Here is a 50,630-nt window from a genome sequence, read left to right on the forward strand (position 1 = left end):
GGGGAGAGAGAGAGAGGGGAAGGGGGAGAGGGGAAGGGGGAGAGAGAGAGGGGGGGAGAGAGAGAAGAGGAAAAGGAAGAGAGAGAGAGAGACAGAGGAAGAGAGAGACAGAGAGAGAGAGAGAGAGAGACAGAGAGAGAGAGAGAGAGAGAGAGAGAGAGAGAGAGAGAGAGAGAGAGAGAGAGAGAGAGAGGAAGAGGAAGAGGAAGAGAGGAAGAGGAAGAGAGAAAACAGTGGAAAGAGAAAGAGCGTAAGTGGTTAAAAGGGACACTGAGGGCATGTCCACTCAGGAGAGAGAGATTGACAGAGTGAGAGAAAGAGTGAGAGGAAGAGAGGAAGGAGAGGAAGAGAGAGAGGGGGGTTCCATGTCTGTTGTTTGAGACCACGCTGGCTAGAAATAGAGCCCAAAGCACCTGTTTCATGGGGAGATGCGAAAATGTGGGTTTCCGGAGTGAAAACGGAGGCAGGTAATGGTGTTGGATAATGTCATGAGGGTTCAGTGTCCCTGCTCAAGTGACCCCGGTCGGGTAAAAGGACTAAGAGGATATTCCAGACACGGCCATTATCTAATATGCCCTAAAACCACATCCACATGCCTGTGAAATGTTTCGTCAGAATACTTGGAAGTGATACACCTCAACCGGACACTACTGAAGCTAATTATTAAACCTTTAAAGACATTTAATGTTTGACAGAGTAAACACCAAAGAAGGCCAGGTAACTTTTCCTCAAGACTGTCACCAGTAAATAGAAGAAAGGAAATGAGACTCTGCTATAAAGAGCCTAAAAGGAACATGTCATCTGTGTCCTTGGCATTTGTCTGAACATGACATAAGCAGGAACTCAATGGTAAGATACTCTCTCATCAATACCTGCCTCAACAGTCAAACTCGTCTCCCTGGCAAGCAGTCCGGTACTGAAGAGTGTGCTGCCTGATTTACGGACACAATTACCAATGAATAATGTGTTCCTTGTCTCTCATTTGCATTGACGCCACATCTTGCTTCTCCAGGGAGTTCCAGAGTTCCTGCTCGGCTCCACGCCTGAAGAAAGCTAATATACAATATCACTTTATTAAACCGCAAATTCAATCCTGCCAATCTGTTTACCTGTGGGTCCTGCTGAGAATGGCTGGATTTTCTCTTAGATACAAAGTCATTAACCTTGGGAAGGCTGGCAAGTTGCAGCGCACTGCTGAAAAAGATTTCAGCCGAAGATTTTTTTTCTCCCTGCTTTCCTCCCTGAATATGTTAGAGGGACAAACAGTCCACACTAGAAACATGCACGTTTGTATTCAGCCAGTGCGGCTCAAGTTATTTCCATTCTTTGAAACTTTGATTAGAAAAGGATTCATGCAGGCTTGCAGAAAGGTGCAGGGGGCGTCTCCGACGATAATGTTGTCGAGCTAGATTCTGTGTACGTTTGACAAACATGTGCCACAACCCGTAAACCACAGTCGGCCAAGTGCACAGAACCCCAGCTTTGGGGACCAAACCACAGAGATGTAAAAACACTAGGAATGCTTTCACATCTCGCAAAGACCGCTATAGAAATGTAAAAATCACACAGATGTAAAAACAATATAAATGTCACCCCAGTAACAACAAAGGTCCCACATAAAGATTTTAATACCCAATTAAGCAGCTCTATTAGTGTCAAGGATATCTGTATTGGGATGCCCCCCAGCCCAATGTGGCAGTCAGCTCATTAAAAAGGCCCTGGCACTCTGCCGAGGTGTGTAATGCCTTGCAGGGCGTCAGGGGGGCGTCGGGGGGCCCCTGGCATGATGACAGGGTAGTGGGCACAGAACATGGGTCCCCAACTAAAGGGCTCCCGATAAAAAGCATCTTTTGTGATGCAGGCTGTGCCCTGCTGTGCCCTGCCTCCCCAGGGGCTGTGCCCTGCTGTGCCCTGCCTCCCCAGGGGCTGTGCCCTGCTGTGCCCTGCCTCCCCAGGGGCTGTGCCCTGCTGTGCCCTGCTGTGCCCTGCCTCCCCAGGGGCTGTGCCCTGCCTCCCCAGGGGCTGTGCCCTGCTGTGCCCTGACTCCCCAGGGGCTGTGCCCTGCTGTGCCCTGACTCCCCAGGGGCTGTGCCCTGCTGTGCCCTGACTCCCCAGGGGCTGTGCCCTGACTCCCCAGGGGCTGTGCCCTGCTGTGCCCTGCCTCCCCAAGTGCTGTGCCCTGACTCCCCAGGGGCTGTGCCCTTACTCCCCAGGGGCTGTGCCCTGCCTCCCCAGGGGCTGTGCCCTGCTGTGCCCTGACTCCCCAGGGGCTGTGCCCTGCTGTGCCCTGACTCCCCAGGGGCGGTGCCCTGCCTCCGCAGCGGCTGTGCCCTGCCTCCCCAGGGAGGTGGTAGCTGTGGATGAGGCAGGGGCAGAGACACAGGGAGGTTCTGGTGAACGAGGCAGCAGAGACACAGGGAGGTTCTGGTGAACGAGGCAGCAGAGACACAGGGAGGTTCTGGTGAACGAGGCAGCAAAGACACAGGGAGGTTCTGGTGAACGAGGCAGCAGAGACACAGGGAGGTTCTGGTGAACGAGGCAGCAGAGACACAGGGAGGTTCTGGTGAACGAGGCAGCAGAGACACAGGGAGGTTCTGGTGGGTCCATGAGGAGGGGGGGAAGCGACTGAGAGCCAGAACACTCTGCAGCTTGTTTGGTTTAGACTTGTCACTGAGTAACACTGAGCAGCCAATAGACTGATACTTTGACTGGCTACCCACCTCCCCATTGGCTCATCATAAACCAACCAAGACCTTTCCTTGTTCTTGGAGAATCTGGGAGAATGGAAAGTTTATTCAACGGCTGAGTTACACCCTTCAGGGTGAATTGAGCAGTCTGAATCTGAATCTGAATGGGAGTCAGGTGGCTGAGCGGTGAGGGAATCGGGCTAGTAATCCGAAGGTTGCCAGTTCGATTCCCGGTCATGCCAACTGACGTTGTGTCCTTGGGCAAGGCACTTCACCCTACTTGCCTCGGGGGAATGTCCCTGTACTTACTGTAAGTCGCTCTGGATAAGAGCGTCTGCTAAATGACTAAATGTAAATGTGAATCAAGAACAGGGCAGCAAATTTCGCCGGGTAGTTTGTAATATGTGAACTTGGATCTCCACCCAGTGGCTGTTTATGCTTCAATGCTGCCAAACATCTGAGGTCATGTGGAAAACGGTCAAACAACTGTGGGTCCTCCCATGTGATAGATGGACATGGTGCAGCAATGTAACACCACCAGGTCCACACCCTTCCCACCCTGATTCATAACGACACTTATCCACACCACTGGGGAACGTGACATAGCTGATCTGAGCTCCACAAAAACATGTCTTCCACCAGTCAGCCAGGGGGGGGTGAGCCCAGCTTAGTATTGTATTATACTGCAAAGGATTATCTAACCATTGCTAATTCTAATCTCAAATATTAAAGCCCAAAACCAAAAACACAGGAATTCGGTCCTGAAAGAGCATCTTTGTTATTTTCTGGGCTGTGGTGAACATTTAACCCGCCACCAGGGGGCGCCCAACATGCTCAGTGTCTTTCTCTCCCCCTCTATCTCCCCCTCTCCCCTCTCTCTCCCGCTCTCTCCCTCTCTCTTTTTCCCTCCCTCCCTCCCTCCCTCCCTCCTTCCTTCCTTCCTTCCTTCCTTCCTCCCTCCCTTCCTCTCTCTCTACTTATTTCTCTCCCTCCTAGATTGCATTGGGAGCCATTTTCAGAGCCATGTCTATGGGATGCAGCAGACAGACTTCACATGTGTACAGTGTATATAGATGGCATGTTATTAATGACAGCATGCTGGTATGCACTTTATCGTTCACAACATACACATTGAATCCACTGATTCTATAATGAATTCACAAATCAATGCAAATGTACACAGGGTCAAAGTGTTCAAATATATCAAGATTAGAGCAGGCTTCTGAAGATTTTTATGAAAGCTAAAAGTTATTAGCCGGCACTGTTAAACATGTGCGTAGTGGACTGACTGGAACGTTTGTTCTCTCATGCATCCACATGAAAATCTATTAATTAAAACAGTAAATGATGGGTAAATTTCCTTACCTAATGTCTTGTGACTAATACAGTATCTAGTGCGGTATCTGAACACTCTGAATCTGCACCAAATCTTTAATTATCAGTCTGAATTCCGCTGCCACAACAATTCATAATTTCCAACTCAAAGGTTTTTTGTAATTGAAAATTAACTAGCGGGTAAAAGCAGAGACTTGGCCATTTGTCATGGCTGCTTGCCCGGTGAAATATCTACCGGCAAAATGACAGGAAGAAGCGATGTATTTTCAACGTACAAATATTTGTTACTGTGATTGGTCTTTCTTTGGAGTGAAGATAAAAGGAAGTCAATATCCCCCCCCCCCAAAAACCCTAATTGTTAATCTTTTCATATTCCCTATTTTCACAGGATGAGTCATCTCACCTCCTCTGCTCTCGTAGGGACAGACAGATAACTGCGGCCAGATAGATTTTCTGTTTCGATGACGTCCTCTCTGAAACTAGTTTAACAGTAATGGATGATTTACTTTTGGCTCTTGAACACAGAACAGTCTCATTACCTTGATACTATTTACAGGATATCTGAATGGGCTGGCAGTTAGCTCTGATTGCTTCCATAAATATTTACTGTCACGAAAATCACAGTCCTAAAACTTTTCTATTTTGAGTGCGGATTGAAAATTACCCAGGTTGGTACCAAGTTGTCAGATTCAGAAGAAAGGAAGATACATTTCATTTCAAAACCTTCATGAAAAGGAGGTTATGAAACGTGTATTTATGTTTGAGATGAAACAAAAATACTCAGACGCACACTGGAAGTCACACCATCCATTGATGCTGCCGCCCTCAAACAATATTTGGTCATGAAGTGATTTTTTATTGTTTGGAATGTAACGTGTGTCACTGCCTTACCATCAAATGACTTTTCTCTCCAGAGAAACCGAGGTAAGTTCAAGAAAAAAACTATCTTAAAGTTGTGTAATCACAGAAAGTTGCATGAAACTCACAGGCGCAAGTTATCCCAGTCTAATTTGTCCTGTGTGTCTCATGTACATTTTCATCACAAATAACCTACATAAAAACAGTCTTGTTGATGTTCCTCTAAGCTCACAACAGCCTAATGTATCAGCCCTGTGGTCTGTGCCCAGCTGCTGTGATGACTTCCTTCCTGACCAGCCCTGTCTTTGGGACCCGGCCTGCTCTGCCAAACACAGCAAGATGGAAGTGGATGGATGACAGATTAAGAGGAAGCGGGATGTGCTGTTGATGGAGCAAAAGTGAGAGTTGGGGAATGTACAATCCCCAAAACTGTCCCCTTCAGCAGAGTCGAGGCCTTGGCTGACTCCCAGGCGAGGATGAAGCTTTTCAGGGTTTAGAAAAGTTCAACTGCCGCTCACAAACTGAGTTCAACTGCCGCTCACAAACTGTGAGTTCTCTCACCAAGCAATGAGCGAGACAAACAAAAGGTGAAAAGAGACAATTTGTTTTATTTTATACAAAATATGTTATGACATATACAAATGCAGTTAACCAATGGTTGTTGTCAATCATTTAAAAAAACTGATTACGTAAAAATAAAATACCATACAAATACATAAATATGACATGATCTATAAAATATTTAAGCAGGTTTACATTAGTAGACATGTATTAGACTTGTATATTACACAATCAATACAAACAAAGCTACCACAGACTATAATGTACGTATGTGTCACCACACACGTCTTCAGAGAACAAACCAACAGAAATGTTGCATTTGGAATTAGATTCACATTGAGTTTTTCATCCACCATTTTGTCCAAAACTGTTTCAACCACCATTTTCAACTGTACATAACAGCTAACTGTAATAGTAGTGTAGGCCACAGGTCAAAACAGTACAAATTATTTAGCAGAGTGGAAGCTGCGCAATCAGTGCTAGACTTGTCAGTGTTAGGCAAATACTTGCCCAAGTTGTAATTGCTCACACAAATCAGACGCTAAACACCCGCACGTTATTCATATTCTTCTTCCTGAGAGATCGTCTACCAAACGGCCTGGTTTTCCGTGGTTGTCCTCCTGGAACCAAGAACACAAGCATGATCACACACTCACCTGACACACATCTGGACAACAGTCCGTAACACACACAACACACCACAAAGAGATTTTGAGCAGCCGCCATTTGTCGTGTCACATCACCGTTTGACGCCTGCAATTTGTTGTGCAGGCGTCGATTATGAGATTATGCAGAGATTATGTACCATCAATTGTTGTGCAAGCATGCAGGATGTTAGGATGGCAGAAGAGGGGTGTGTTTACTGTCATTTAAAGGTGACAAAAAAGAATATTCGCTAGACTGCCTTCAAAAAACATTCCAACATTCCAACTGAATTAAGATCATTACAGGAGATCAATCTCTCTAAAAGGAGATTGCAGCTGTGGTGGTGCTCGGGCCTACAACAGGCGGTTGGCAGCGTGTAACAGTAACCATGCATGGACTGGGTCTGCAGCAGTGTGTACAGAGGACAGGATCCAGCGGCAAGATACTCACGGAGAACACAGACGTCCAAACAGCTTTGCCTGGAGACAAAGTTGTTGCTGCTCCCCCCACAGCCAGAGTAAAGGAACTGCTCGCAGGTCTTGGTGAGTGAGCTGTAGTGGTAGCGAGGGATGGAGGCGGAACAAGGCCCAACATCCAGCGGACCCAGACACAGCACTGAGGTGGCTGAGGAACACAACAATCAGCTGTTACAGAGAGAGGGGTTCTTTGGCTCTTCGAAGGAGTCGTTATCACAATTATTATGTTTTTTGAAGTTACAGAGGTGTGACATGTTGAAACGAGAGGAGCGCAGAACAATGACAGAGAAATTAAATTGTTTTCTGAGAAATTGACAATGTTCTTGTATTTAGGGAAGTTGGTTGGAGGTTGGTAGCCTGAGAGACAAATGGACGTTGACTCTCACCAGCATTGTTCCCCCATTTCCTGAAACACTCTCCTCAGTCATTACATGTTCTAGTGAGGTTCTAATATGGTATTTTTCCCCACAAATGGACCAATTTAGTCAGGATGATAAGCCATATCCGATCTTATTTCGGTTGCATCCTCTTCTAGTTCTTTAAATCCTTCGCTCTCACTTGAAGTTATATAAAATGAGCTTCCATGCATCTCATCTCATTTAAACAAAAAAATAAGAGAAATAATCTTATTTTCTGTCACACAACAGCACATTGAGGATACTGCTGATGCAACTGTAGTTAAACTTCTAAAATGGAGAATGGCTGCATTAAAAAATACACCCTTTGTAAGATTTTTATGAAGAATAATTAAAGTGTTACGTGAAAAATGTTTGATTTCATCCACCTTGAAACGGTAACGTTTGTTTGTTTGTTTTTTACAGTAAAGCCAAACTCCTTTCTGCTTCAATGGCAGACGTTTCACATAACACTTTACATCAGTGCTCGCACACCGTTCTTACACAACCGTAAACTCTTCCGTGCAAGTACATTGTTTCTCCATTGTGTAACTGTAATTCCCACCCACACCTCCCCTGCCGACATACTTTTCCGCGGCCTGCAGTACTCCATGCAGGACTGCGCATCATCGAAGCGGTTGTTGTTTCCTTGACATCCCCCATAATTGAAGGGTTGGCATTGCATGGTGGTCATGTTGAAGTGGTAGCGTTGGAGGAGCGCTCTGCAAGGGCCCTCCTCCTTCTGAAACCTGCAGATCTGGGGAATCTCTGAGAGCGAGAGGGGGAGATAGTGATACAATCACATCAGTTAGGGTTTGGATGTACAAACTTTACGTTTGTTTTGGTTTAGAGATGGTGTGTGTTGTTGGCGGTTGCTTTACTTTCTCTTAAAACGTTTCAAAGATTTACCCGCAAATCGGAAATAAACCCTAACTTTTAGTAGGCTAAACCTACACAAGTGTGATGTATTTGCTTAAAATGCTTACTTGGTATCTTCCAGCAGGTTTTCTGACACTCCTGAAAAGTAATGAAGTTGTTGGCGTTTCCAGCGCACCCTCCATAGCTGAAGTCCTCGCACTTCTGAGTGATAGTGTTGTAGTAGAAACGTTGGACATCACCTTTGCACGGTCCCTCGTCCAACTGTAGAAGACAAACCTCTGGTGGGGAACAAACAGCATGTTGGTTGCTTATACGATATTACATTTAAAAAGTTAGCGTACGCTAGAAACATTAAGGCAGTATATAAATAAGAGAATAGCTTTAACGTCGACGCCCATTGCCCCTGATAACGGCAATTGGCTTTCAGCGAGTAGAACGACACACTTCATCGCAAACACGTCTATTGTGATTTAATTAGGTTAGGAATATGATAAGGTTTACCTTTTGGTTGAACGGCGAAAACGTGACAAAGTGTCGAGAGGAGCGAGATAACCACTAAGACAGACTCCATTTTGGTTAGTTGGAACTTTTACGCACGACGACTCTCAGAGCGCTGTCTTATACTCGTGTAAAGTTTTCCCATGGGAATTTATGGGAGGGCTATAATGACTCATGTAGGCTATTGAAAAAAACTGGCTACATTACTGTAATATGGATATGGTGATGAACTTCAGAACGTCATCACGTACACAGACATTTATTTACGCAATGTTTATCTGGCGTAAAGCCAAAGGTGTGATGAATTGCGAATGAAAGTAATTTGGCCCCTACTAGAAGGCTATATGCCACCTGGGAACCAATTTTGTGGAATGACGGTTTGAGAATGGCGGGCGGGTGAAGATTCACGGTGATTAAGAGACGGATCATCACGGTTTTGTCTTGCTTTACAGCTCATTGTCAACTTGTGGTCTTTTCCATTCATTTCGGATTGAAAACAGATGTAGACTGACATACAAAGCCCATTTGTCGTTTTTCACGCTACCAAATATTGCTTTATCTCCAAGGAAATACCATGTTGTGTAAGAAGAAGGGCTTGTCCCCTTCCTATGGTGTCACCCTCAAGTCCTCTAAACACACATCCCATCTAACATTTACATTTAGCAGACCTCTTATCCAGAGCGACTTACAGTAAGTACCGGGACATTCTCCCCGAGGCAAGTAGGGTGAAGTTGCCCAAAGACACAACGTAATTTGGAACAGCCGGGAATCGAACCGGCAACCTTCGGATTACTAGCCCAATTCCCTAACCGCTCAGACACCTGACTCCCCGCATCTAAGCTCTAATGTCTTTATTTCTGTAAGACTGTAACGATCCTGAACTTTCAGCGAATTTATTTCACAACAATCTTGGCTGTACTGTTATTCACCAGTGCTTCCGCTTCGCACGCAGTAACCTTAAACCAACCTATGCCAATTATTGAATGCTCAACTGAAAAGCCTGCCCAGTGCCCACTCGTTTCTCAGTGAGGCTAAGTGGTACAAGCGGTATGCAACTGCAATTATAAATCAATGTTCAGTAGTAAAGAAAAAAAATCGAGGCTCTGTAAACAATGTGACCATTGCAAAACATAATGTTAAGCATCAATAACAGTCAGTTAATGCTGTTAAATGCTAATTATCATCAGAATACTCATCAGAACGTGAAGATGTTCTACACGTTTTGACTATTTCACTTTCTGAGGGTTTAGGTGTTCCGTGATGCACGTGCCGTGTGCGTTCCTTTGATTGCAAACTAACAACACTTATATAATCTGGCAAATAATTGCTGCGGTTGTTACATCTGAGACAATGGTGTATCCTTCACTGTGACAGGTGTGGAGTAAACACGGATTAACCTTCTCATCACAGTGTCCCTCCCCTTGACCCATATCTGATACAGGGCAGGGAAGATGAATATCTTTTATGAAGTAACCTTCATCTTAGTCTTTCTAGTAAAATAAAACAGCCAAACATTTGACCAGAATCATATGCTGTCACCAGTTAAATTACCTTTTTCTATCAACAGTACTTCAGATACAGAAGAAACTGTCTGGATGAAATAAAAGGTCTTGAAATAATCTGATTAAGAGATTAAAACTGTTTTATACAGATTACTTTATAACCCGGATTGAGGGAGAGGACAGGGATTATTTCGAAGTTTTGCAGGGAAGAACACATCTCCCTGTGAGCAGCGGTGAGTCATTTTCTTTTCACAAGTAGATTCATATTTATTAAGTATATATTTATCCATATATCTTGATAAATATTGAATACTGAGTGATTTTCTTTCCTGGAAGATTAGTATAGATTTATTAAGTATATATCTTTATCAATTCATAGTATAACATGTATCAGTCATGACAATGGTAGAGGGATACAGTATTTTCTTAACAGTAAACAGGCTTTACAGTACTCCTGTAAAGCCTCAAGATATTTCAGTATCTGCAATTCAGTTTATCAGCTAAATCTGAGATGGTGTAGTCACATTCATATTTGTGAGTCAGACCATCCTTAATGAAAGTGGATATTTCTGTCTGTCTGAACTCATTCTGATAGCATGCAATACTGCCCTTTCTCTTCCATAGACCATGCCTGTCATCAACATGGATGATTTGACGGACTTGGACAAGGCAAAAATGGAAGTAGACCAGCTCAAAAAAGAAACTAAAACTGAAAGGGCATTGGTAAGTTCCAAACTGCTGAAGTGTCGGAACTGAGAACTAGTTTTATCCATTTAGTGAGAGCATGTGCTTGACATTCTATGACAGGCACACCTGTCGCTATATCACCAACTTGACACCACACTTTTAGTGTGTGATTGTTGTTCATGATAACTGTGATGTAGTTAGCAAATATTAGTGACTTGATGTGTTGGGGGTCAGGTGGCTGAGCGGTTAAGGAGTCAGGCTGTTAATCAGAAGGTTGCCGGTTCGATTCCTGGCCGTGCGAAATGACGTTGTGTCCTTGGGCAAGGCACTTCACCCTACTTGCCTCGGGGAGAATATCCCTGTACTTACTGTAAATCGCTGTGGATAAGAGCATCTGCTAAATGTAATGTAATGTAAATGTTGCTGGTTGTTGCCATGGCAGGTTTCCAAGTGCTGTGAGGAAGTGAAGGACTACATTCAGGCTGGAGTGGAGGAGGACACCCTGGTCAAAGGCATCGCAGAGGACAAGAACCCCTTCAAGGAACTGAAGGGTGGATGTGTTGTCTGCTAGAAGCTTCTCACCTCCCAAAACCCTCTCTAACGCCCAGGGAAATTCTCCAGCCAATTTTACTGAAACATCGGAGCACCAATTGCTTACCAAGAAAAAAATTAAAACAATTAATATATTACCTTGTAAATACGTTTCTTACCCCCCCCCCCTCCTCCCCCAACTGTAAACATTTTTTCTTCGGTCTGCTCTAGGCTACTTTAAGTATTATAACTTTGTATTTCCTTTCTACCCCCAAAGTGATGCAATAAAAAAAGTGGTTTTGAGGAATTCTTGTCAAGAGATTTGCTATATGGTCTTTTAAAGTGCTAATCTGTCCCTTTTTGGTCCATCTCTAGACTGAAGGTCAAGCCATGTTTTAGGCTATTAATGGGTAAAACCCGATGTTATTAAATGAGCTTGTTTACAACCACTGTAATTTACCCTGACTGTTTTTATTTGTAATATTACAGCTGATATCACTGTTGTCAATGAGTGTAAGCATAGCCTAAGCAAAACATTATTTTGAAATACTTCCTTATAAATGTAGGGCCTATTGTTTTACCGTTCAGCTCCACTGACTTGATCACCGACTGTTGTTGTGTAGCGACCCAATGCGCATGTGCAAGTCACCAGCGAGGAATCGTCGTGCAGAAAGTAAACATGGCTCTTCGTGAAGGAGCGCTGAGAATGAATTTCTTAGCTAACCGCAATTTCTACAAATTTACGTCGGTTGGCTTAGTACGGACGTTATCTGAAAAAGTATCAACCAAGCCCAAACCCAGCAGTGCTCCTGAGACAACGGGAGATCATTTGCTATATACTCAGGAGCACTTTGCGCTGAAGGACTCCCTCAGAAAGGTATGAACACAACTAGCTAGCTAGCCTAGCTTTCTTGCTAACTTCAGCAACAGTATAGCTTGCTTGGCTAGCTTGCTAATAAAAACTCCGGTTAAAACAAACGGCCATGAAATGTTCCATGCATTAGAGGTACTCACAATGCAAAAACAATCGAACACACTCCATTTTGACTTTCTATAACCTTAGGCACCTGACGTAGTAACAGTAACATTAAGTAGGTGAGAGGTCAGTGTTGAATAACAATATCTGCACACAAGGGCAATAAACTAAAATTATATAAAGCAATAATGGCATTAGCCCAAGGTTGATCTGACGTTCGGTGGTGAGGGAATTCTACATGGGATCGTAACTTGGAAGTTTCTTTAGTGTTAGTATAGTTTTTCTTTAGTTTTAAATATTGTTGACAAGCTTGGTATCAAACCATGTTTATACGAAAATGTGTATTCCATGTGTAGTCCCTACACAGTGGTCATATACTGGCCTACTTAAAGTCCATTTAGGATGTGAAAACAAAAAGATTTTGGTAAATGAAAGGATTAGAGAGGAAAGGTTGACCAACATTGAAATCACGGGGGAAATATAAAAGGGGATTCAGTTTCATCCCCACGTGTAGTTCTCAGCTCTGCTATGTCAAATCATTGTTCTGGTTGTCAACATCAACACCAAGCAACAAGCTTTAAGGATTCAAGGTCCTGTTAGACCTGTACATTTAATTTTTACTTTGGATTCATTTGCCGCATGCTTTTATCTAAAGCGACATACAAACGGTGGATATCGAAAGTACCGCAGAAGATCAAGGATTATAAGTACGTTGTTCTAACAGTGTTTCGGTGTTCAAAGTCAAGGAACAGACTGTATTTACTAGCTACATCTCAAAGCAACCACATCTCTGATACCAGGCACAGTGAAGCAATGATACTACAGTACAACAGTAACATCTCAATTGCGTAAGTATATAGCAACAGTAACATGTTCATTCCACTAGCTATCTGATTAATGTAGCCTATGGCGAAAATAAATAATAATACTACAGTGCCATAATAACATATCAATTACTACAGTTAGGCCTAAAGTTCCTGTAAAGATCTTCCTTTCGTCCGCCTTCCTTTGGTCGTATGATGCTTGCGTGCTGGGTAACACGGAAGAATTATCAGGTTATTATCTGATGGATACTGTAGGGCAGGCCTGTATAATATTTATGCCCAGATAGAGGTTGTTCATCTTCACAACTTTCCGTTTTGTAGAACACTGAAGATTTTTCTTGGCTGGGAAGGGTATTTGGCTAACTTAGTACTGTGTGTTTTGGGAAGAGAACAGAGATGGAATTCGTAGCCGATAAGCTGTCCCACAAAAACATTTTCCTTCAAAGCCCACCAGTGTACAGACCAAGGTTTATACAGGGAAATACCGTTCCAGCCTAGCCAGGTGGCTACAACTGTTACATGAAGATGCATTTTGCATTAGTTAGATAGCATTAAGTGTTGCTGAAATTAAAACAAAACCCATTATAATAAATGACTCATAGAAGCTGATAGTGGTTTGAGCACAGAATGTATCTTTGTTTGAATAAATAACCCATTTGATGTAAAAATAAAAAAATAAATAAATTAATGGTAGGTTTTAATTATCTCTACTTGCCATGGGAGAGGTATTGTGCTCAGTGGGAAAGCTTGAAAGCAGAATTATTGTCAAGTTTGTCAAGGGTGTTTTGACTGTTGGCCATTAAAGGTGCTGGTGCATTAGAACGATATTAACAGCTATAATGGCGCAGAGAGCAGAGTTAACTCTGGAACATGTAGCAGTTTTTTGAAGGCAGCACTTAATTGTTTTAGTCTAAAAGGTCCCAGCCCTGTTTATTTTATTTTTTAAGGTCCTTTTGCATAACATCCATTTTGAGTTTTATTGCCATTTTCAAGGCCCCCGGGTGGAACCAGTGATGCACTGATTTCCAATCAAAGTTACCAGTGCATCAGTATTAGGCCTACACTAATCATTTCCATTCTACAACAGGATAAAGATGGTAGGATAGCGATGGAACCTGATCCGGCTGAATAACCACAGTGAAGCACGAGCAGATCAGACCTTTTCCATAAAGCTTCCCAGGTTCCTTGTAGGTTCTGTGGTTTCGGCCGGTGACCCGGGGTCAGTGCTGATGCGGGGGTCAGTGCTGATGCGGGGGTCAGTGCTGATGCGGGGGTCAGTGCTGATGCGGGGATCTGTCTTGACTCCCCAGGGAGTCTTCTCCCCGAGGGGGAGTCCTTCCAGGCAGTCCTCCTCTCAGTGACTCATGCTGCTAGCGCTGAGGTCCTGAGAGGGGGTCTGACTGCTAGCGCTGAGGTCCTGAGAGGGGGTCTGACTGCTAGCGCTGAGGTCCTGAGAGGGGGTCTGACTGCTAGTGCTGAGGTCCTGAGAGGGGGTCTGACTGCTAGCGCTGAGGTCCTGAGAGGGGGTCTGACTGCTAGCGCTGAAGTCCTGAGAAGGGGTCTGACTGCTAGCGCTGAAGTCCTGAGAAGGGGTCTGACTGCTAGCGCTGAAGTCTTGAGAGGGGGTCTGACTGCTAGTGCTGAGGTCCTGAGAGGGGGTCTGACTGCTAGTGCTGAGGTCCTGAGAGGGGGTCTGACTGCTAGCGCTGAGGTCCTGAGAGGGGGTCTGACTGCTAGCGCTGAGGTCCTGAGAGGGGGTCTGACTGCTAACGCTGAGGTCCTGAGAGGGGGTCTGACTGCTAGCGCTGAGGTCCTGAGAGGGGGTCTGACTGCTAGCGCTGAGGTCCTGAGAGGGGGTCTGACTGCTAGCGCTGAAGTCTTGAGAGGGGGTCTGACTGCTAGTGCTGAGGTCCTGAGAGGGGGTCTGACTGCTAGTGCTGAGGTCCTGAGAAGGGGTCTGACTGCTAGCGCTGAGGTCCTGAGAGGGGGTCTGACTGCTAGCGCTGAGGTCCTGAGAGGGGGTCTGACTGCTAGCGCTGAAGTCTTGAGAGGGGGTCTGACTGCTAGTGCTGAGGTCCTGAGAGGGGGTCTGACTGCTAGTGCTGAGGTCCTGAGAAGGGGTCTGACTGCTAGCGCTGAGGTCCTGAGAGGGGGTCTGACTGCTAGCGCTGTGGTCCTGAGAGGGGGTCTGACTGCTAGCGCTGAAGTCTTGAGAGGGGGTCTGACTGCTAGTGCTGAGGTCCTGGGAGGGGGTCTGACTGCTAGTGCTGAGGTCCTGAGAAGGGGTCTGACTGCTAGCGCTGAGGTCCTGAGAGGGGGTCTGACTGCTAGCGCTGTGGTCCTGAGAGGGGGTCTGACTGCTAGTGCTGAGGTCCTGAGAAGGGGTCTGACTGCTAGCGCTGAGGTCCTGAGAGGGGGTCTGACTGCTAGCGCTGTGGTCCTGAGAGGGGGTCTGACTGCTAGCGCTGAAGTCTTGAGAGGGGGTCTGACTGCTAGTGCTGAGGTCCTGAGAGGGGGTCTGACTGCTAGTGCTGAGGTCCTGAGAAGGGGTCTGACTGCTAGCGCTGAGGTCCTGAGAGGGGGTCTGACTGCTAGCGCTGTGGTCCTGAGAGGGGGTCTGACTGCTAGCGCTGAGGTCCTGAAAGGGGGTCTGACTGCCCATCTGTGGCTGGAAATGTCTTGCTTATCCAGTTCTGTCATGGTTCCATGTGTATGCTGGTTGTCCCCACCAGAAAACAGAACATTTGACCATCCCAGTATGTGGGCTGTATCATGTTTGATAACATCCCCCTCTTGTCATGGCGTACTGACCTATATTACACACACACACCACACACACATGCGGCCAGAAGTCTGCCGACACGAGATTACAGAGAGACACAGTTTGCACAAAACAGAACACAGCAGGATTGCCGGGCATGTCCAAAGATACCGTGGCTTCTTCCTTCATTCACACTTCCACACGCTGTGAATGGAGACAGCCTAATGGCCAGCAATTTCCCTGAATACTGTCAGGGGAGAGATAAGCTTTTTATATTTGTCATTCATTAGTGGGACGGCAATATTGCAGGCACACCGCCTGTACAAGTACACAGACCTGCTGACAGACTAATAAGGAGGCAGGCAGATATTGACAGAGCAGAAACGCTTTAAAAAACTCACACCTGCTTAAACACACACACAGAGATGTGTATTTTTCTAAAGTGTGTTTGTCTCTCCCAGATCATTGACCAGGAGATTAACCCATATGTGGACCAGTGGGAAGCTGAGGGGATGTTCCCTGCTCACAAGGTCTTCAAGGTCCTGGGCAACGCTGGATTCCTGGGAGTCAACAAGCCTGTCGGTATGCATCTGTAACAGAGTTGAACTTGTTCAACTCACTCCTCTGTATAAATACCGCTAGCTTTTCCGTGGCGTAGCTGGTTGAACGGATGTGTATAAAAGTGGCAGTCAAGTTCGTAAGTGAGAGGTCTCGGGTTTCGAATCCCAGTAGGTAGAAGATCGGGAGGAAGCGACACTGACGTGCGACGCGACGACACTTACATCTGCCCTCAGCTGCCATTTACCTTATTAAAACAAACCTGAACTTTGCCGATGCTCGCCTCTTCACCGTTATGTGAGGGGAGAGGACAGCTCGTTTTATACAATCGAGACACTGAATCTGTTCCGTGTCAATGTGGAGAATAGTGGATTTAAAAATTTTCAACCGGAAGTCTTTTGTAGCTCTGCGTTGTGTAGTGGGAAAGGTAGCAGAGTGACATTAATGGGCTCGACGCCGCAGGTGTCAAACTCACGCCTTCGTTCCTTATCAGAGTTGGAACAAAGGCTAGCTTTTGTATCTGAGAGAGCAGGGTTTCATTTAATGACAACCACAGCACCAGACAAAATTATCTTATGAATCTTAAAGAATCATTAGTTTCGCAAGCGAAGTTTTCCGAATGTTTAGTTTGTGGACTTGGTAAATGTACGTTTTGAGGCGCGCTAACATCTCTGCCTTAAATGGGCCATGCCGTTGGCTCGGTTTAACGGTACCGCAACACGAAGTAAACACATGGTTAGTTTCTAGAAGGCCACCCGCTGTGTACAAGGAATGAAACCCTGACAACAGACAATTTCACCACATATTTTTGTGCGTAACTCAGCAAGAAAGAAAGCCAAGATACACCGTAAACACGACACAAACCCAATTCCAGCGTTTGGGAATGAAGCAGGGCACTGCAGTGAAGGCTCAGGGTCGTTCCTTTTGGGGAGATATGCTTTTTAAATCTGTAGATAAGAACCGGGAGGGAGTGCATTACAAAGTGCTGAGTGTTGAGGCCTGGAGCATTAGTATACAGGATTAGAATAGAACGATGCTGTCTCATAGCAGATTAGCAGAGGGCCAAATGGGTAACCTTGTATGATATAAACTGCGCCGCTACGCCGCTTGTGTTTAATGCGAACACTCGTGGTGGTAAGACGTGAAGGACACATCATTTAAACTAGTCGTGTTCTGTAAGGTAGAAAATTCTGACTTGCTGGGTCTTTTGTTTCCCCTTTCAAGTGCTGAATCAAGTTATTTATCAAGGTTATTACCCTTGAATGGACGTGCGTGTTTAAAAAGGTAACGCTTTATTAATCGCCAAGCGGGGAAATGTGGGCGTTACAGCAGCAGAAATAGACAAAGTAATGAAATTAAAGTAATGGAAAGAAGAAAAATAAAATAATAATACATATACACACACACAATGGACATATAGTTAACATAATATAAACAATATCAACATGCTTTTACAAACAACAACAATGTAGACATGTAAGCACTTTAGAACGTGATGCATGTCATGTCCACACCCAGCAGGCCTCGTACAGAACAGCCTCAGAGATGCTTTACAATGCAGGAACACTGACGAACACAGTCGACTGTGAGAGGAGTCCGTCTGGAACAGATGAAGAGTGATCTGGATGACACCTATCAGGAGCAGCATCAAGAGGAGAGGAGCTGTGACCTGGACAGGAAATGACCTCACAGGAGACGAGGGAACATCTGAATTAGGGAGTAATTCAGCCCGGCAGTAACCTCAAATTGCAACTGTGATGACGCAGAGATCCTGCCTAGAAACACAGCTCTCAGGATGACTGGCTCTCACTGAAACACTCCTGAACAACCCTGAAAACTTTCCTCTGTCATCCTGGAATGTCTTTCTGGGCAGTTGTAGCTGTGAGTATCTCTCTCCAGCCCTGCAGGAATGGTGTAGCTTTGTAGTGGGGGTCGTCTTATGAAAGCCCAGTTCCTTGGAAGATACTGTGTGGACCGGCTCCAACCAGCACAGCAGACGCCAGCTCCCCTCCCAGATCAGCCCAGATAGGAGACCTGACGCGGGGGGAAGACCAGGGGTCTGTTCTGTTCTCTTGGCCTCTCTCAGCCCAGGCAGTTCATCATCGTAACGAGCAGTCTTGTCAGAACCCACCTCCGTCCAGAACTTGTTATTGTAGGCCGGGGTGGATGCAGCCCGGCGGTCAGAGCATTTTGACTGCAGTTTGAGGTCACAGGTTTAAATCCCACCCCCCTTGGACTGTACGTCACTTTGGATAATAATGATAAAATAGAAAACATTTGCTAAAATGATGTTCATGATTGTATTTCCAGACCAGGACTGCTGGCCCTTCACTCTCCAGTCCGTCGGAGGAAAAAGCAGGATTGTTTTTTAACAGCCGCACGGGAAGTGTTGGCAGGGGTATGGCTGTCGGGGCATCCAATGAGAGAGACCACCAAGCATACTCCAATGTTGACCTTGTCTTCCATCTTGTGGGTGGGGCTTGGCGTTCCTCCACTTTACTTCCTGTTCCTTCATGAGAGGTCAAAGGTCACTGCCAAGTCCCCCCTCCCCCCCACGGAGATTATCAACCCATGTGTGTGTGAGTTGGGATCTCGCTTGAAAGCGTTGTCATGGCGACCACATCGTGACGAGCGTGCCAGGGCATCGCAGTCAAGTGAGGAGCGCATGGTCCCGTCGCGAGTTGTCATGGAGACACAGATGAGAACGATTGGCTGGCTCAGACCTCCGCGCGGAGACGCAGCCAATCAAGCGGTCGCTTAGGAGCCGTTCTTCTGAGTTTCAGAGCACGGATCAGTCAGGTGATGTGTTGAAGGAGGCAACGTGAACCCCCCCCCTCCCTCTCCTCCCCCCCTCCCTCTCCTCCCCCCCTCCCTCTCCCCCACCCCTCCCTCTCCTCCCCCCCTCCCTCTCCTCCCCCCCTCCCTCTCCCCCACCCCTCCCTCTCCTCCCCCCCTCCCTCTCCTCCACCCTCCAGACCAGTGGTCCAGCAGGTCCCTCCCTCTCCTCCACCCTCCAGACCAGTGGTCCAGCAGGTCCCTCCCTCTCCTCTACCCTCCAGACCAGTGGTCCAGCAGGTCCCTCCCTCTCCTCCACCCTCCCTCTCCTCCACCCTCCAGACCAGTGGTCCAGCAGGTCTCTCCCTCTCCTCCACCCTCCAGACCAGTGGTCCAGCAGGTCCCTCCCTCTCCTCTACCCTCCAGACCAGTGGTCCAGCAGGTCAGACCTTTGCAGGGGGTTAGTTTGGAGATGCCGGCATCTGGTCCAGCAGGTCCCTCCCTCTCCTCCACCCTCCCTCTCCTCCACCCTCCAGACCAGTGGTCCAGCAGGTCCCTCCCTCTCCTCCACCCTCCAGACCAGTGGTCCAGCAGGTCCCTCCCTCTCCTCCACCCTCCCTCTCCTCCACCCTCCAGACCAGTGGTCCAGCAGGTCCCTCCCTCTCCTCTACCCTCCAGACCAGTGGTCCAGCAGGTCCCTCCCTCTCCTCCACCCTCCAGACCAGTGGTCCAGCAGGTCCCTCCCTCTCCTCCACCCTCCAGACCAGTGGTCCAGCAGGTCCCTCCCTCTCCTCCACCCTCCCTCTCCTCCACCCTCCAGACCAGTGGTCCAGCAGGTCCCTCCCTCTCCTCCACCCTCCAGACCAGTGGTCCAGCAGGTCCCTCCCTCTCCTCCACCCTCCCTCTCCTCCACCCTCCAGACCAGTGGTCCAGCAGGTCCCTCCCTCTCCTCTACCCTCCAGACCAGTGGTCCAGCAGGTCCCTCCCTCTCCTCCACCCTCCAGACCAGTGGTCCAGCAGGTCCCTCCCTCTCCTCCACCCTCCAGACCAGTGGTCCAGCAGGTCCCTCCCTCTCCTCCACCCTCCCTCTCCTCCACCCTCCAGACCAGTGGTCCAGCAGGTCCCTCCCTCTCCTCCACCCTCCAGACCAGTGGTCCAGCAGGTCCCTCCCTCTCCTCCACCCTCCCTCTCCTCCACCCTCCAGACCAGTGGTCCAGCAGGTCCCTCCCTCTCCTCCACCCTCCAGACCAGTGGTCCAGCAGGTCCCTCCCTCTCCTCTACCCTCCAGACCAGTGGTCCAGCAGGTCCCTCCCTCTCCTCCACCCTCCAGACCAGTGGTCCAGCAGGTCCCTCCCTCTCCTCCACCCTCCAGACCAGTGGTCCAGCAGGTCCCTCCCTCTCCTCCACCCTCCCTCTCCTCCACCCTCCAGACCAGTGGTCCAGCAGGTCCCTCCCTCTCCTCCACCCTCCAGACCAGTGGTCCAGCAGGTCCCTCCCTCTCCTCCACCCTCCCTCTCCTCCACCCTCCAGACCAGTGGTCCAGCAGGTCCCTCCCTCTCCTCCACCCTCCAGACCAGTGGTCCAGCAGGTCCCTCCCTCTCCTCTACCCTCCAGACCAGTGGTCCAGCAGGTCCCTCCCTCTCCTCCACCCTCCAGACCAGTGGTCCAGCAGGTCCCTCCCTCTCCTCCACCCTCCCTCTCCTCCACCCTCCAGACCAGTGGTCCAGCAGGTCCCTCCCTCTCCTCCACCCTCCAGACCAGTGGTCCAGCAGGTCCCTCCCTCTCCTCCACCCTCCCTCTCCTCCACCCTCCAGACCAGTGGTCCAGCAGGTCTCTCCCTCTCCTCCACCCTCCAGACCAGTGGTCCAGCAGGTCCCTCCCTCTCCTCTACCCTCCAGACCAGTGGTCCAGCAGGTCAGACCTTTGCAGGGGGTTAGTTTGGAGATGCCGGCATCTGAACATCCCACTGAGGCAGCTGGGCTCTGAGCCCAGGGCAGGCCAGGAGGAACGACAGAACATGTGGTCCGTCGGTGACAGCCAGGGTTGACGTTCCCCCCTGCTGTGCCTGGCTCCCCCCCTGCTGTGCCTAGCTTCCCGGCTCTTCCAGATGTTGTACCCCCCCTTCTCCGTCCGCAGCGTGTGAACATTTCCAGCTGCAGATGTTTCTCTCTGGGGGGTGAAAAGGCTCCAGCTCTCTCTTGTTTCTTTTACTGACCGCCCCCCTCCCTCTCCTCCCCCCCTCCCTCTCCTCCCCCCCTCCCTCTCCTCCCTCTCGTCCCACCCCCTCTCCCTCCACCCCTTCCCTCTCCTCCCCCCCTCCCTCTCCTCCCTCTCCTCCCTCTCCCTCCCCCCCTTCCCTCTCCTCCCCCCCTTCCCTCCCTCTCCTCCCCCCCCCCTCCCTCTCCTCCCTCTCCCCCCCCCTCTCCCTCCACCCCTTCCCTCCCTCTCCTCCCCCCCTCCCTCTCCTCCCCCCCTCCCTCTCCTCCCTTCCTCTCTCTCGCCCCCCCGCCTCCCTCCCCCCCCCCCCCCCCCCTTGGCAGGTGACTCTGACCCCTGCTGGTGAGTGATGTTTCTGTCTGTTGCCTCCTACTTAATCTGACGTGGAATATTACAGTCTGTTTGTCTTTCTGCCAAGTCACGGGTCGTTAGGGAGTCTGTCAACAGTGTCAGTGTGTAAACTATATATTTACAGTATTCTGATTTCATTACAGTCTGGTTGGATGTATTAAGTAATTAGTTAGAAGTAGCTGTACATTTGTCAGCGCAGTGTGCAAGTTATCTTTTCCTAGCTGTGCCGTGCCCAGAGAGGCTAGAGTATGGCTGAGGCCTCACCGCAGCAGGCTGGAGTCTAACCTGGCCCGGGGCCATTGCTGAATGTTTCTCTCTCTCTCTCTCTCTATCTCTCACTCTCTTTCCCCACACTTCTCTTAAAAACTGACCAATAAAGCATGAAAAATTCCCAGAAAGATACTGTAAGGAGAAAAGAACATCTGCAAAAACAATCAAATTAGGGTTAGGGTTGTCCTGGAAACCCCCGGATCCATCACCGGCCCAGACCAGTGAGAGACATGCAAGGAGGGTTCATGTTTGTCATTCAGAAGACAGCCTGGTTTGGCCCCCCTGGTTATCTCTCCCTCAGCAGAGGAAGGGAAGGAGAGCGGGTGTGTCTTCCTGAGAGATCCCCCCCCCACATGGAGAGATCATCCATGTGGGGTTCTTACTTGTCTTTCCTCTGGTTGTGGTGACTCATGGTTGAAGCTCGTTAAAGACCTGAGGCTTCACCTCAGCCAAAGAAATTCCTTTTCCACATGCTGTACATGTGCTGTGTGTGCCATACTGTAATGCAGCGCGTGGCAACCAGGTGCACCTTCCATCTGGTATTTAATCTGCCTGTTATCCCGCTGGCTGTTATCCGGGCTGGGGAGCAGGGTCCGATCAGACCCAGCAGGATTTCCCCAATAATTAGGCCAAGATTCTGTGTGTGTGTACTGCTTCTGACCGTGTGTGTGTGTGCGTGTGTCCTGCTCCAGAGTATGGGGGGCTGGGGCTAGACTTCAGCTACAGTGTTGCAGTGTCAGAGGAGCTGGGCAACATCAACTGTGGAGGGATCCCCATGGCCATCGGAGTCCAGACTGACATGGCCACCCCCGCCCTGGCCAGGTAACCATGGAGATTACCCTCCCCCATCCCCGCCCTGGCCAGGTAACCATGGAGATTACCCTCCCCCATCCCTGCCCTGGCCAGGTAACCATGGAGATTACCCTCCCCCATCCCCGCCCTGGCCAGGTAACCATGGAGATTACCCTCCCCCATCCCTGCCCTGGCCAGGTAACCATGGAGATTACCCTCCCCCATCCCCGCCCTGGCCAGGTAACCATGGAGATTACCCTCCCCCATCCCCGCCCTGGCCAGGTAACCATGGAGATTACCCTCTGTGGTCTTTTACATTCATATGTCACCGAATTTCCTAGAACTTTGTGTGTGTGTGTACATGTGTGTGTGTGTGTGGGGGACCATTCTATAGGTTTGGTTCAGAAGAGCTGAAGCAGGAGTTCCTGCTGCCCTCCATCCTGGGAGACAAGGTGGCCTGTCTGGGTGTGAGTGAAGTCGGAGCTGGGTCTGATGTCGCAAGTACGCGCTGCTCCTTCTCCTCCCTCCTCCTTCTCTTCCCTTCTCCTCCTCCTCCTCTTCCTTCTCCTCCCTCCTCCTTCTCCTCTGCCTTTTCCTCCTTCTCCTCTGCCTTCTCCTCCTTCCTCCTTCTCCTCCTCCTTCTCCTCCCTCCTCCTTCTCCTCTTCCTCCTCCTCCTTCTTCTCCTCCTCCTCCCTCCTCCTTCACCTCCTCCTCCTCCTCCTTCTCCATGGCTCTCTTGACGGCTCCTCTAATGGTGTTTCTGCTAATCTTTAATTCTGGATGGCATTCAGAGTTTGAATAAGGCAATACATTGAGAAAATGTTTCATGGAGTACACATCATAGGTCTTCTGTCCATCCAACTCCTTCCCTCCCTCCCTCCCTCCGTCCCTCCCTCCCCTGGTCGTCCAGGCATCAGGACCAGGGCGGTGAGGAAGGGTGATGAGTTTGTGGTGAGTGGAGGGAAGATGTGGACCACAAACGGGACCCAGGCAGACTGGATGTGCCTGCTGGCCAACACCAGCGATGGGCCCGCACACAAGAACAAGTCCCTCATCTGCCTGCCCATGGATCTACCTGGTGACACCTTTTCAAACTTTCCAAGCTTGTTTTTTGAAAACTTTCCAAAACTTTTTCGAATATAGTTTTTCAAGCTTTCAGAACTTTATTTCCCCCTCTCTCCCCTCTCTCTCTCTCTCTCTCTCAGGAATCCACATTGCCCGCAAGATCGACAAGATGGGCATGAGGTCGTCTGACACGGCCGAGGTGTTCTTCGACGACGTCCGCGTTCCCTGCAAGAACATGATTGGCCAGGAGGGGATGGGCTTCACCTATCAAATGCTTCAGTTCCAGGAAGAGAGGCTTTGGGCTGTTGCCAATAGTAAGTGACCCCCCTCCTTCTCCTACTTCCCACAGAAACACATCCTCTGTTCCTGAGAAAGTCTGTCTCCCAAGGAACACCAGTACCAGAGAAATACTTCTCCCCTTCCTAGAGTAATACTCTCTTCTAGACCAAATATGTCTCATTGTTTATAGAAGCGTTTGGTGAGCAGGAAGTCCTCGTCTCACACCAGCTCAGCAGCTCAGCAGTCCCTGACGCTAGCTGATGACATCAGGATGTATCAACACAGATGCTTACGCAAAGATCTGTTACACACACTCACACAACCTGAACTGCTGTCCATTTCACCCGTCACTTACTGCTCCATACTCCCTCTGTTATTACACTGTCTCAGTTCTCTGGAAGCACGCAGGGGCAGAGAGGACTGCAAAGATCTGTTACGGACTGCAAAGATCTGTTACACACACTCACACAACCTGAACTGCTGTCCATTTCACCCGTCACTTACTGCTCCATACTCCCTCTGTTATTACACTGTCTCAGTTCTCTGGAAGCACGTAGGGGCAGAGAGGACTGCTACTGGAACCCTGTCGTTGTTTTCTTCACTAACCATCTGCCTCCTTCCTCCCCCACATCCCTGCCTCCTTCCTCCCCCACATCCCTGCCTCCTTCCTCCCCCACATCCCTGCCTCCTTCCTCCCCCACATCCCTGCCTCCTTCCTCCCCCACATCCCTGCCTCCTTCCTCCCCCACATCCCTGCCTCCTTCCTCCCCCACATCCCTGCCTCCTTCCTCCCCCACATCCCTGCCTCCTTCCTCCCCCACATCCCTGCCTCCTTCCTCCCCCACATCCCTGCCTCCTTCCTCCCCCACATCCCTGCCTCCTTCCTCCCCCACATCCCTGCCTCCTTCCTCCCCCACATCCCTGCCTCCTTCCTCCCCCACATCCCTGCCTCCTTCCTCCCCCACATCCCTGCCTCCTTCCTCCCCCACATCCCTGCTCCCTGCCTCCGTCCAGTTCTGACCATGATGGACAACGTTATCCAGCAGACCATCCAGTACACACGCCAGAGGAAGATCTTCAAGCTGCCCGTTCTCTACCACCAGACGGTCCACTTCCGCCTGGCCGAGCTGGAGACAGAGGTGGAGCTGCTCCGCTCGCTTCTGCACCGCGCCACAGGTCAGCCCTGCCTCAAACACCTCACTCAGCCCTCCTGGTTCCACCTGGGGGGGAAATCCTCAGCTCTGCCCACCTGGCACGTCACGGGACCCAAATCCAATGCACCTAAACTTAGGACAGAGAGAGGGCACAGATGATTACTTTTTTTATCCCTTTTGAAAAGGAGGGCCATCTGGCTGTTGGGCAGTGTTCCAGTGCCTTGTTATGCCTGGCGTGTTCGGCCCGTGGTGTGAATACTGATGACGGTGTCAGGTTTGGGAGCTGTTAACCAGCCTCAGAAACACTCCGCCAACCTCTGTTGGCAGTTGGTGGATACAGCCTGAATGTGGCAGCCACCCAACCCTCTCTCCATCCTCTCCTCCTCTCATCCCCCCCCATCCTCTCCTCCTCTCATCCCCCCATCCTCTCCTCCTCTCATCCCCCCCATCCTCTCCTCCTCTCATCCCCCCCATCCTCTCCTCCTCTCATCCGCCCCCATCCTCTCCTCCTCTCATCCCCCCATCCTCTCCTCCTCTCATCCCCCCCCATCCTCTCCTCCTCTCATCCCCCATCCTCTCCTCCTCCCATGCTTTCCTCCTTCTCACAGACGTGTTGATGGACTGCTTGTGTGGTCCAGCCCTAGCAGGCTCCACCATGGCTGCCGAGATCACAGCATATGTTAACAACCCACGCTTATCACTGGAGCCATCTCTCTCTCTCCTTTTCACTTCTGTTTTATTTAAACTGCTTATTATTAGATGTGTCTGAACAAGGGAGATATTTCCAAACAATTTACTCTACCCTTCCTTCCCTCCCTCCTCTCTCTCCCCCTTCCCTCCTCCCTCTCTCCCTCCCTACCTTACTCTCCCTCCCTCCCTCCTCCCTCTCTCCCTCCCTGCCTTACTCTCCCTCCCTCCTCCCTCTCTCCCTCCCTGCCTTACTCTCCCTCCCCTCCTCCCTCTCTCCCTCCCTGCCTTACTCTCCCTCCCTCTCTCCCTCCCTGCCTTACTCTCCCTCCCTCCCTCCTCCCTCTCTCCCTCCCTGCCTTACTCTCCCTCCCTCCTCCCTCTCTCCCTCCCTGCCTTACTCTCCCTCCCTCCCCTCCTCCCTCTCTCCCTCCCTGCCTTACTCTCCCTCCCTCCCCTCCTCCCTCTCTCCCTCCCTGCCTTACTCTCCCTCCCTCCCCTCCTCCCTCTCTCCCTCCCTGCCTTACTCTCCCTCCCTCCCCTCCTCCCTCTCTCCCTCCCTGCCTTACTCTCCCTCCCTCCCCTCCTCCCTCTCTCCCTCCCTGCCTTACTCTCCCTCCCTCCCCTCCTCCCTCTCTCCCTCCCTGCCTTACTCTCCCTCCCTCCCCTCCTCCCTCTCTCCCTCCCTGCCTTACTCTCCCTCCCTCCCCTCCTCCCTCTCTCCCTCCCTGCCTTACTCTCCCTCCCTCCTCCCTCTCTCCCTCCCTGCCTTACTCTCCCTCCCTCCCCTCCTCCCTCTCTCCCTCCCTGCCTTACTCTCCCTCCCTCCCCTCCTCCCTCTCTCCCTCCCTGCCTTACTCTCCCTCCCTCCCCTCCTCCCTCTCTCCCTCCCTGCCTTACTCTCCCTCCCTCCCCTCCTCCCTCTCTCCCTCCCTGCCTTACTCTCCCTCCCCTCCTCCCTCCCTCTCCCTGCCCTAATCTCCCTCCCCTCCTCCCTCCAGCTCTTTTCATCAGAGGTAATGATGTGACCAAGCTGGCGTCCATGGCTAAGCTGAAGGCGGGGCGTCTGTGCAGGGAGCTGGGAGACAGTTGCTTGCAGTTCTGGGGGGGCATGGGCTTCACCAACGACGTTCTGGTCAGCAGGTTCTACAGGTGGGTGATCAACCACACTGACGTTCTGGTCAGCAGGTTCTACAGGTGGGTGATCAACCACACTGACGTTCTGGTCAGCAGGTTCTACAGGTGGGTGATCAACCACACTGACGTTCTGGTCAGCAGGTTCTACAGGTGGGTGATCAACCACACTGACGTTCTGGTCAGCAGGTTCTACAGGTGGGTGATCAACCACACTGACGTTCTGGTCAGCAGGTTCTACAGGTGGGTGATCAACCACACTGACGTTCTGGTCAGCAGGTTCTACAGGTGGGTGATCAACCACACTGACGTTCTGGTCAGCAGGTTCTACAGGTGGGTGAGGGGTCAACCACACTGACCGTAAAAAATGACTAAATGTAAATGTTACCTTGGGGGTATGCCCAGTGGCACTGCTGGGGGGGTATTTTGATTACTCAAAATGTTATCTGTACCGGTATTAAGTCTATGCACATCTGATAGTTTGTAACATTAATTTTAAAATAAGGATCAGTATCAGAATCAGTTCTCGATTTCTTAACTCTCTTACTGACAGTTTTCAGCTAGCCTATATACGACAACAGCATAATAGAATTCCTGAAATTCAGTTTTGATTTTGGTTTGAAGGATATAGGCTTCTGTGCACAGCTGCCCAATCAAATCCATGATTTATTTTTTTGGGCAGTTTTGGGCTTTATTTTGAGAGACTGTTAGAGATGTTATTGTTGTTCTGTAATATTATTATTATGCACCATGCCTGGTATCTGAGACGTGGTTATTCAGATACCAGGTCCATTGCTGCGATGCAGCCAGACCGTTCCTTTACTCTGACCACTGAAACACTGTTAGAAACAGAGTTATAACAAGTATTCAACGTGATCATTGTTTTCGATAAGGCAGATAAAAATGAGAACTGTTACTCATTGCCCGTTCTGTGTCTGGTTTTCTGTTTAGAGACTCCAGGCTGCTGTCTATTGGTGGAGGGGCCGATGAGGTCATGCTGGCCATCATCTGCAAATACATGGACACCCTACCCAGGAAGTGATGTCATCATATGTAACGACTATGATTACTCATGAACGCGTCACCCGAAGTGCATTTTATTAGCAGTAAATCCATGGAAACATAATAATAAGGGCATGTGTCCTGTGATCAGGTTTGTAGCCACGGTAACCAGGGATGTGTTTATAGTGGCATGTTTCCATCTTGGGAGACTGAGTGACAGTAAGGTCCTGTTCTGTAGCGTATGTAAATTCAGGATTCATTAATATAGCCTTGTGCTTCATCCCTCATCGCCTTAACCAATAACCGTCCTCTCGGATGTACATGACTCATCAAGGTATACTTGATATTCACCACGTCTGTAAATGAAGTAATCTTGTTGTGTCAGATCAACCTTTGCTTAGAACCTGTAATTTTTTGTAGTATAGTCTCAAGCCATTGAACGGTATGTACAGTTTTAATCCACTTTTGTCTAAATTAAACTTGATCTGGCATCTGTACGTGAGGCCAACAATACAGACTCATTATAGCACCACAGAATAGAATTTAAAACATAAATCTAATTTATTTACATATAAAACATCATAGTTGAGATCCAGGAAGAGGTTGTCTCTCCAGGAAGAACATGGCGGGTGAGTCGTGTACAAATGTCTCTTTTCCACACTGTGGGGTTCATCCAGTGCTACTCCACTGCCACTCAAGAGAGATCATTATTGAACAAACCTAGATAGACTTTAGATATGTCTTCCAGCCATCTTTACAACTGTTTTAGAACCACACACCCTGCCTTCCCACTACAGGTTAACGTATACCTGGTTTATCTTGCAGTTGTCTAATAGAACCACTTTTTTCCCTGTAGTTTTTTGGCAAGTTATAACCAACTGATTTAAAACATCAACAAGCTAATTATATTAGAATCAAGTGTTCTGAATTACTGTTGAAGACCTCCTGATTATAAGACTTCTGGCAGAGTGGAATCAAGTTGGAATCTTGCTGTCGTGAGATCCACATAAAACCACACATTGTTTTGTCTTGTAGCCAGGCACCAGATTCAATCCAACTCAGTTCTCCCAAACTTAGTCAAGGTCACGGCCGTCGGTTCCAATAGAGCACCCCAGGGTCAATGGCACAGATTCAGGTGAGGGGTTGTGAGGGTGTGGGGGAAACGCCTCATCACCTCAGCTTTATGTACCAGTAGAGGACTAGGAAGACAAACAGAGCAAAGAGCAGCATGTAGCACAACAGCTTGGTCTGGCTGCCCCTGGACAGCTGTTTCACCCTGCCGATGGTGGCTCCCAGCAAACCGCCTGTCGAGTCAAAATCCGAGTCCTGCATCGAAAGAGAACACATCGTAAGATCATCGCAAGTGTGTTGGGGGGACTAGTCGAGGCCCTAGCAGCTCTGAGTCGGCGAGCAACCTCGTAGCATCATGTTGGAGGGTCACTGTTTGAAGATGTGGGGTTCCATCATCACAATGCTAAGGCTATTTAAGATATAGGGCTAGTCTTGTTGTGCGTGAGAGACATTATACTCACCATGTCTTCCAACATTTTGTTCTGGTACTTGACTTCTGTTCCGATTTCTATTGTCATCTGGAAGAGGGTTGTAAAATGGGATTGTTACTATAGAAGATAAATTACTTTTGCTGACTGGCTCTTTTTAGAACACTAATTGTGTACTAGTAGGTGGTGTAAATGTGCTAATTAAGTGTTTACATGTTTCAAGGCGTTGACTTTGGCCCTTAGAGCTTCCTGTAAGTTCTCATTTTCTTCTTCGTGGACGCTGTATCCGCTTGCCACATAATTTCCGTGAGGCCCTCCTTCCCCTATGTGAAAAACAAAACAAATTTACCATGACTGACAAGGCTGTGGATGCTAAACACCGGTGGCTATTTCAATAACTCAGGTTAATTGGCCACAAAAAGGGAACTTACTGAATCTACTAGCGGTAGTGAAAGTTTGGCATGGCAATGATGACGTATATAGCTAGCTAGTATAAGGCTTACAAGGATGTTCGGAGGGGAGCAAGAAACACACAAAACACTCATCTAATATTTTCTTTGAATAGCTATGCTAACATATGCTGATTTAGCTAGCATGCTGGACGTTATAGTGCAGTAGGCCTGTTAGCAAGCCACTGTTGGTGCTAGTAAGAGCTAGCGTTAGTTAGCTAGGAAGCTAGAGCTAGCAAACTGAACAGATATAAATATTTCTCTTACCCAAACCGGCACGTCGCATTTTGATTTATTATTTCAAACGGGTCTTGGCTGTACAAAAAAAACGGCAAAGGTAGTGTGATGATGCCAGCTTCTGTAGCTGTGGCAGTGAATTAGTTGAACTCAAGATAGCTATGAGTGAGGTTATTTGTGCAATAACGCCACGACATCTTACGGAAGCCGGCAAGGCATTTGTTCACAGGCTAGACTCCGCCCCGTCTTTTTTCAAACAGATCTAAAATGACTCATATCAGAGCCTGTTTAGACATTTTCTGCTCTTATCCACTTTCACCCATACAATTTTAGTTGGCACTTCCCAGTAGAGATTTCATTAATCATTTTAGCAACATGTTTCTGTCGTGTAAGAAGTAATAATGTGACCAGATGAGTCACGTTCTGGCTCTTCCCGTAATCCCCTCTTGATTAATGTAATAAACTATTTTCAGATCTCATATCTTTTTTTTTTCATTATTAAATAACATATCAATATATGTTCTGTATGTAGCCTGACATAGAAGAAAAATCATTCAGTACCATACAGTTCCCTGAGCAATCACCATGAACAAGCAAATTCCTCCAATGAACTCCAAATATAGGCTATCTCAGCTTTATGAAAAGCTCGCAAAACAACCGTTAACCTTTCTAGGCATAGTAGTCTTCGTTGTCAGAGTGGGACATGAAGGTATGGAGATTGACACTTTAATACTTATCTTGGTTTACTTTCTCCCTGCTCTTCACATTTACACGCTAGCTCAAGGGTTAGGTCCATTTCAAGAATCTGACTTGTGTGACTGACATTTTAAATTACTTTTGATGCTCACCAAAGATAGCCTAACTGGTATTTGAGAGAACAGAAAATGTTGTGTTTTCCCCGGCCAGTCAGTGTAACAAAAGTGCAGGTATTTTATGTTACAGGGGAGAGAGATGTTTTTTTAAATGAAAAACAGTCAGCGCGAGACCCTACTCTCACCTCGCTTCATGATTCTAATTAGCACAATAAGCTCCCTGAACAGATCAGCCACGCGCTGCTTGGAGCTTCAACAGTAATTTATCTGTGTTCTCTACGCCATCCGGCCCAATGATGTTTGTCCGTGGCTATGAGAGGTTATGGTAAATGGTTCAAATGATATTTAAAGAGTCAATATCAATAAGAAGCTGGTGATTACTGGTGAAATCTAATTTAGGAAGACAGGGCCGTAATCATTTATATATATTCATCACACAATATTCAAATCTGGTCAAAATGCCCTCGCCCCCAATATATTGATATAAAAATATAAATACAATATAAATGTGCTACGCTATGACAGGGAACCACGCACGCTGTCCGAAATTATCATTAAAAAAAACTCAGACTCCCTAGCAGATTTCGTACCCCCCAATGTTGACTCCATGGCTACGGCCTTGAAGTAGGAACTCTCCGGATAATGAGGTTAGCGTTGTTCACGTAGGCGCAGGAACCAAGGGTGAGAATTAGGCAGTGGCGGTTCTAGAATTTTTTTCCAGGGGGGGCCAAGGTGGGGCCAGTGTTTAATCAGAGGGGCACATTAAAAACAACTGATATTTAAACATTAAATACTTTAATTTAGCTTTATATTAAAATCATACAAACGGCTCTGAACCTGCCTCTTCCAGCTCCTCCTAACCCTTCGTCGTTTCATGATGACTACTAAAAAAAACCCATAAAAAATACTAATAATTAGGTCATATTATTCAGTCAGCTCAGGGGGGGGGGGGGCACAGGGGGGGCCAGGGACATTTTTACAGGGGCACTGGCCCCTGTAGGCCCCCATGTAAAACCGCCACTGGAATTAGGAATCAGCTTTTCATCGTCAGCTTGACTGAGCATCCGTCTGCATGTTATGCCGAGATATGTGTTTGTTTTTACAACAGTAGCCTACCATGTGAACAGGCACAGCAAGTTCTTTGCAAACCTTTTCAACCCCTAGTCATTGTTTTCTTTATTATTTGTTGTCTGAGGCCAGTAAGGTCACTTTGAAAGCAGATTGGTTAGAGATAAACAGAAACAATTGGTTGTCATTCCCTGAGACTGATTTCTGTTGTTTTGAAATGGGGCATCTGTCAAAGGGGTGCAAATACTTTTGATTTGCCTCGCTGACTTAATAGTTGGCTTAACAATGGACATGTTTTATACCCTTCTGTGACTCAGAGGATAAGCGAGATTGGCAATATTGCCAAACTATCAAACTCTTCTCCTTATAGTCACACGAAATGAGATCCCGGGTGCTGGTTATCATGCGTAAGTCACTTTTATTCACACATTAATCATCTTTCCCCCAAACAATGCCAGTGGCACCTAAGACAGGTAATATGATCTCAAAGATTCAAACGTCTCAGGTGACGTTAATTTATTCTGATCCCTGACGCCTCATAAATAAATACATCTCAAAGACCATTTCTTCTAATGCAACACCTCCTCCTCCACCCCACATTAATGCACACTGTGCCACGGCGTTAGTGTCAAAGTGGAAGAAAGCTTCTATTGATTTAGCTGAATCTGCGTTCCGGCCATCGTCATGGATCTGAGGAGATTAGCTTTATCACAAGGCATCTTACGAAGCGTTTCTCTTGACTGGGACTGTGAACGGCAGTGTAGAGGACAGCGGTTCATCTTCTCAGCATCTCCGCTCAGAGAATATCAGATTCGATTTGACCTGGTGGGGGTCAAACATCTTTAGCCTACTCAAACCTGGGATTAGTGCAGCCTGTGCTCGTCCCCTAGGGAGATCATTTAGGAAACCTTTGAAATTACTATTTGAATGATGGGCTCAGATTAGAAAGCTAATTTCGGTACGAACGATCAATCATTTTATTGGATTTAGTGTGCAAATAGATGCTCCAGGGACTTCACTCTGTTATAGCTTTCGGTTCTTTTGTTTGGCTGAAAAGATGCAATAAATGAGAAAACCCACTGTGGTTTTTGATTGATTGTAAGGAGAAATTATGCTGTCTTTTTAGGGGGGAAAATTTGAATGGTGATGTACAAATATGCTTTAACCACTAAGCTATATGTTCCCAGGGTTCCAGGTGCTTGTGTCGCTTCATATGTTAATTCCTTGGGAGAACGAACGCCATCGATCCATTCCCTGAGAAATGAGGGAGTGAGACAGCGGGGAGAAGAGATGAGTGTGTGCCGGAGGAAGAAGGCAAGGTGTTCTTACTATTTTTAAACACAGAGATCGGGGGATCTGATTCCCACACTTGACATCTCTTTGAACTGCAGTTAAAGGAATTCTTCTGGCTCAGCTATGCTGGAATTCACTTGACTGCAAATTAGTGCATTTAAAATGAAGCTTTGACTATGATTCACACCACTGATGATGCAATCCAACAGGGAAAAGGGAGGTTTAATGTGATAGCAGTAGCTTTCTAGATTGTGGGTTGTGCATTACTGGTACGTCTGCAGTAGGTCTAGACAAGCTGAATACTGAAATAATAAAGAATCATTGACGCTATACCTAAATAAGGCAATGAATCGAAATAGGTAACTTTATTAAGTATGTAACTGTGCAAACAGTTTTACCTGAACGCCTGAATTTACGTCGGTATCAATAAAAGGATTTTGATTGTATATTCAAGAGGATGAGTGTGCTGACTGAGCGACCAGGACCGAAAAAAGAATGAGAGAAAGAGAGAGCATTGCCAGAAAACTGGCGGCTCTGCACCATCAGCGTAAAAGCCTCTCATTCCTCTCCAGTATTCAATGGGGTTGAATACCTTAGGGGGTCTCCGTTCGATCATAATGAGCGAAGCTATTACTCAAATGAAATTAAGATGTCGAAGTTTTTGGGCTTCTGTAACCGCATCCGTGTTATTTAAATCAATTAGTCCTCAGTCGGTGTGGCTCCATAGGCTCTGTAGTCGTGGTGACATGCAGCAAGAGTTGCTGGACACAGTTGGTTTCTTGATGTAATATTTAAGTTGAGTCAATACCTAGTGTGCGGTCTTTTGTTTAGAGCAGGGGATCGAGTATTCTTTTACGGCCTTAATCCGTTTGTGCCAACCATTTGTGATGGAACCAGAGAATATTGATCCGTAAACATAGGGGAGATAAGGCGCGTGGCCGTCACGCGGAAAGATGAGCAATAGCTTTATCAACGTGATTAAAAACGGTGTTCTGCGACGCACACATTCGTTTAGTGTTTTTGTGTTTACTCTTGTGATCACAATAGCCTATCCGTTTTTCTGTCCTTGATGGAAAAGACGTTATCAACAACGTGCAAAATCCCAAAGCCCTCTTGGCCCAGAAACCTTTTGGGGCTACGATACCCATCAGCAATAAGACTGATGTTTGAACAGATGAACAAGACCAAGCGGTCGGAATGCACGGTAAATGTAGGGTGACCAGACGTCCTCTTTTACCCGGACATGTCCTCTTTTCGAGACCTAAAAAAGGCGTCCGGCATGGATTCCAAAATCGTCCGGGATTTTGCCTTCTCTGGGTCTTTCACAAACTAGTTATTATGCCCTTAACAGTTTTGGAAAGGGCATCTCCCTTATGTTCCACCTTCTTGAGCTCTGACTGTAGAGAACTGTCATTGGTCGACCGCCTTCTCAGTGTTGCCAGATGCACGATAATTATCCTCCAAATACAATTATTTTGAGCCTTTGGTAAGATACTTCGCCATTTCCAATCTGGAAACACTGCCACCGCGTATCGTATCGTTTTCTAAAATCCTGGCCCCCCATTATCCCTTTTCAGGTAGAAAGACACTGCCCTCGACTACGTTCTGGGACAAGCAAGTAGGCCTTTCTTTATTTTTACGTCCTGAAAAACATCAGAAAATATCCCTCAAAGCTTGGCGCTGTCGGACTCCATTAGACCTGCCTGTACTTTTTCTCTTTGTTTCTGTTTTTATTTCCCATAAGCCCTCTATCCTCTCTTTGTATCCCTGTCTTCCCCTCTCATCCTCAATTTATTGGGTTGTGTGTTTCTGACAGCTCCTTCTCTGATCTTCCCCATACGAGAGATCTGTTTTGAGTGTGGGCAGAATAATGTGACCCTCAGGCTTTTGTCAAATAATACAAACACAGTCAGTACCGGTCCTAGCACATCTGGCTAGGCAAAATGTATCAACAGAACCCCCCCCCCCCCCCCCCCCTCCCCCGGGAGCGCAAATCGTAGTTGGCACCTACTCTCATCGCACAGAGGGTTTCCTTAGAACCGAAAGATCCTTGACGGTGATTCAGGAGAAGTGCACTGTTTGAAGCGTGGTAGCATGATAGTGTAGATATAATCACTCCATCTCCCACAGCACTGACGCTCGTCATCTCCAGAAAGCCCGAGGCCAGACACACAGGCCTTGGGAGTGTTTACACAGCTGGAACGCTTTCCTTCCCAGCTGTCATGATCCAGTTACACAAAGAACTCGCACTGTCACAGTCACTGTGTTCAGACCAGGAGAACAGACACCATCCAGGACCCACACCGTACACAGCACCAGACTTTCCATCTCACTCGTCCCCTTGTTACAAGCGACCAAAAGGCTTCTAGGTGCTCACCTTGCTGGATTCACAAGATCACGAGAATCCATCTTGCCAAGCTCTGAGTTATCCTTTTGTGCCCGATCAACTTGGGCCAATTAGCATCCTACTACAGGCAGCTACAGGCAGGCGTGGTTGAAGTTAGCAAGTGATTGACACATGTTTCACCCAATGATTGACAGATGTTTCACCCAATCATCTGCCAAGTTTTTAATTATTAAAGTGCCTGCCCTTTTCCAAACTGTTTCCAAGGATGTCTTTTCAGAGAGTTGTGTAACAAACCACCTGTTTAGTCAAGTCTCCTGTGAGCAGGCCAGCGTCCGTGCAGCCTCACCACTGATGTTATGACTGTTATGAGGAATCTGCTGGATCGGGCTGATATCACAACGTAGCTTTGAAGGCTAAAAATCCTTTAGGCAAGCTGAGAAGGATGTGAGAGCTCGCTTCTCTAATTAATGAGAGGATGAAGTGACGTTAGAGCTAACGAAAGCGATTGAAGTGATTTTAGGCCTGGTGATTAGTGTTACATTACAAGGTTTGGATAATGAGTTTTCCTCTGGGGTGTCAACTTGAAGGGTCAACATGAAGGGTATGGTGTGGGGTGAAGCACTAGAAACAGACCGATAAGTAGAGGGCAGCGGAGCTGTAGACGTTCATGGATTGCGGCAGGTAAATTTGAGTCTTTCGTGAATTTTTTGCCGAAATTGGGACGGTTTATTTGGGTTGTTAAGCAGATTTACATCTGCTAATTGAGTGACGTGATGCAGCTCCTGGTTGTGGCAGGATTACATCATGACCTCTCACCCCTAAATTGGTTTGGTTTTAGGCGTTCCCAATGGATGCTACCTGCATTATCAGTGGGTCTCCACGTTACATTGTTTTATACATAGGCCAGTGGTGTCACCTGCGCTAAATTGTTGTCGTTTTTTAATATGTTTTATCCCTGTCAGTACGACGTTGTTTGAAATGGTAACCAGGTCTTTTCTGGGGGTGGACTCATTTGACTGCAGATAAAGAACTCGCAGGTGAAAATCCCCCTCCCTCCCATTCATTGCTTTGGATAAAAGCGTCTGTTAATTGAATACATTATTTTTGTTATTATTATCATTAGCTTTTTTCTGAGGTAAAAATATGTGTTGTACTGTGCAGATGTATTGTCCCATGTTTTTATAGATAATATTTGATCCTCCAGCTTCCCTTACCGGTAGACAGCACATCAGATGGTGGGATGGGGGTCAGATGGCTGAGCGGTTAGGGAGTCGGGCTATTAATCAGAAGGTTGTTTGTTTGATTCCCGGCCATGCAAAATGACGTTGTGTCCTTGGGCAAGGCACTTCACCATACTTGCCTTGGGGAGAATGTACCTGTACTTACTGTAAGTCACTCTGGATAAGAGCGTCTGCTAAATGACTAAAATGTAAAACGTAAATGTAAATCTCCCACACTGGTTTCCTGCTGTGTCTGTTGATGTGTGTTTGTAATTGAAAGTCACCAGGATTCATATCCATCCCCCATGACAAGCTTTCGTAAGTCATGGCTGGATCAGGACAGATTCTCTCCTCCAGGAGCAGGCAGAGCAGGGACGGACATGGCCAGCCTTCACAGGGGAAAGGGTTTATTATTCCATGAACGGCATTGTCCCGATTTGACCTTCCTCCTGCATTTATGCCTGGGCAAGAATGGGCTCAAACAGTATTTGGAGAGTGAATTTTCCCAAAGGCACCAGACACTGTGGTCAAATCTGAACCATGTGGTGAAACAAAATAGAACCTGTTTCCAAGTTCCACAGATGAGAATACGAGATAGTCTTCACCTGTTAAATCTGTCTGTGAGTTGTTGAAAGGTAATTTTCAGATGTTTAAGATGGACATTGCTGGCGTGTGTTTGTGATCGAGGATGAAATTCACTAGATCTTTATTTATGGGCTCGACCCATGGATGTATATTGCTGTACATCCATATTGCATGGATGTACTTTGCCTCTGGAAGTCAGAATGGAATGTGAGTAGCATAGTTGAAGATTGAGACTGATAACAGAAGGTCAAGAATACAAATATATATAAATATTTACCTCAGGAAGACATTTAAAGACTGAATTTAATGACAGAGTGAAGAGAGATAATTGAAAAGCAGAAGCTCCCTTAGGGATGGATCTCCTGGAACCTTCTACCCTAACCTTGTGTGTGTGTGTGTGTGTGTGTGTAGGAGTGTATACGGCTCGTACAGTACTGTATGGTTCTCTCCTCATCTTGGGAACCAGTCGGCAGTGCAACAGTGCCTCCTAGTCCTGTGTTTCAGCCACTGCTGAAACACACCCTCCCCCGTTCCCATCCCCAATCTCATCCCTGATCTCATCCCTGATCCCATCTTTGTTCCTCCACACTCTCAGACCGGCTGTTCCTTCTCCCCAGCGTCAGGGCAGTGAAGGGGTTCTAACTGAGGGCTGTCAGCCTTCTTAGAATATGTTGTGTGTGTGTGTGTGGTAGGGGTCAGGAGGGATATAAAATCTTCAGATTCATCGGTTTCCAACACTCTAATATGATTGAAATGGTTCAGTAAGCTTCATATTGTTGCATAATTTTGCAGCAATCTGTCCTGCATATCATGTCACCTGCTTAAACACCACTGTGTTTCGTCTGTTTGGAATGGTTATTCCTCCATCCACATCATGCAAATGATCCCTCAGTCTTGACTCAACCCCCCCTCCGACAGGAGGATGAATACTCAAACTACGTTTGTCCTTGAGCTGAGAGCAGCCTTCTGTTTACACATGAGCCTATCCTTTGTTGACTATTACCGAGCCACGTCAACAACCTGTCTCCTTGGGAATGAACAAAAAGATGAAAGATTTGACTGAAGCTTTCCGTCTTACATCCCGGCTTCTCTCTCTTTCTGCTGTTTACACCTGACAGTTTCAGACTCGTTTTCTTCAGTCAAGCCTGAAATCAAAGTTCTAACCTTTAAATGGTTGTTTTATGTGTCTGTGTGAGAGGGTGTTTGCCACAAATACTCCCTCCCGCCCCGCCCCGCCTCCCTTCCCATGCTCTACTGGCCTGTTCAACCAGGCTGAAAGCTATCTTTATGGGACTGGGTCTCGCTGTTCCACTGTTGATCCAACCTAAAAAGGAGTGGAGTAAATGCAGCTCAGTGGTTAGAGCATTTGACTGCAGATGAAGAGGTTGCTTGATTGATTTCCTCTCTGTATGTAGCTTTGGATGAAAGTGTCTGCTAAATGAGACACACAGACACAGACAGACACACTGGTGTGTTTAGAGGATGAGAGGTGCTCTCTGCTGTGTCTGCCTGATGGAGGGGGAGTTTCTTTTTTATTGTTTGGGTTCAAAGGTCAAAAAGAAACTGCTTACCATCCTTTTGAAACTCTGTTCCCCATCTGTGTTTAGCCCCTTAGCCAGAAGACCTTGACTCCTCTCATGGGTGACAACAGTTATACATGAGCTAACCAATGAGCTGCTCTTGATTGATAATCCACTGGGTTCATTTGCCAGCCCAGTGCTCTCTCCAGCCCTTAACTCTCCTATTTTCCACCCCTCGCTGATTCTGCACGGCATAGCCAAAACAAACACACCCAGTCCTGCTCTCAAGACCTAATTACTGACAAGGTAATCCGCTTATGTTGCAGCAACAGTGATTTGAAATACCCACTGGCTTTCAAGGGAGGATGATCTATTGATTAATAGATTAAGGTGTAGGCCTTTTCAGTTTCTCTCTGTCTCTCTCTGTCTCTCTCTCCCTGTCTCCCTAAAAGAGACGTGCCTGTCTAGTAATAGTGGCCTTTACTCACTAGCAGTTTTAGCAGATGCATTGACATTTACAGCAGTCCCAGTTAATAAATGAATCTTTAACCTACAGTCCATGTGTTCTTTTTAGATTGCCATCACCGAAAAACGGTATCTTGAGGCAGTGGATTTGTAATTGCCATTTTGCTTCTTAGTATCGCCCAAGGAATATAAACACTGACATTTACCGTGTTTCGTTCATGTATTTTAGTTCTGTGGGTTGTTCTCTTTCTTGTAACTCTAGTCTTGATTTTTCGTGTGGCAAAAACTCCTGAAACAAAAATAAAGATAAACTATATTTAATTTTTCGTAAAAAATACAACAACAATCATCCTGTCCAAGTTTTCAGCTTTCTTGTGTTGCCACTCTACTGTCCCCTTGTCACTTAAATGACACCGCGCTCTGTGACTTGAAAGATGCAGTCTGTCAAGAGCATTTTAGCGACCGTGACTACACCGTGTCTGAGAGGTTTTCTGGATGAGGTCGAAGAGGGGTTCGGGCCGCTGGCAGTCATGGAGAGGTTGATGGTGACCGTGGAAAGCAGGGCGCTGGCAGATCCCGCTGAGTAGGGCCGTGTGAGGGACAGGTGAGCAGTTGAATGCAAGGCCTCCCTCCTCGTACATCATAGCGCCCAGCTCATGAATCCAATCTGATTCCCTGCCCCTGCTGTTCCAGTTCCATGGTTGTCATTTTAATGTGCCTTCTTTGGTGTAGGCTACCGTCCTCCACACACGGGAGTTGAAAAGGACAATGCGAGCGGCTGACAACGTCGAAGAGGTGCGGGGTTTTCTGACGCACAAACTGAACATGACATCCAGGACTCGGACAAGAAACTCCTGCCAAGCAGGAAAGACAGTTTGGGAAGATTGCTGGATGATTATGGCTGTGTGAGAGAGAGACGTCTCTCTCACACTGGAGATGCTTGAGTGGGTTTTACTCTGTTGTGAGGCTTGCCAGAGTGCTGGCTTGAATCCAACAATGCTGCTGATTTGTAGCGATGCTGTTTCAATCTCTGTGACAAATTGAAAGAGACGTAAGAACAAAGATTCCCTGAGTAACCCCTGGTAGCAGTCATGTGCGGTAACCTAACCGTAACCTTAACCTCGGTCACAGCTAGATTCACTCACTTAAATTCACTCAAATTCACTCGGTTCTTTACTCTCCCTTCAGGCTGTAATGTAGGCCTATTGACGTGTTCATTTACCTGAAAAAAAGGCTACAAAGCGATATAGGCTATGCTACACCAGTATCGCCTGATGGGAGGGTAGCCTATGTTAACACGCTACTTAACAAGGAAGGACACCGTCGTGTTTCATTTTCATTTAACATCAGATGTGTTCAAGTTTCAGATCAAGCTGCACCTCGACTGACTTGGCCTAAGGGCACTGAAAGCAGCACTTAACAGTACAATAGGCCAACTGTGATACCTGCAAATTTGTCCCTTCTCTGCATGTTGGATTTGAGATCCTGTTATGGAAGACCGCTGTCTGGTAGGAGACCGACAATTACTGCAGTTGAACGGGTTTGCTTATAGCACCAAGTTGTTTTTGCTGCACTTTAGCCTACTACGCGCTATTGATGTTATTGTTTTGCTGTTTAGTATTGTTCATCATTGCTGAGATGTACAATACAGACTTGACGTTTAATTCTTGTTTTTCTGCTATGCTTATTATATTCACTACTGTGCTTTGTATAAAAGTGTTGTCTACATGAACAAAACAATAAGTAGGCCTAATATCGAATTTAAAATATGCTGTCTGACATCAAACGTTTCTTGTTCGAATTTTAGACAAAGAGTGTGTGTATTCTCCTCAAAGAATCTGTTTTGGAATATAAATATATTTTTTGTGAGAACATCAGTGAAAAACAATCTCAGTAGCCTCTCTTTGGTTCCCTGTCGTCTTGTTGTTCCAGATCTGTCTTGGTTGTTCTGGAAACTCCCTACTTCCAGCAGTTCCACGGTAATTTATTAATTTCAGCAGATGCTTTTATCCCAGGCGACAAACAGGAGATTTGAATCTGTGACCGCTTGATCTCGAGTCAAATGCTCTGACCACTGAGCTATACACCACCCCCATGTCCTCAAGCTAACACAGCTTCAAGTTCTCTCCCTCATGGAGAGAGTTCATGCACCCTCTCCAGGTGACAAGGGTTGCCTGCAGAATGGACATCATCTAGGAAACATGTCCAGGATTGTTGACTAGAGATCATTAATCCCATTGTGTGTAATGAGCGTATTGATACTCCCATATCGAGGCTTTATGGGTCGTTAGCTGTGAAGGAGCAGGAAATGAAGGATGATGGACAGGAAGTGAAGGATGATGAGTGTGTGAAGGAGCAGGAAGTGAAGGATGATGGACAGGAAGTAAAGGATGATGAGTGTGTGAAGGAGCAGGAAGTGAAGGATGATGGACAGGAAGACTGATGTCAGAAGTGAGAACATGACGCTAGTTCAGTCAGATCCAGAAACCTCTCAGAAGAACTCCCTTTGATGCCGAACTCTCTGAACTTTCCCTCTCATTTGATGGAACATGAAACAGTTTTGTGAACTTTTATTCCTCAAAATGTTCTCCTCATCTAAATAATGCTTAAATGCTTTGATAAATTAAGGAAAATATCCATCAGGCTGCGCATTATCCCATGAATTAAATAAAATCAGAAGTTCCCTCACCAAAATACTGTTTCCTCAAGGACACATTTCAATGAACTTCATGAATGATCATATGCATGACCAGTCTGTCTGCCTTTGGCGGTCTTGGCGGCGAATCTTTCAAGTTCATTGATCTGTGCTTCTCCTCCCTCGAGTCTGTCGAAAGAGTTCTGACACTTTATCTAATCGTTATGGATGAGCGCTGTCGCGTGCACCTGTCCAGATCTCCAAGTCTAATGTATGCAGATGATGTTGTTTCCTTCCTCAACGAGACTCTGGGGGAGTCTGGGAGCTTGCAGCGCCGGACCAACAGTAAATACAGCTGGAGGAACAAACAAGCGGGGCTTCTGTCATGTCTGAGGTGCGTTGTGGGAGATTCAGGGGATTCAAGGGATGTGATTACCAGGAGGTGATGAGAAGGAGATCGGCAGCAGAGGATGTGAGGATGAGCTTCCTGTGGAGGCATCCAACCAGGGCCAGACCTCATACTGGGATCAGAGGAAATTGCTCTTTGCTCTAATGGTAGATATTTAGGATGCCTCTTCTGCAAAGTTCTAGTGGTTCAAATCTCATTCACAGAAGAGTGGGTTTACAGTCATACTATGTGGGATGAAAAAGATATTACTATAGCATATGGTGGATACAGTATTCTTCTTTTCTTTTCTTTTTTTAAAGTAAAAAACACTTATTTTTCTATAGCAAAGTAGATGCAGTTTTTCCAGGATCACTGTGGCATTCGGATCCAGTTTTATGAAGTTTATTGCAAATGTTCTTCTGAGGTGAAGGAGGGTTTCAGGTCAGAACATCATATTGAAAAATATATAGTTGCGTTAGAACAGGACAGTTAATAAAAAGAAGCTTAGATGGACAACGTTTCTCATGAAACCTTCAGAGAAACGAGGTTCTATCAAGATGGAATAAGAGAATGTCAAATTAATCCTATGCTTGAACACTTCCCCTCCACACACACACACACACACACATACACACACACAAGTGAACACCCTCTAAAAAGCCCCTGTCGATGAATTGAGTTAACGCCCTCGTAAAAACACAAAACAGACACAGGGCAGGTTAAACAGCCCAGATAATGTCCACACATTTCAATGAAAAAGACAAGCAATGACTTTCACCCATTTAAATCACAGTGCTTTCATCAAATAACATTAAGAACATCACCGTTATCACCCAGATGTCCCTCAGTAGTGGTGACAGTGTCCTGGGCCCATGCTTGATGTCCTGTGTGACATGTTGTGATGCCAGCCACCAGACATTAAGACCCCCTGAATGTCAGAGCCTGCCAATACGTCTAGCTAATGTCAGCCTCTGATCACCACTGAAAGCTAAATGAGGTAAAGAGAACAGGGCTGCAGCTAATGCCAGGGATGGGGACCAGAATGATAGGTGGTATTATAGCTGTCTGATCAAAGACAATCGGCCCGGACAATGATGAGCTTCAAAAACATCCAGCTTCATCGAAAAGGTCTCAGACACACATCAATCAGTGTATGTGTGTGCGTGTGTTTGGGTGTGTGTTCTGGGAGGTCAGTTTACTTTGATATTTAGTTAATCGTGACAGTGCACATCTGAGTGTTATCTGTAACAAGCAGCATGGTAGAACAGAGGGATGGTTTAAACATGAGGACATTGTTGTCATTAGGCTGAGTAAACCTGTATGAAGGGAGTCAGGTGGCTGAGCGGTTAGGGAATCGGGCTAGTACTCTCCTCCCAAGGTTTGGGAGGAGAGTTTTTCCTGGGAGTTTTTCCTTGTCTTCCTCCAGGGTTTAGGTGGGTTTAGGTGGGTTTAGGTGCAGTTCTATGGGCGTATGTGAAGCCCTTTGTGACACTGCTTGTAAAAAGGCTCATTCAAACGAAATTTGATTTGAGGAAGTGGCCAAATAGTCAAACATGTAACGTTCATATTATCAACAGACGAAGGGGGCTGACTTCCACCTCCAGATCCCTGGATATTTGTCAAATAATGTCATCCTGTTATGTTATATTAGCAACTTTATCATCCTCCTGTAAAACAAGCTACTCCCTGGCTTAGTGGTGGAGCATTTCACCTGCTAGGGCTGCTTGTCAACTGCAGGGGGCGCCATCCTGTGCTGTGAAAATCACTCCTGCTGGTCAACCCTGGTCTTTTATAATTGTATAGGACTATTCTGGTCACAGAGGTACGTGGCGGTGGTTTATCTGTGATGCCAAGGGTTACTGTGTGCAGTGCAGTACTTCACTGAGTCCTATACTGTCCAGTGTCCAGTACATACATGGTCTTTGTATGTCTCTCTGTACCTGGGCACACTCGAGTTCACACACATCAATCTCTGATGATCACCAAAGATGTCATGGTCACGCATTTAACCGGGTTTCCAGTTGTTCAGAAGAGCTGCTCTGGTTTGTTGCACATTCTAACCAGCAGAGGGTGCTGTGGGCTCACACACAGAGAGAACCGCTTCTATGAGACTGGAGGCAAGAACAGTTTTCCAGACACACAACCCTCGTCTCCCAGTTCTAGAAACGCAGCTCTCAGGAATGATTATTCTAATGAATAATGTAAACATACAACACAAAAGATGTTCAGCGGTTAAAAAATAAAATAATACGTTTTTAACAGACTTTTTAACAGAACACAGGTTCTTCAGAGTTTTATAAAAAATAAAATAAAAAAAAATTAAGGTAAAAACAAAAAATGAAATCATATGATTTACAGTAGATAAATGTGTTGGTTTGGTGCAACGACAACAATATTTCAGTTTTTAATGACTGTTTTTCTTTACTTTGTTTCCAAATGCAGTGTCTCAAATGCTTTGTTTTTGCAGAAACAGTTAACCCCAACTGTGTAGTTTCATCTTCTGTCTGGAGAACTCATTTGGGAGGAACCGTTCAGGGGGAGGGGCCAGGAGGCTTCAGGGGGAGGGGCCAGGAGGCTTCAGGGGGAGGGGCCAGGAGGCTTCAGGGGGAGGGGCCAGGAGGCCTCAGAGTTTCACTGTGTTTCTAGTTTTAGTGGTAAAACTAATGATGGAGGAATAAAGAAAGAAATAGAAATAGTGAGCGGGAGTGAAAGAGGGAAAGAGAGATGGTTGAAGAGCAAAGGAACGCAGAGAGAGAGAGAGAGAGAGAGAGAGGGAGAGAGGGAGAAAGAAAGAGAGTGGGAGAGAGAATAGGTTGAAGGGTGAGGTGGACAAAAAGGCAGAGGTAGGTTAGAGGAACACCAAGAGAGAGAATAGAAAAATAAGTGGAGAGAGAGAAGGAGGAAGGGAGGGCAAGAGAGGAATAGAGAGAGAAGGAGGGAGGTAGGAAGAGCGAGAGAGACAGGGAGGAAGAGGGGAAGGGATGGAGAGAGAGAGAGAGAGAGAGAGAGAGAGAGAGAGGGGGGGGATTGAGAAAAGAGAAAAAGCCTAGAAATAGAGAGAGAGAGAGAGGGAGTGTCAGACTACGTGGCTGGAGGTTCCAGTGTAGATGTTGGGATGAGATGGCAGGATCATGGGTTCACTTGAGGTAGCAGGACTGAAGTTCAGAATCACATATAACAAAAATACTCTGAATGCTCTGGAAATACATACACACTGGATGCATCTACACTGGTGTATAGCACCATTCTGATCATAGTTTGGCCTATTGACTGCCAACTAACTTTACTTCAGTTCTCTCCTATGACTCCGCCTTAGCACACTCATTTTATTTTGTAATTTAGTTTGTCGCTCCAATCTGCTTGGTTGCGCTGGTAACGACAGAGCTTCCTGTTTATGGCCCAATAAGGAGATAGGAATTAGCATAAATCAAGTCTGCAGTGCATCACTTCCTTTGAAAGAGAGTGTGACCTCATTTGAACACGAGAAGAGAGTGTTGTTTAGTTGTTTACTTTTGATCATCAACTTTCCTCTGAACGAGACAAGGAGACCAGAGGAGGCCAAGGTTGTTAATGTGGATACCTAAAAGGAGAGGCACTTGTTTAGTGGGTGCTAACCTGCCTTAGGGAGGTGTGCTTGTTTAGTGGGTGCTAACCTGCCTTAGGGATGTGTGCTTGTTTAGTGGGTGCTAACCTGCCTTAGGGAGGTGTGCTTGTTTAGTGGGTGCTAACCTGCCTTAGGGATGTGTGCTTGTTTAGTGGGTGCTAACCTGCCTTAGGGAGGGATACTTGTTTAGTGGGTGCTAACCTGCCCCAGGGTGGTGTGCTGGTTTAGAGGGTACTAACTTCCTAACTAGAGAATAACTGGCTGGTAAAAGTCAGCCAATCCTCTTCAATAACTTCCCCTTAAAAGTGGGCTGTACACACACACACCTGAACGTGTTTCATGACCTCCACCGTAGATGCCACACAGGAGGGTTGATCAGTGTAGAGGACAACCCCTCTAGGCTTGGAGATTCCAATCCTTCCCTCAGTGTGTGTGTGTGTGTGTGTGTGTATGTGTGTGCGTTTTCCATGGTGGGGAGGGGGTTGACAAGCTGAACCGTCCAGGAGTGGGAGTTTTAGCCCTGTGAGAGGAGATGGAGGGAGGGTTAGTGTAGGAGGCCTGTTTTCTTGTCTTCCTTTTAGATAGCTGTGGAAAAATGAATCACAGAGGCCTGCACTGGGGGAGCTGGACTGAAACACATCTGGCTCGGAAAAAATGAAAAGAGAAGAATAGTTGGAGAGAGAGAGAGAAAGAGAGAGTGAGTTAGAGAGAGTGAGTTAGAGAGAGAGTGAGGGAGAGAGAGAATTGGTCACATAAGACACTAGTTCTAACTGAGAAACCTTTTAGGTGAATAGTTGGAGAATTAGAGACAATAATTCATTAGAAATAACTAGCTTTCTAAACGGTAGAGTGAGAGACAGATGGATGGAGGGATAGAATGTAGAGATAACTGGAAAGGACAAATAATACATACATACATACATACATACATACATACATACATACATACATACATACATACATACATACATACATACATACATACACACATTGACACTTGACAAAGACAAAGGCTGTGAAAGAGGCAGGAAAGGAGAGAGTGGAGGAAGAAAAGCCAGAGAAAGCGTTCAGACAGGAGAGACAGTAAACTGTCGTCCCTCTAATGCTATGTTATTCTGGGCCAGGTCGGCCCTCCCTAAATATGGAGCAGAGTCTCCACACAGACGGGCAGCATCCACAGATGCCTGGGCCACTCTGGCTGGCCAGGCTGTCATTAACATTTTTTCCTTTAGAAATGGGACCAGTCCACTAGTTGGAGACCTGGAAACTCTCATCCTCTCTCTCTCTCTCTCTCTCTCTCTCTCTCTCTCTCTCTCTCTCTCTCTCTCTCTCTCTCCATCTCTCCATCTCTCTCCTCTCACCGTCTCTCTCTTTCTCTGTCTCAGTCTCTGTCTCTCTCTGTCTCTCTCTCTCTCACCCTCTCTTTCTCTCTCTCTCTGTCTTTCTCTCTCTCTCATCCTCTCTCTCTGTCTCTCTCACTCTCACACACTCGTTCTCTCTCTCTCTGTCTCTGAGCCACGTCACCTACCAGTCTGTGTTAACAGAACAGAGAGCGCTCATCCCACCGGTCTGTAGACAGATGTAGAAACAAACCTCCACTCCACACACACTCCACACCACACACACTCCACTCCACGCACACTCCTCACCACACACACTCCTCACCACACACACTCCACACCACACACACTCCACACCACACACACTCCACACCACACACACTCCTCACCACACACACTCCACACCACACACACTCCACATCACAGACACTCTGTTCACACACAGAGAGGATCAGAGGACTCCTGTGTGTGTGAACTGTTGGCGACGAGAGCCGTGTCCAGAGGGCAGGGTGTGTTTTGTTTTGGTACCCCAGGGTCACGCAGGGGAAACACTCCTGATTTTTTAGGTGGACAAAAAGGCAGAGGAAAGACAGAGGAACACCAAGAGAGAGAATAGAAAAATAAGTGGAGAGAGGGAGGAAGGGAGGGCAAGAGAGGAATAGAGAGAGAAGGAGGGAGGTAGGAAGAGCGAGAAAGACAGGCAGGGAGAGGGGAAGGGATGGAGAGAGAGAGAGAGAGGGAGGGAGAAAGAAATAGAGACCAAAAGGGAGGGAGAGGGAGAGAGAGAGGGAGACGGAGAGAGAGAGAGACACACACAGAGAGAGAGAGACACACAGAGGGAGGGAGGGAGTAGAGAGATAGAGAGACGGAGTGAATGAGATGGTTTCAAGCTCCTTTTTGATGATAGTTATTGAAGCGTATAGTCTTTGTGTTTGTGAAATCAAAAGCAGGACATAGCTTAGTTTAGTTTAGTAGTTTATAGATATGAAAAGCTCCTCATATCAAAGAGTCTGTCACTCTCCTGTAATTGGATGGTTAGATGAGAAAGGTGTTTGTTGGCCTCTAATGATAGAGTTACCGTGGAGACAGCCTGACCTGTAATAATATGATAGAGGGATAACACTGTAATATTAGAAGACTACACTTTCACTGAGCTCACAGACAGAGATTGCAAAAGTACACACATCCTTCACTCAAGTAGAAGTACAGATATGCTACATGTCACCACAAGACTCTGGTAATAGTTGAAGTACTGACTACACTTTCTCACTCAAGTTAAAGTAAAGAAGTTTTGACTCTGACATACAGTATACTTGAGTAAAATGTAGCCATTACTACTACCTGTTGGACCTCACATCATAAATACATTATACAAAAATACACTACAGACGCATTCGCCAGGAATCCTTTTTGACGGTGACAATTTTAGAACATCTCCCTCATAAATGGCCATGGGTGATCAGGAATGTCTCTATTCTCAGTCATGTCGACATCACTAACTCCCTCTGTCTCAGAATCTTTTTTCTCCAAAACTTGTGTTCACCCAACACAATAGTTTAACGTTTATTCCATAAACGTTCTATAAACCTTTCCAAAAAAAAAAATCTATATATATTTTTTCAACCTTTCAAAACTTTTTTCTCACACACTGTGAAATGAGAGGAGAGCATAGAGCAGAGAAGCCTAAAATAGAGTAAAGCAAAGAGCAGAATACAATAAAGTCCAGTAAAGTACAGTAGAGACTTTTTTTGAAAATATTTTTTCAACCTTTCTAAACCTTTTTCGAAAATATTTTTTCAACCTTTCAGCACTGTCTAAGGTCAGATATAACATGCTGGTCTAACAGGCTGGTCTTAGGTCAGATCTAACATGCTGGTCTAACAGGCTGGTCTCAGGTCAGATCTAACAGGCTGGTCTAACAGGCTGGTCTCAGGTCAGATCTAACAGGCTGGTCTAACAGGCTGGTCTTAGGTCAGATCTAACAGGCTGGTCTCAGGTCAGATCTGAAAAGGCTGGTCTCAAGTCAGATATTAGAGACTGTAGAGTATAGTAGAGTCCTCATAAAGAACTCATGAATGATGCAAACCTTTTTTTAGCAACTTCTTTTGAAAAATATTTTGTCAACCTTTCAAAACAAAAACAAAAAAGCTATTTGAACCTGCAACCTCTTGATCTACTGGTCAAATGCTCTAACCACTAAGCTGTACCCAAACCACAGTTGTTTAACTGTGTAGTGAACTGGTAAAGCAGAATGAAGAGCTTCCTGTGTTACCTTACTGCCCTCTCTACCGGGGCAGGAAGTCTGCCCACCACTAATTGGTTAAGTAAACATGTTCTGAAGGTATAGGATGTAGATGTTAACAGTGTTGATACAGTCTGCCTGTTATTCCAGGGATGAAGGTGCTGAAGGTACTGGCTGAAGTTAAGGATGTCTTAGAGGCTCGTTGACCGATGATCTCTTGGGAATCTTGTATTGCTCAAATATCAGCCATCTTGGTTCAGGAGAGGGTCACTGGTGGTCGAAATGTGGTGTTGTAGTTCTTTAGGGGAAAAGGTTGAGTCTCTCTTTTTATCTGTCTCTCTAAATACTGTATCTCTCTGTCTCTATATGTCTCTCTCTTTCTATTTGCCTCTATCTTCATATCTGACTCTATCTCTCTCTCTTTCTCCTTACATTTTCAGCTCAACTGTCTGAACTACAGACCATGTTCCAGAGGGAGGAATGGGATGGAGAGGCATCACCGTGGCGATAGAAGCGGTGATTACTGCATCTCCTGGCATGTGGAGCTACAGCATCTCCGTGGAGGGAAAGGGCCTCAGATCTCTCCGCTCTGTCAGGTAAACTGATAATTAAAGGTAAACTCTGGAGGCAGACAGATACGCCCTCGTCTTCACATGCACACTGCTCATTACGGCTCCTGATTGCACATGAATGTGCGTTGCCAGATTCTCTGTCTCAAACCCCCCCCTCAATCATATCGTCGCATAGTTAGAGAAGTCAATTATTATACTGCCAGCTGCTGTTTGGGCATTTTTCTGTGTCTGTCTGTGTGTCTGTGTGTCTGTCTGTGTTTGTGTCGGTGTGTTTGTGTGTGTGTGTGTGCGTGTGTCATTTAATTACATTTGTTTCCCTTAAAACAGCACTTAAAGCACAGAGCAGAGGTCCTCTGGTCTGTTTGATTTGAGATAGCGAGAGAAAGAGAGAGCAGAAGCAGAATGACATGTTCTCTCAGAAAGCGGCTGAGCACACGTGGACAGGAGTGTTTCT

At 46.9% G+C, this 50,630-nt stretch overlaps 4 protein-coding genes across 4 annotated transcripts; 2 read left to right on the forward strand and 2 right to left on the reverse strand.

Annotated features, from left to right (window-relative positions):
- Positions 1 to 5,468: 5,468 nt before the first annotated feature.
- Positions 5,469 to 8,514, reverse strand: tfpi2 (tissue factor pathway inhibitor 2). Its single transcript, XM_062486743.1, has 5 exons — positions 8,338 to 8,514; positions 7,944 to 8,114; positions 7,546 to 7,725; positions 6,537 to 6,710; positions 5,469 to 6,061 (listed from the first exon to the last, which is right to left on the reverse strand). Exons 1-5 carry the CDS (start codon positions 8,405 to 8,407, stop codon positions 5,976 to 5,978), a joined length of 681 nt encoding a protein of 226 aa, XP_062342727.1. The 5' UTR covers positions 8,408 to 8,514; the 3' UTR covers positions 5,469 to 5,975.
- Positions 8,515 to 9,974: 1,460 nt separating this feature from the next.
- Positions 9,975 to 11,503, forward strand: gngt1 (guanine nucleotide binding protein (G protein), gamma transducing activity polypeptide 1). Its single transcript, XM_062486752.1, has 3 exons — positions 9,975 to 10,069; positions 10,461 to 10,559; positions 10,966 to 11,503. Exons 2-3 carry the CDS (start codon positions 10,464 to 10,466, stop codon positions 11,092 to 11,094), a joined length of 225 nt encoding a protein of 74 aa, XP_062342736.1. The 5' UTR covers positions 9,975 to 10,069; positions 10,461 to 10,463; the 3' UTR covers positions 11,095 to 11,503.
- Positions 11,504 to 11,679: 176 nt separating this feature from the next.
- Positions 11,680 to 28,397, forward strand: zgc:85777 (uncharacterized protein LOC405871 homolog). Its single transcript, XM_062486724.1, has 9 exons — positions 11,680 to 11,931; positions 16,077 to 16,197; positions 22,479 to 22,608; positions 22,973 to 23,079; positions 23,490 to 23,657; positions 23,785 to 23,958; positions 24,938 to 25,099; positions 26,766 to 26,916; positions 27,850 to 28,397. Exons 1-9 carry the CDS (start codon positions 11,734 to 11,736, stop codon positions 27,938 to 27,940), a joined length of 1,302 nt encoding a protein of 433 aa, XP_062342708.1. The 5' UTR covers positions 11,680 to 11,733; the 3' UTR covers positions 27,941 to 28,397.
- A 40-nt stretch (positions 28,398 to 28,437) lies between these two features.
- bet1 (Bet1 golgi vesicular membrane trafficking protein) lies at positions 28,438 to 30,300 on the reverse strand. The gene is made up of 4 exons (XM_062486751.1): positions 30,116 to 30,300; positions 29,613 to 29,722; positions 29,433 to 29,489; positions 28,438 to 29,226 (listed from the first exon to the last, which is right to left on the reverse strand). Exons 1-4 carry the CDS (start codon positions 30,132 to 30,134, stop codon positions 29,071 to 29,073), a joined length of 342 nt encoding a protein of 113 aa, XP_062342735.1. The 5' UTR covers positions 30,135 to 30,300; the 3' UTR covers positions 28,438 to 29,070.
- Positions 30,301 to 50,630: the final 20,330 nt, after the last annotated feature.

The sequence above is a fragment of the Osmerus eperlanus genome, chromosome 20 (genome assembly GCF_963692335.1).
Source record: "Osmerus eperlanus chromosome 20, fOsmEpe2.1, whole genome shotgun sequence".
In the NCBI taxonomy this organism is placed as follows: Eukaryota; Metazoa; Chordata; class Actinopteri; order Osmeriformes; family Osmeridae; genus Osmerus; species Osmerus eperlanus.

Bases quoted from the DNA above. Each gene is read 5' to 3' on its own strand.
- tfpi2 (XM_062486743.1), bottom strand. From the start codon at position 8,407: ATGGAGTCTGTCTTAGTGGTTATCTCGCTCCTCTCGACACTTTGTCAC. The intron at 8,115-8,337 runs GTAAACCTTATC...GTTCCCCACCAG, and splicing joins TTTCGCCGTTCAACCAAAAG to AGGTTTGTCTTCTACAGTTG. The intron at 6,062-6,536 runs GTGAGTATCTTG...TCTTGGTTCCAG, and splicing joins TTTGGACGTCTGTGTTCTCC to GAGGACAACCACGGAAAACC.
- gngt1 (XM_062486752.1), top strand. From the start codon at position 10,464: ATGCCTGTCATCAACATGGATGATTTGACGGACTTGGACAAGGCAAAA. The intron at 10,560-10,965 runs GTAAGTTCCAAA...TTGCCATGGCAG, and splicing joins CTAAAACTGAAAGGGCATTG to GTTTCCAAGTGCTGTGAGGA.
- zgc:85777 (XM_062486724.1), top strand. From the start codon at position 11,734: ATGGCTCTTCGTGAAGGAGCGCTGAGAATGAATTTCTTAGCTAACCGC. The intron at 16,198-22,478 runs GTATGCATCTGT...GTCCTGCTCCAG, and splicing joins GGGAGTCAACAAGCCTGTCG to AGTATGGGGGGCTGGGGCTA. The intron at 23,959-24,937 runs GTAAGTGACCCC...GCCTCCGTCCAG, and splicing joins GCTTTGGGCTGTTGCCAATA to TTCTGACCATGATGGACAAC.
- bet1 (XM_062486751.1), bottom strand. The intron at 29,490-29,612 runs GTAAACACTTAA...ACCCTCTTCCAG, and splicing joins AAGTCAACGCCTTGAAACAT to ATGACAATAGAAATCGGAAC. The intron at 29,227-29,432 runs GTGAGTATAATG...CTTTCGATGCAG, and splicing joins ACAAAATGTTGGAAGACATG to GACTCGGATTTTGACTCGAC.